Here is a 71,136-nt window from a genome sequence, read left to right on the forward strand (position 1 = left end):
AGACAAAGGTACAGAGAAAGAAATAAGACATAAGAAACAATCGAAAGTTGAAGAGCATCAATAAATTATCAGTCAGGGAGAAAAGACATATCAGAAAATAAAAGACTACAAATACACAAGATGATGAGGAGAAAACAGAAATGAGGTGAAGACATTTTGCAGAGCTTCCACAACCAATCGTCAGACAGCTGATTGGTCGTATTGTGTGTTGTCTTGATTGGTTGGAGCAAAAACTTGCAGGTACACAGCTCTTTGTGGTGTAGTTTGGACCTGCCTGATCTATGCAGAAAAGAGGCAGGGACATTTAACTCTATGAGCATCATTCCTTTCTACCATTTCCTGGAAGCTGGTCACAGTGAAGAGCCTGCTGATGGTGTTGGAGAGAACAGCAGATTCACAAGTAGCTAGAAGTACCTACAGTGAAAGCACACTATGAAACTCCTTCCTCTCACCAACACTGAAATTTACATTGAAATCAATAAAATCTCCTCTTTACAAAGAAAGACTGTAATGAATTTCATAAATTACACTCAAAATGTTGTTCAAATTGTAACTGTTATGGATTTATTTGTGAAAACCTTTAAACAAAAAATATATTTACAAGGCAGATGAAAACAAAATCAGGTCAATCTAATACTTATTATTATTATTATATTACACATTATTTTGTTTCAGTTGTGTGAAGATATTACAAAACTGCACCGCACAGTATGCATCATCAGATTACAGACTATCTGGTTAGTGTTTGCTTTGGTATATAATCCAGAAACATATACAGTAATATTAACTTTAAGATAAAATATTAAGAATTTCCAAAGTACAGAGTGGCATTTATTGTTGTGTGATATATACAAAAAAAATGGGCTGATGGGAAGTTGTGTGTGTATCTGACATCTTATTTAAAAACAGGAATTCTGAGTTGCAAACATCTCAGTGACTCTATTATTGAAGTCAGGAATGTTTGTTAGAGCACAGCCAGAGGTTTCAGGTGACGCTGTGTTGCGATGTGTTTCAGGAAGGTGTTGATCCTCCACTGTGGTTTCTAGCGCTGAATCCATGAGCTTTAAAAAGGTGTGTCCTGTGGTCAAGTCTCTTTGCAACAGAACGGATCTTATGGAGGTGATTGGTGAATGGTAACCGATCCTTGGCGTGCCTCAAATCAGTATCACAAACCTATAAAATAATACATAATTTAAAAATACAAGCCAGTATATATCACATCAGTTTTATTTTGTGAGAAACAAGTAGTTTACTGCCTAATATCAGGATGTGAAATAACCAAATCTGAACACTTCCTCAGCGTCTGTGTAGAGAATGGAAACTATCACATTGCGGAATAAAACATAACTCTCATTATTACACAGGAGTTGAAGAAGGTAGACTGTGACATATAACAGAGGGCCATTTTACACATTAATACATAAACTATAACATAACCAAACTGTGTTACTGCTTACCTCTGTAGCCAACCGTTGTTCCTCCTGGTGTCTCCGGTCTTTTTGTGGACTACTGCTGCACAGATCCACTGTACACCAGGAATGGAGTCCCTGATCCACAATTAGGGTTTCAGACACCAACCTACTGGAGACATGAAACTGAGCCTGTCATTGTGTATTGTGTTTAATAAACTGTATATACACATTATCATCTTAAATGAATGTTCAGGGTCTTTAAATTTTAGTTGCTCTAGTGTTTTTTACTATTTACCTGATTGTTAGCAAGCTGTTGGTGAACCTCTGGATGATTCCTGTGATGCAGACCGACTTGATGCTCCTGGTTAAACATCATGTCCACATGTGACACTTCCAGGAAAAAGCAGAAATCCTCATTGTGTCCAACATTCTCACAGAAAGCCCCCAACCCCTCTGACAGCTGAAGGATCAAAGTTACTGTGAGGCTCTGATGGTCTGGAAAAAAACCATAGGAGGTCATCCTTGTGCTGAGTCTTAACAGCAGGACTGTGGAAGTTCCACCTTTTTGTAGAAGTTGTGGGAAGTCTGTGCCAACACATGAGGCACGGTGGTTCGCTTCAATGATCAGGAAAAAATGAAGCAAATCCACTAAGGTTTGATAAAAAAGTACTGATCCTGGGGATGTGTGATGTTGATTGCTGCTGCACATAGCAGTGGACGTAGTGTGTACTTCCATAGATATCCTTTACCTCACGCTGTGGCTCCCATTATCAAGGCAGCCCTGTTAGAGGCCTGGATGACTAGTCTGCTCTCTCCTCCTTCAGGGAGAATAATGCTGAGTTTCTCCAACAGTGCCGTGCTGATTGGGTCAGCAGTTGCGTTTTGAAGAGGGTTGAACTTGAAAAAATACCCTTGTATATTGTTGTGGATGTTGATGCACTGTAGCACAAGCACCAGCTGGCAGTGGGTGGACATGTCAGGTGTCTTATCTGACTGAATAGCAAGATAATAAGCATTTTTTCTAAACTTCCTCCAGAATGCAATCTTTAAAAATGACAGTATACAGTCCAAAAGTTTGTTTTACACTGTCTTTGAGGTGCCTTTGAAAGCGGGAGCTGTATTAATGGATCAGTGTGTAAGATTTAGTGGCGACTATTGGAACGGACTCGGAATAAACGGAATATTCACAAGTGGGTTTTAATTAGTGTATAATCAAATATGCATTGTTGAGTTTTAATTACCTTAAATGAGCTCTTTAGATCTACAGAGAGGGCAGGTTCCCTCCCATGTCCCTAACTCATGTAATAGTCCATGTTGCAACAGTCTCAAGGTAACAGAGCCTGTCTGTTATACCAGTTATTGGAGAAGTCTTGCATGTATGTTTTACCTTTTTTTCCTAGCTTGATTTTGATGTCAGGTTGATCTGGGTCAAGATCTTTGACTTGTTGTTTCTGGATTTTGGAAAAGAGATTTTATTCAATTTGGGGGCATCTGAAATCCTGTCCTACTCTACCATTGACTGGGTTTGTTTGGAGTGATAAATTCATTGGCCTTTAGCCAGCACATACAACAATGCTGATTGGCGAAATTTAGGTTGCTAAGAGATATCAAGAGTAAAGAGACGAACAGCTATGCCAAAAAAGCTGCCCCAAAAAAATAATGATTTATATATGACATGTTACTGTATTTGATTGATTATTTTGAAAAAAAACTTTTAAAAAAATCTAAAAAAACACCCAAAAAACCCCAAAAAACACCCAAAAAACCCCAAAAAACACCCCAGCGCCCTCTGCTGGCCAGATGAGCCTACTTTCTGTTGGCACTTGCAGTTCCAATAACACAGTCGTTCACCTGAAAAGAGCAAAAAAATCAATCAAAAATCTAATATTTGGAATTTTAGGAAAATCATATTCAGATCCTCAAATCCTCTTAAACTCTATAACACATCAACGTGTTATTAAATACATTTCAGGAGTAATTTTGCTACAATATTTTTGTGAAAAACACTTCTCCAAACCTGATTCAACAATTATTATATTCATGAAAAAGGTTGTTTGGTTAGAGTGATTATGGTGAAAAATGTCAGTAACTGTTTCCTAAAGTGAATTATACAACCCAAAGATAATCAGTTTGTTATATTCAGTTTATTATCTCAGAGGACTAAATAAACCAACATATTTATATTTAAGAAGCTGGAGCAGATAATCTTGTTATTTTAGCAGCATTTTCATCAAGAAAATACATCAACAGTCACAGAAGCCACTGACCTTGCTGGCAAACCTCAGGGAGTTGAGGCTCTCCTCAAAGCTGTTTGGCTCTGGAGCGATGTTAACAAACATCAGGCTGGAGTGAGAAAGACAGAAACACACACAAATAAATTCTAAATAACCCAGAATGACTTACTTTATAAATAATTAAACCTGAGTAAGAATAAGATAAAGCTAAGCAATAGCTGCATTTCTTTGGAAAGTGATTTGTTATCTTCAGCCACAGTTATGTTGATGAAGAACTCACGTCTTGCTGTTTCCTCCCAAACAGCTTTGCAGAAGGTAAGTAAGCTTGGAGTTCCTGTAGGGAATGTAGCTCTCCTGGAACACAAGCAGGATCCATTTATGTCACACACAAAATAATACCAAAAAAGAGAATATAGATTATGAGCATTTTGTCCACCACAAACCTAGTGTGTACATGAACGATATATCTAAGACTTTTCAGAATTCTTCAGCTCACCTTGTTGGCCAGTGCAGAAATAACGATGCCGAGGTTGGACAGGGAGCTGTTGATTGCAGTCATCTCTTTAAAGCGCTCTCCCTGGCACTGACTCTTTGCCATTCGCTCACTGCCAGCCAAGTCCACCAGGCACAGAGTGGCTAAAAATACAAACACACCAAAGCAACACAACACCTTTATTAGACTAAATATGCACGTTTAAAATAAACACACACAATAAAATCAGATTGTAACAAGAACACATAGTGTATGATATGCAGAAATGCTCCACTAACTATGATAGGAGACATAATAACTAATAATTAATTCTGAGTCATTAGATCAGAGTTTCTTCTGTTGAACTGAGTTATCCTGTGAGTTTTCATAATGTAAAAACACAATTGAAGTCACATTTCTTGAAGCAGCCTCTGGCATCGTCAGTGGGATTATACTCACACTTGCATTTGACGTCCCTGCCAGCATTCACTCCCTCGATGTCCAGCTGGAAGACTGAGTGGGAGCGAGAGGAGCGGTCATTCTGGGCTGTCTGGGCAGTGGAGCGATTCTGGTTGGCCACAGCTATCAAGCCGAGAACCTGGCAGCAGGAGAAGGGACAGGAGAGGGAGATTTAGGAGCTGTAAAAATGATCTCAGCTTGACTTCTGATGGACCAAATTTCTGTTTTAGAACTTTAACTCAAAAACTAAATTAATTACCTAAACTCTGCTGAGAATGATTCAGAACAATCCTGTAACTGAGATATACTGATCCTGTACCTGATCCTCGGTGGAGACCTGCTCATAGGTGAGGTTGGTGATTGAAATTTCGTTGTTTGCTGATTTGCGGATTTCATGCTCGGGTCTCTTGCTGGCCTTTCCAGTGTAAAGGAGGTCGCGAAGGGTCTCGTTGTAAATTTCAACAAAACTTGCAGTGAAGGCGAACTGAGATAAAACAGAGAAACTCCAATGTTTAATATATGCTATATGCCACAGAACAGAAATCTATAACAGTTAAACACAAAAACGGATCTATTAACAAACACATTTGCTCTGTAATCACATACATGACATTACAAACTAACCTTCCAGCCTTGTGCTTCCAGCTTCTCTGCTGCTTGAAAGATCTGCTGCACAGCTCTGGGAATGACACCTCTGGTGTCGTCATACTCGGCTCCCTCCATGGTGTACGTCTTTCCACTTCCTGTCTGGCCGTAGGCGAAGCAGCAGACGTTGTAGCCATCCAGGGCTGACTGCACCAGGAGGGAGATCTCTTCAAACACCTGAAAATAAAAATGACACGTCATTTACCAAGAATTGTCTTTGGTTGTGGATACTACAAGTATAAAACTTGAAGGTTCTGAAATTGGGAACTGTGAACCATGTGCACATTGTTTACCTCCTTCTGTGAAGCCTGGGGGCTGAAAACACGGTCAAAACTGAAGTTGTAATTCTTGTGAATGTCACCAGTTTTGCCTGTGTGAGACTGAGAGGAAGAAAAGTCATATTATTCAGCTGGTCCACATAGATGTGAGTTATATCTGCTACTATGGTCTGCAAGAAAAAAAAGCAATAGCTCATTAACTACAATGACACCCATGAGACTGTGACAGGATTCTCACCTCCTCAGTTTTGGCCAGTGTTACTGATGTGTTGTCACTGTCGAGGAGCTGGATGTGTTTGCTGAGGCCTCCATCCACCAGTGGGCGCACTCTGCAAAAGACCCTGATGTTGCCCTGCAAGAGGAAGGTGATGGAAAAAGCTAAATTAACACAAGGATTAAATAATTTTAAAACTGAAAGGTCTTTAAGGTCTTTGAGGGCACCCACTCTGGGACGTGTTCACCTGCTGCCCCAACTACCGACTTGCCTTGAGCTCCTGGATGGTGTTGTGGAGCTGCCGGCGCTCCATCTCACCGGCGTGAATCTCATCCTTCTGTTGAGCCACGGTGTCCTTGAGAGAGCAAATGTCTCCTTCTGCATCTTTTAGGGTCGTCTGCAGGTGAGCCACAGTCGTCTCCTTTACTGAGAGCTTCATCTGGAATGGGGGAAGAAGAATGCATATAAAAGTCCACCCTTCATATGTACAAGACTGCAGGGCTACATAAGCCATTGATATGACAAGACTCACACCTCAAAGCTTTCCACATTATAGCATCACATCGGTATTACAATGCCTGTGGACTTTATGAATTATGAGTTTGGACACGCCTGTTAAGACCAGACAGGTGAAGTCTGAAAACTTTTCAGTTAAAAGATACTGAGGGAAAGAATCATTTCTAAAAAATCAGCCCATTATAGTTTACATTTTAAAATAACCTGAATTTCTATCAGGGTTTGGTACTTAAAGTGAAATGGAAGTTAGAGCATCCTTAGCTTCTGTACTGCAACGTTTTTCCCAAAGCAGTCTGAGAGAAGGGTCGGTTGTTATGAAACTAACAAACGGATTAATTAGTAGTTTTTTTTAAAAAAAAACATAAAAGGAAAGAACCAAGTTTTCCCCACTAGAACTGGAGGTAATGCAGCCCATGAATCAACTGAAGGGTCTTTAAGGGTGCTAACACTGGGATGTGTTCATCTGTTGCCCCAACTGTCGACTTGCCTTGAGATCCTCAATGGTGTTGTAGAGCTGCCGACGCTCTGTCTCACCAGCGTGAAGCTCATCCTTCTGTTGAGCCACGGTGTCTTTGAGAGAGCGAACTTCTTCTTCTGTGTCTTTGAGGGTGTTCTGCAGACGAGCCAGAGTTGACTCCTTTACTGAAAGCTTCATCTGGAGTGGGGGAAAAAAATTGCATATATTTATATGTGCAAGACTGCAAGGTATAAGCCATCGATAAGACAGAACTTACACTACAAAGCTTTATACATCACTTTTTTTCTATAATATTAATTAAATAGTGTTGTAGTCTTAAAGTGAAGTTAGAGTATTGTACTGCAACATATTTTGCTTTGATCCTGAATATCTGAGTGATGTAAAGTTACAGGTGGGATTTAAATCAAATCCTTCACAAGGGTCTATTGTGACAAAATTGACACTATAAGGGCCCCAACACTGGGATGTGTTGATCTGTTGCTCCAACTGCCGACTTACCTTGAGATCCTCGATGGTATTGTGGAGACGCTGGCGCTCCGTCTCGCCGGCATGAAGCTCCTCCTTCTGTTGAGCTACGGTGTCTCTGAGAGAGTGAACGTCTTCCTCTGTGTTTTTGAGGGTAGTCTGCAGGCGGGTCATAGTCGACTCCTGTACTGAAAACTTCATCTAGAGTGGGAAAAAATTATGAATATAAATGTTCATCATCCTGTACTGTTTGTTTATGCTCACCGTTTACATGCTTGGCTTGTTTATATAATGATTCCACATATCCACAATAATCAGTATAAGATTTAGTCCAGCAGCTGTCTTCCTACCTTCAGAGTTTGTAGCTCTGTCTCTTGGCTATCACGAAGAGTCTCCATGACCTTGTATTTTCCCTCTAAGTTGGAGAACTCTGTTTGAAGAGTGCTCTTATCACTCGACACTTTCTCCAACTCATCCCTGACCCCCGACAGCGCCTGCAGCTCTTCCTCATATTCACTAAAAATCACAAAATGAAAAAGACATTTAATGGACTCCAAACCCACCAATCACATTAGTAACAATACAAGATGGTAACAGTAAGATTTCTTTCTTAGAGTGTTTCACTATTCATGCTTTGGTTGTTATACCTGATCTGGCTTCTCTGGCTCTCAAGCTCACTCTCCATTTCCATGATTCTTGACTGGCTCTGGGCCATCGAGCCTTTCAGAGATTCGTTCTCCTGGTTGACAGATTTGACTTTGCTCTGGTAGTTACTGAGCTTACCCTCCATGTCGCTGACCTTTCCCTTCAGGTCCCATCCAGGCCGGCTGGTGGCCGCGCCCCCACCTGTGCACAACATCATCATCAACAATTTGATAAAAGGTGGAACACTTCCATTCAGAGTTCAGACTCTTCACCAGACCTTTACAGAAGAAGCATTTTATACAACTCTCCTCCCACAGGCTTTTTTTTTTAGGTTGGTTAAAAATTAACAAATAAATAAATCACTGCCCCTTTCTTTTAAATTAAACAAAACCTCTAAATGTCCTTGTTACTTGTAAAAAAGGTTTGTTTAAAGAGTTACAGTATATTTCTCCCCGGCCATTTACTAAACACCAAACATAACTTCACCTGATTTTGAGAAACAATCTGCTTACCTGCTTTTGTGCCAGTTGATTTCATGCTTCCTACATTTGCAGCAGTTGAAGCAACAGATGACTTCAGGACACCTGATGGAACCAGAAAGGACAATGTGCAAAAATGAACATACATGTTTATGTAATAACAGAATGTTTACCTTAATAATGATTATACTTTGTGCTTATGATGGACATAAAGCATCTTGCCACTACTTGGTTAACAAAGACTTAAAAATGCCTTAATTGAAATACTAAACAATCTAAACATAAACTGTGATACTCAGTCACTGCTGCAGGTAACAGGATCTACATTTCTGATATAAGTAAACATCCCAGCTTATGTGTTTTCCAGCATTAGTCAGCAGAGAGCTCATCTTACCTCTGGAAGGAGCACCAGCCACCGTAGCAGCTCCTGATCGGACCGGCTTAGCTGTGTGAGGAACAAAGTGCAAATAAATTCCAGCACACCTTATTAATATGTTTGTACATATGCCTGCAAGAAAGCTCCAGTGAAAAAGGTTTCAGGTAAGTCACTTACAAAGAGGCGCCCTGGATGCTGCAACAGGAGGCCGCTTGGAACCAATGATTATAGATGCCGCCTGTGGTTTAACATGATCCGGGTCTTTACGGAGCCTCTTCTGCAAACACAGAAACAACACCATCGTAAACTAAGAGCAACCATTCAACTATCTGGGCTACAACATCTAGTTTTTCCCTGTAGTCTATGATAGTAATGTTTTTACAAATCAATGACTGGGCTCTGTGGGTTAGTCTCACTATTGGATGTAGTTGCACCAATATGAACATCTGACAGTAGAATATAATCCAATACAACACAACTGCAAACTTTACTGTAGAGATAAATAAACACCTCATGGACCTCATGGAGTGTCACCAAGAAAATATGTTACTTTTATTTTACATTACATACTGCAGTATATTCATTCATCATTTAACTACATCACATCCTTATACTCAACAGTAATCAACATTACAGTCTACCCTGCGAAGAAAATAAGTCTTTTGCTGCCCCAAAATCTAAAATACCCAGAGGAGTGACAGACCAGTGTTTGTGAACCAGATAACAAAATCAAATCTGGCAGCAGAGCACAGATTTGTCTCCTCCTGGTTATCTATCCAACTTAGCAAAACAGTGACTGTACAGAAACAGCAGAGAACAGCTTGTGATGGAAACAAAAAGTAATGAAATGAAAAATGTGGATGAATATAGGGAAATACCTGATCAGGCTGGAGGTCCTGACAGTTCTCCAAGATGCTGCTTGTGAGGACCCTCTTACTCGACATAACCGGTAAGCGAGACATTTTCTGTTGAGGAGAAGTAACGTTAACAGGTCAGTTATGATCAAAAAAGATAACAGAAAAACAATTGTGTCTTACTTTACCTACTACTTACCAATATTTACTACGAATATTCATGTTTATACTGTCTATACAAGGGTCAGGCCAATTTTAGGAGCTGATGCTGGCGTCAATATTAGGGAGCAAACTAATTCTGATATTGACATTATTATGTGGCTGATAATGTTATATGTACCCAATATAAACATAAACACACATTTTTTAGCAATGATTCCTCAAATGTGGTTATCAAACACTTAACAAAGATATGTAATAGAGGCCATGATATTTTACAGTTTAACAGTAAACTTTGTTGTGTAAAATGATGTCAGTTCACTGAAACAGTATACTTAAACTTATAATTTAATAATTAGCCATGAACAAAACACACACACACACACACACACACAGAACAAAAAAATGCATATATTAAACTAAAACTGATCAAGTATACATAAAATGCTGTTTACATAACTTATATTAAAAAAGGCACGTATCTGACAACTTATTCGCCAATACTGATACAGCTGTGATAATATCGGTCGACTGATATATCGGTCGGGCTCTAGTCTATACTGTTTATATCTGACCAACAGTATATTCATATTTATACCACACTTATACAACAGTCTTTACTGGTTATATCTTCATTTTTATACTACTGTTTAAAGCTTACAATATAGTTACAGATTACAACTATTACTCCTGTTTTAAGATCAGATGTTTGGCTCATAAACACTGTGAGCTTAATCTCTATCACTATCATCATCATCATCAGAGATACAGAGACACTGACAGATAAATGATTTAAAAAAAAAGGTAATTCAAAGTTTGGTTGATCATTTTCAAGAGAAAATTACTAATTTCTGTGCAGTAGTAACGTTATAGAGTATTTAAAACATAAAGCATGACATTACTGTTCCACTGTGTGACTAGTTTAAAGATACAGTAATAATCAGACATCAAATTATTACATTTATTTTGAAATATATCTTATATATCAACACATAGCAGTTAATGTTTAGTAAACAGCAACCGTTTCAACCTTTGTTTGTTTAAACATTGATGATACATTTGAGCAAGTTTTAGTTTGCTGAGCTCAGAATAAACAAAACAACACTAACATTAGTATCTGTCCACTCAAATATAAAATTAATAATTTATCAATTTATTACATTTGAATTAACTGGGCGTAAACCGCTAAGTATTAACTAACGTTCATGTTTTCTAATCACAACGTCAGCCACCGTTAGTTACGCCACGGCGTCAGGTAACGTTAAACTGCGAATTTTACGTCACATTTTCTTCAGATACGAGGTTAAATGTGAGCTTTTACGCAGTTTTTTTCAATTACGCTTTAAAATGTGAGACCAGCAAAATGATTAATTGATTTAAATAAGATCATTACCTGTGTTGAAGCTCAGTCTTTACTGTAGATAGGTTTCCTCTCCTCCGTCTCCGACCGTTTAAAGTTTGAAATTTAACTGTTTTGGTGGGTGAGCCAGAGGAGCTTCTGTGATTGGTCGAGCCAATGTAAATCCCGCCCCCTGTGTTTATGTATGTTTGTTACGTCGTACGGAGTGTGCCGTGTGGGCGGGATCGCTACTGTATGGACTGCTCCGCCCGTGTCAAAGGTAAAATCCGTTCGATGAAGTGAGATATGACCAACATAATAAGGTATATCCTTATTCATTATATATTATTAACTTAATTTAAACTTTTTTAATCAAATATTTCTAAAATATATCTTCATTTATCACCAAACAGAACAATGTATAAGTTAAAAGAACATTCAACAATGAGTGAAATTCAAATTGACACAGCAGTGCAGAAGTTCCTGAGATTATATGTGTACAATTTTCTTGGGATTTATAAAGCATGGATGGTGTATGGTGAGACTCAAACATGAAAACCGTAAGAACAAAGTGTTTAAAGATTTTTTTAAGGACAAGTGTCGGCCGGTGAGAAAATATTCGAGGTGTGGCATGTGCCATTTTCAGTTCCAGTAACCATCCCTGGAGAAAATAACACAACCGGCAGGACACCAGTGCTCTGTGAAATGGAGTAATAGACTCAGTAACACACAAAACCTTACACAGCATATTGCACAAACACATTTCCGTTTGCATTTGAAATTAAAATCTTTAATCTAATCTTCATTTTCGTCTGACCAATGACTGTATATGTGATCTTCTTGCATCTTGATTGTCTTCATATACATATACATGTGTACACTGTTGTCATTTGGTGTCTGTGGCCTACTGACATGTGACTTGCACCCGCTCCTTTTCATTTTCAGGAGGATGTGCCGTCTGATATAATGAAGAACAGATAGTATGGACATGGAGGGTTATGATCATATATGAATGAAAGAGAGGTTTAACAAGAGCGTCATGCTTCATGATTAAATTGCATCATGACAGCATGATATTTTAGTAGTATTAATGGCAGAAATTTGAAATATTTATTTTCCCATGTCTTTTGTGAGATTTTCATTTACATTTCAGTCTCTATTCTAATGCTATGAATCGTCCTCAAACATTATCATTGTGTTATTAATGAGGTAAAATAGTTGATATTCTTCAACATTAAGTCACTTTATTATCCAATTTCTCATGAATACATTAAACATAGTTATATGGTGTAAATAAAGATCCATTCTTGGGTTTTTCTATTTGATTTTTATTAGAAAGCCACGAATATTAAGATTTCATGTAACCCAAATGGGTAAGATTACAACAATTGTCAAACTTTGAAAATCAATAAAATATTTATACAAGTCATGTTTTTCCACAGAAACACATGTGTAAAAGAGTTGTTACAGCAGATGAAAGATGGAAAGAGTGGTTATAGTTGGCGTTCTTGTATCCCACCAAGTAATCAAAGCAGTCATTGTTCCTGTCACTCTATGAACTGCGGCTGCAATCAGACTTAACTGATCAGATTTGCTGAATTCATGTTCCTGTGTGCATATTTGGTGTCAGCCATGGGTCGCTCTGTTTTCTATGAGAGAACGGGAGACCTCCTTCATGAGGTCCCAGTTCTCTGAGTCAATGGGATTTGAGCATGAGTACTAGTACTTTAGAAGTCCAAGAAAAATAAAAATAAAAATGTGTTTATGAATGAGAAATGAGCAATCCAGCTGCAGAGTCTTTACTCAGATCTACAAGTCCTAATTTAAAACTTTGTTCCGACTTTCATAAAGTGAATGTACTTCTGCGTTGCGGGTTGCCATGTTTTTCTTGGTTGAAGGGAGGCAGCCAAGCCCCAAATGACTACACCTAACAATTATGTTTCATGGTGAGATAATGCTATGTTGTGATCTGGTTAGGATTGGAAAAGAAGCAGAACACCATGTTAGAGTTTGGTTAATATCATGGTTTTGGTTAGTACAGTAAATATCACCATGAAGTTAGGGTTTTTTTGGGTCACGAATGGAAAAAGGATTGCTTGCAGTTAGAAACGGGAATTGGACGGTGATCCTCTGCAGCTAATTCCACTATTTTACAGGATGATAACACCTGCATGAGGGGGGCATGAGGGGGGCATGACGGGGGCGGTTTGAGGTGCTGCAGTTTGACCCTTTTTGTTTCTCACTCCAGCAGAAATATTAAGAGAGAGGGGATGAAAATGAATCTTATTTTCTCCCAAAATATAATGATTTATATTCTATATGTTACACATTATTGTGCATTAAAAGCATACACATGCTTAAAATAAGTAATAGCTTATTTTAAAAATGTGTATTCTGATAAAAAACAAAATAAAAACCACTTCCTGCAACACTCTAGGCTCCCTCTATTAGCTAACTGCCTCTGGACGTGACTCTACTTCCTGTTGGCACTTGCAGTTCCAATAACACAGTCGTTCACCTGTGAAGAGAGCAAACGAAAAACATCACATGTTAAAAATTAAAAATGGAGAAAATTATAATCACATCGTTAGATCCTCTTAAAGTCTACAACATATTCGTGGAGGGTTTAAATTAATTTCAGGAATAATTTTGTCAAGATACAAAGTGTTTGGTTTTTGGGAAACCAATAGCCCACAATTTGAAGATAGTACATTTACTGTCATAGAAGAAGAACAAAGAAAACTAAAATATGTGTATTTTAGAAGTTGGGACGAGAGTATTTTGTTATTTTGTTCTTGAAAATAACTCAAACCAATTAATCAATTATCGAAATGGTTGAACTCAATTCTGTCAGTCGACTTATTCCTTAAATCGCTGCAGCTGAATGAATGTCTCCATATCATCTTTTAGCAGCAGTTTCATGAAGAACAAACATCAAACAGTCACAGAAGCCACTGACCTTGCTGGCAAACCTCAGGGAGTTGAGAGTTTCCCCAAAGCTTTCTGGCTCTGGAGCGATGTTAACAAACATCAGGCTGGAGTGAGAGAGACAGAAACACAAGAATAAATTAATTCATTGAAAATAAACCAGAATGCCTCACTTCCTGAATGAGTAAACCTGCGTGAGTATAACGGATCTCAATGCGTCTAAAGTGCCTCCATGCCTGTACTTAGAGCTGTCTACTAGTGATTGGATCACCCAAGAAGCTTATTGATGCCAGGTCTAAACAGAGCCTTAAATTATACAAAATGAAGAACTCACGTCTTGCTGTTTCCTCCCAAACAGCTTTGCAGAAGGTAAGTAAGCTTGGAGTTCCTGTAGGGAATGTAGCTCTCCTGGAACACAAGCAGGATCCATTTATGTCACACACAAAATAACACTGAAAAATTAAGAGAAATGTGTCCCTTCCCCTGAGGCTTCAGCTCACCTTGTTGGCCAGTGCTGCAATAACGATGCCGAGGTTGGACAGGGAGCTGTTGATTGCAGTCATCTCTTTAAAGCGCTCTCCCTGGCACTGACTCTTTGCCATTCGCTCACTGCCAGCCAAGTCTACCAGGCACAGAGTGGCTAAAAATACACAAAGAAAACCTCTATTAGAAAAAATACGCAAATTTAACAAAATAAACACACGCAAAACCAGTGTAAAAACTCCACACATAACACAGGCACAATAACTAATAATTAATTCTGAATCATTAGACCAGAATTTCTTCTGTTGAACTGATGGAAAATTATCCTGTGAGTTTTCATATTGTAAAAAACACATTTCAGTGGGATTATACTCACACTTGCATTTGACGTCCCTGCCAGCATTCACTCCCTCGATGTCCAGCTGGAAGACTGAGTGGGAGCGAGAGGAGCGGTCATTCTGGGCTGTCTGGGCAGTGGAGCGATTCTGGTTGGCCACAGCTATCAAGCCGAGAACCTGGCAGGAGGAGAAGGGACAGGAGAGGGAGATTTAGGAGCTGTAAAAATGATCTCAGCTTGACTTCTGATGGGCCAAATTTCTGTTTTAGAACTTTAACTTAAAAACTAAATTAATTACCTAAACTCTGCTGAGAATGATTCAGAACAATCCTGTAACTGAGATATACTGATCCTGTACCTGATCCTCGGTGGAGACCTGCTCATAGGTGAGGTTGGTGATTGAAATCTCGTTGTTTGCTGATTTGCGGATCTCATGCTCGGGTCTCTTGCTGGCCTTTCCGGTGTAAAGGAGGTCCCGAAGGGTCTCGTTGTAAATTTCAACAAAACTTGCGGTGAAGGTGAACTGAGATAAAACAGACAATAGCAATATTTAATACATCTCATCATCTCTCCTCCAAAGATACAAACACACTACAAGCCACAGGGCAGCATTAGTCTAAAATCCATAATACAAGTGTTGATTAAATAGTAAAAAATTACCAATTAGTCGCCACCTGACCCCGAGCTAGCTTCTTGATTCACACAAAATACATTAAAAATGATCAATCTTAATTTTAAGACTTTCCTCAGGGTGTACTATACAGTGATGATTGCATATACCTCTACCTCTCACTCTGTACTGACATACATAACATAACAAACTAACCTCCCAGCCTTGTGCTTCCAGCTTCTCTGCTGCTTTAAAGATCTGCTGCACAGCTCTGGGAATGACACCTCTGGTGTCGTCATACTCGTCTCCCTCCATGGTGTACGTCTTTCCACTTCCTGTCTGGCCATAGGCGAAGCAGCAGACGTTGTAGCCATCCAGGGCTGACTGCACCAGGAGGGAGATCTCTTCAAACACCTGAAAACAAAAATGACACGTTGACGAAGAATTCACCAGAGTTCACTTTTGGTTGTGGATACTACAAGGACATATATGAAAATTATATTAATAAAAAAAATTAAAAAACAGTTGGTATTTATTCATAAAAACTTGAAGATTCTCATATTGGAAATTATTGTTAATGTGTTCATTGTTTACCTCCTTCTGTGAAGCCTGGGGCCTGAAAACACGGTCAAAACTGAAGTTGTAATTCTTTTGAGTGTCACCAGTTTTGCCTGTGTGAGACTGAGAGGAAGAAAAGTCATATATAAATATATATAAAGATAGCAATAGCTCATTAACTACAATGATGCCCATGAGACTGTGACAGGATTCTCACCTCCTCAGTTTTGGCCAGTGTTACTGACTTGTTGTCACTATCGAGGAGCTGGATGTGTTTGCTGAGGCCTCCATCCACCAGTGGGCGCACTCTGCAAAAGACCCTGATGTTGCCCTGCAAGAGGAAGGTGATGGAAAAAGCCATTAGCAGTCTGATGGAAGGGTTGACAACACATGGGCTAACACAAGGTTTTATCAAGCTAAGAAAATAATCAAAGAAATTCACAAAAGGAAAAAAAACATGTTTTCCCCACTAGAACTAGAGGTAATGCAGCTCAAGAATCAACTGAAGGGTCTTTAAGGATGGTAACACTGGGATGTGTTCATCTGTTTCCCCAACTACCGACTTGCCTTGAGCTCCTGGATCGTATTGTGGAGACGTCGGCGCTCCATCTCACCAGCGTGAAGCTCGTCCTTCTGTTGAGCCACGGTGTCTTTGAGAGAGCAAACTTCTTCTTCTGTGTCTTTGAGGGTCGTCTGCACACGAGTGAGAGTGGATTCCTGTACTGAAAGCTTCATCTGGAGTGGAAAGAGGTTGAATATAAATGTCATAAATCATCAATTAGACAGGACTCACACATCACTTTTTCAATATGGCGATAGAGAAACTGGGGTTCATAATGTAAAATGTAAAAAATAATGTCTAAAACATATTTGACAGATGACAAGAGATAAATGAACCATTAACACAGGATTAGAACTGGTAAAATATATTTTTCACTTCATGGGGCTTTTAAGATTGAGAGGTCTGTCAAATGGCGTGTTTATATAATGATTCCACATATCCACAATAATCAGTATAAGCTTCAGTCCAGCAGCTGTCTTCCTACCTTCAGAGTTTGTAGCTCTGTCTCTTGGCTATCACGAAGAGTCTCCATGACCTTGTATTTTCCCTCTAAGTTGGAGAACTCTGTTTGAAGAGTGCTCTTATCACTCGACACTTTCTCCAACTCATCCCTGACCCCCGACAGCGCCTGCAGCTCTTCTTCATATTCACTAAAAATCACAAAATGAAAAAGACATTTAATGGACTCCAAACCCACCAATCACATTAATAACAATACAAGATGGATAAATATTTAAATTAATTTGTTTTAAAAGTGTTTCCCTATTCATGCTTTGGTTGTTATACCTGATCTGGCTCCTCTGCTTCTGAAGCTCGCTCTCCATCTCCATGATTCTTGACCGGGTCTGGGCCATCGAGCCTTTCAGAGATTCGTTCTCCTGGTTGACAGATTTGACTTTGCTCTGGAAGTTACTGAGCTTACCCTCCATGTCGCTGACCTTTCCCTTCAGATCCCATGCAGGCCGACGGGTGGCACCTATGCACAACATCATCATCAACAATTTGATAAAAGGTGGAACACTTCCATTCAGAGTTCAGACTCTTCATCAAACCATTACAGAAGTATTTTATACAACTTTCCCCCCTGCAGGCTCCCTCTGAATATCCTCGTTTACAGAGTTACAGTATATTTCTCCCCAGCTTTAAATACAGCCATTAACTAAACACACCAAACATAAATTGACCCGATTTAACTTTTGCTAGTTTTTAGATGTATATAAAATATATTAATATATCATTAAGCACAGTGAAGCTCAAATATTAAATTGGAAGAACAAGAAAACATTTTTCTTTTGAGGGACTTGAAAGAACAAGATGCTTACCTGTTTTTGTGCCAGTGGATCCGACAGTTTGTTTCATGTTTCCTCCTTTCGCAGCAGCCGAAGCTAAAGACGGCTTCAGGGCACCTGATGGAACAAGGAATAAAACAATACATAAAACTGAACAGACATGTTCATGTAAACGGACCCAAAGCACTTCTGGGTTTTGTTGCTACCACTTGGTTGACTAAGTCTTGAAATTGCATTTATTAAAATATTAGTCCCAATCTAAACAAACTACTCAATACTAAGTCACTGCTGTAGGTAACAGTTTGTAAACACAAGACCTGCAATACTGAGAAATTTTTTGCAGGATTAGTCAGCAGAGAGCTCATCTTACCTCTGGAAGGAGCAACAGCCACCGTAGCAGCTCCTGCTCGAATCGGCCTAGCTGTGTAGGGAACAAAGCACGACAGAGAAAGGTGTTAAAAAATTGTTTGATTAGGTACAGCAATAATTCATGTCACCGATTCTTTCACACATAGTCTTGGAACACCCTGACATGTTGTATGAACATCTAGAGTAACTGCAACAATTACCAGCACACCGTATTAATATCTCTGTACAAATGTTGAAGAAGTTTCAGGTAAGTCACTTACAAAGAGGCGCCCTGGATGCTGCAACAGTAGGCCGCTTGGCACCAATGATCGTTGCTGCCGCCTTTGGTTTAACATTATCTAGGTCTTTACGGATCCTCTTCTGCAAACACAGAAACAACACCATCGTAAACAAAGAGCAACAATTCAACTTTTTGGGTTACAACATTGACTTTTTCCCTTCTTCACAGAGCATAGTGCTCAATTATATGGGCTCTCAATTTTTGAACCAGATAACAAAAACAAATCTGGCAGCAGAGCACAGATTTGTCTCCTCCTGGTTATCTATCCAACTTTACACAACAGTGACTTTTACAGTGGAACATGCGTTTATTACTAGTAACAATATCTGACATTTTTAATGGCCAGAGAATAGCTGGTGATGATGTGGATTCATTTTAGTACAAACCTGAGCAGGCGCCTGAATGTCCTGACTGTTCTCGGAGCTGCTGCTGCTTGTGAGGACCCTCTTACTTGTCATGACTGGCAAGCGGGACATAGTCTGTTGAAGAGAAGTAGGCAAAGTTAACAGCAGGGTTCCCACACATTTTTACCAATTAATTGTCTTAACTTTCCCATAACTATTTTCCCCCATTTCCATGACTTCATTTACGTGGTTTAACAAAGGGTCCTCCCCCAGAAAATCTTTAACAGAGTAGATGTCATTTCCTGTATTCTGGTGCCTTATAACAGATGTTTTGACACTTTGATCTCACTAAATGATGGGTACATGCTATAATTATAGATCAGAAATGAAAAGCTAAAAGTATAGAAGCTGATGATCAGTAGTCATTAAATTAATCTACTTATTTTAGACATGGTAAAAGTCTTATATGTGTTATCTTTGGTATCAGATAGGTTCATCTAATTTCATAACTTTTACATGAATTTCACAGGTAAGTTATGATCAACAGAAAAACAATCTCATCTCTAGTGATGACTGTAAAATTAATTGTGGCCAGAGAGCACAGGTCTTGAACATGTCCAGACACAGCTCCCAGTACCTACCACTCCCACAACAAAAAGACTTATGCTGTAAATCCCAGGATTATTTGCACACATGTAATCTCAGGGATTTCTGCATTTCTGCACCTTTATATACTGCAGATACATTTACACAGAGATCATTTACCGTATACAGTACTTTATTTTACTTATTGTATCACTTTCATCCTTATGCTTCTGTTGTTGTGATTGAATTTCTCCCTAGGTGGATCTATACAGATATCTTACCTTACGTTACCAAGGTTACCACTGATCCAGGTTAATTAACACTGACATAATTATACGACGATAATTGGATACACAGCATGTTAAAAGCTATATCATAACTTCTAAATACAGAACAAAACAATAAACACACCTAATGTTAGCATCTAGTGCCTCAGCCCTAACATTGGTCATATATGAAAGTATGATATTTGGATTTAATCCGTGTAAAATATCAAGTTTTAACTAATGTCCCATGTTATAAATCACGTTAGCTACCGTTAGCTTAGCTACAGCGGCAGGTAAACAGCGAATTTTGGACCTGTTGGCTCCCTAACTCCAGGCTAAATATGAGTTTCTAAGCAGCTTTTTATGATTCCGGTTTAAAATTAAAGACAAGCAACATTATTTACTATGTTTACTAAAACAATTACCTGTGATAAAACTCCGTCTAAAAAGCTTCAGATGTGTCCTCTCCTCCGGCACCGACCGTTTGAATTTTGAAATTGAACTGTTTTGGTGGGCGATTCAGAGGAGCTGCTGTGATTGGTCGAGCCATCGTAAACCCCGCCCCCTTGTGTTTGTATGTGCTTGTTATAGAATACGGAGTGTGCCGTGTGGACGGGACCATAGACATATAACATGTCTATGGGCGGGACTTCCTATGAATTTACAGCTCCGCCCGTGCCAAATGCGAAAACCGGTCAATGATGTACTTTACACTAATAAAATTCATTCATTTTTAAAAAATACTTTTTTTCAAACAAATATTTTAAAATGTAGATTTTACTTATATTTGTCCTTTCTGAAACCTAAATACAAACTTCTTCATCGAGTATTTTATTGAAAGTTATTTATTACATCTTTATTTATTTAGTTACAGTCAAATATATTGCACAGTAAATATACTAGTAGGGTATATCATCCCTCAAAACCAATATTACTCTTGTAGATAATGTTACTATTATTTTACTATATTTTTTACTACTATTGTTTTTTATTGCTTTTGTACTTATTATTGTTCTTTTATTGACGCTCTTCTATTTTTACTGTTACTGTGAATATATATTAATATAATATAAGCCTGTAATAATCAATTATTTGTTTTTGAAACAAAAAAAAAACAAAAACAAAACAGAGTATTACTTTTTTTAGTTAGCCTAAAAAGAGGCTAATCAAATAAAAAAGATAAATTAATAGTAAATAAGAAGTGACAGCAGGATCATTTGAATTATATAAACCATTTTCTTTTTGTGTTTACATTCATACACCAATTCAGTCCAAATCATAAATTCACATTAATACCAAGCAGCTTAGATTTAAATAAAATACATGACACCATTCATTTTTTCATCATAAACTGTTTTCCAACTTTATTCTTCTTAAGGGAAGAAACAGTCTGTTAAGATGAGCAAGAGGTGTAACTGTGCATACAGTATGCAAGAGTGTAGCATAAAGAGGGCAGCTAATAACTGCATTATTATCAGGAGCATCAGTAATAACATTAACAAGAATATTGAGAATGTGTTATTTTTTCATAAAAAGACACAATGAAATGCAGGGAGGAGTATACATGAGGACAAACAGCCAGTTGTACCGGCTGCTTGAAACTTTTTTTTTTTTTCTTTTTTCTTTTTGATTGGGTAGAGATAGCTTGAGCTCAAATACATGGCGGCAGAGTCCCGGGTCACCTGATGTCTCGTTTAATGTCATAAAATCATTAAAGATGTGCTCGCTTTAGATCCTCTGAATGGGGTCAAGTGCTGAGAGGACAGGTCAGTTGATGAAGTGACGGATGATTATCTTTGTTAAACAGGCCTAATAAAACTTAAGTCTTTTCAGTATAAACAAACAACCAATAGTCCACTTGGTCAAATCTTTACAGTTTCGATTGAATCTTAATTAGGGTGAATATCACCAAGAGTTATGAGTGACAGTGATTTTAAACTGCATTCAAAAATTGAGTAGTCATACTACAAAGAGAGAGAACCACATTTTTCCGTAATTGAACAGACTTTAAAGGTCTGAAATCCCCCTCATGGTGCTTTCAAAGACTGGAGACGTTGCTTATGATCCACACACATGGCACTAGAAGGTGACCCGGGACGCCGCTGCTGATTTGATACTTGCTAATTTGAGTTCCTTTAGTTTCCATATATGCTTTTCACAGGACATACTTCCCTTTTACAGATGAAAAAAAAAAAGTATTTTCTATCTATTTTATGTACAGCATACTGCAATACAATAATGCCTCAGATTGATAATAATGTAGATAACATTTGCAATAGTTATAATGAAAGTAGTAATAATATGTATGAAAAGTTCTTTAAAAAAAGATTGATAACAGTACCTGTCAGCCATTTTATCACACAATCAGTATTTCCCCAACAACAACCCCCTCCCCGACAATGCCGAGTAGGGCTGTCTTTACTCATTGGAGGGTAGTAAATGTTCTTTTTTTTTTTTTGATTAGTAACAAAAGAAAAAAAAAAAGGGGGGACACAAAAAAAACGCTGTTAGGAGTTTTTCCTCTTTGTTCCCTTCACATTCATGCACTCACTTTGCTTTCTCTCTCGTTCACACGTTCCTCTGTTGGTAGAAAAATACATACACATGATGTATATATATATATATATATATGTATATATATATAAAAAAAAAAGTACAATGATGACAAACATAGGCGGTGAAGTACAAGCTTCATCAAGTGCTTTCTTTATGACCCCCCTCCCCTCCCACCCCACCAAGCCCTTTTTTTCTCTTTCTCCTCTTCTGTTTTTTTCATCTCGCTCGGCTGCAGATTCCTCACGTTTAGTGCATTCTTGAACTGCTCTGTCTTTCTTTTCTTTTTCTTTTTTTTCTCTTCTTCTTCTTCTCCTCAATCCTTTGGGCTCAGACAAAGAAAGGGTTCCTTAATTCCTTCGCTTTCTAAAAAATGGGGAGGAGGGCATTAAAGGACAGCATGGTTTGGGAAACTGGACACCCACAATAACACCGCATCCTTTTCCTTCCCTGCTGCTCCTCTTCCTTTGAAGTCCGTCCTCAGGCTGGTCCACCCTCTGTTTGTCCATGGCACATCGACAGTGTCGTTCAAAACACTTTTTTTTTTTTTTTTTAATTCATTTAAGATCTTAGTTCTTCCTCTCTTCCCAACACATACCACTACTGTGATGTCTTAGTTGCTTTTGTGAATCTCTACAGTCTTAAATCATCGATACCTGGTTTTCTCTCTCCCTTTTTATTTTGGTTTCAATTTAATAAATGGAGAATTTTCAGATTAATGTGATCTGAATTTGTTAAAAAATATAAGACAATACTCTGCACTACAGTCATGCAGAGAGGGGGGGTCTTGTTTTTGTATCTTACAGATGTTTTACACTGTAAAATATCTGTGATCTTCATCCTCCAATGATGTCAGAAAACTATGAGATTAGACATCAATGAGCCTCCAAGATCAAGAGTCTCAGAGCAGGACTGCTGGTCTAGGATCAGTGCATTTGTTATGTTTTAAAAAGCACCACACTATAAGAGAATAATGAGTCTATTCACTCCTGATGGATTAAAAGTGAATTTAAGAGGAGATTGAGGGGGGAAACTCGGGTCAGGATTTAATCAGCGTCTCATTCATCACAATCCAAAAAAGCCAAAAACCAGTTTCAGATTAGTGTGTGTTCAGGAGACAAACCCATTTCCTGTTTCTCAAAGTCTCTACAGACTGCAGGAATGTGGCTTCAGGCTAAGAAATAAAATACTTATATCGATGTCCAAGACCAGCATTTCTACTTCAGAGATCCTTGGCATGAGTGGGCTCAGGAGTGAAGGAGCACATTGTAAAATATCTGTCTTCTAAACAAGTAATTTAATGTTGTACTCAGCATTAAAGCTTCTTATAACGAAGGGAAAGGTAAAAAAAAACAAAATGCCACTTGGTGGATAAAAATTGGACTTGTATCTTAAACACGACCTGATAAACTCCTTTCAGAAAACCGTCACTGAGAGCCACATGAAAGTGAATCTAAACTAAAGTCCCCTCGAGCGTCTTGTTGTGTGATCAGATTCGACTGCAGACGTTTAAAAACCACATGATCTGCATCGTCTGCAAAGTCGTAGGGCAGTGAAGTCTTCCACCCTTTTAGCCAATGTTTACTTGTTTTAAGAGGAATATATTATGGAATACATTTAAATTACTTGTTCATATGGACCTTTTTACATTGCAGACAATTCCTCCAAAAAAAAAGAAAAAGAAAAAGAAAAAAACAAAGGTTGGGAAGACGCAGCCTACGAGTTCATGTGCTCCACCTGAATGGCTGACGTGGAGACGGTGAGGCAGAGGTCTTTGTGTGCCACGGGCAGGTCAGCCACACTGACTGGTTTGTACTGGATTTCGCTGGCTGCTACAGTCTTGTACTGATGCAGGTCAAACGGGCATTGAACTACAGCTTCGTTGGGTTGCTGGGGTTGTTGGTAGCTGCCGGGGGGTCCGGGGTTCTGGTTCTGGTTGGCGTTGTTAGGGTTGGCCTGGTTTTGGAGCTGGCCCGCTCGTCCTCCGCCTCCTCTCCCTCGGCCACGTCCTCGGCCCCTGCCTCCTCCTGTGAGGCCCTGGGCCTGCTGAGCAGCTACTGTCGCCGCCACTGTTAGCGGGTCGGGGTTGTGCTTCCTCATGTGTTTCATTAGATACGTCTCCTAGAAGAGGACAGAGACACGTGGAGACACCAAGACACAGAACATGAGGATTACTTTGATTCAAAGTTGGAAAAAAAGCTTGTTGTTTACTTTTTATACATAAATGAAATATATCCTGTAGATGTTTCATGTGAGTGACTAGTAAGACATGTTTCGTAGAATTATTGAGATTATTAGTAGATATAATCGGCCGATATTGGCCAATCACAGATGTACCAGTATAGGTGAATATGTTGACCGATATGTGCCCTTTTTTAAAAAAAGTTATCTAGTCAGCATTTTATGTATATTTGACCCTTTTTCTTAATTCATGTTCAATATATGCATATGTTGTTGTTATTTTTTGTTCTGCATGTTTTTTTAATTCATAGCTAATTCTAATTATTAAATTTCTGGAGAAGTTTACTGTTTTAGTTCAACTGTAAAATATCATACCTTCATTACATTTGAGGGATCATAACAAAAAAAAAAGGGTGTTTATCTATATATTCTACACATATAATATTATCAACCAATATATCGATAGTGGAATTTTTTTACTCCCTAATATCAGTATTGGCATTGGCCCCAAAAATCCATTATTGGTCGGGCTGTAATTATTAAATGGGGATGCAAGAATAACACTGTCATTCTCAAAGACAATAAATATAACTTGATATACTCATTAAATCATAACCTGCTACATATTAACATTAATATTCAAATAAAGCACATAAAGTACATGATGCATCTCCTCTGTCATAATACTCTATGATAACCGATCCGACAGGTGTAAGGTCTTACCGAGGTGTAGGATCGGTTACAGAGGCCGCAGGAGAAAAGCTTGGCATGTTTGACGGTGTGTGTGGACAGGTGCACCTCCAAGCTGGCGGCGTCTGTGTAACCACGGTTACAGTTGTGGCACTTGAACGGCTTGTCTTTGTTGTGCTGCCGACGGTGAGACTGTAGGAAGAGACATAGAGTTGTTATGACTGTTCATTTTGTTTTTGCAGACTCAAAGACTACGAAAGATTAAATTACTTATTAAAGTGAATGCTTTTTTATGATATTTTAAACCCCCCTGCAGTGTATTTTGGCAATTATAAGATATTTCATATTTTGAGTCATATTCTGAGTCATTTTCTGACAATGTTGATTAGTTTCCCCAATATTTCTTTACAAACTTAATTTTGAGCTCCAAGTTATAAAATTTAAGCTGTTGTTAAAAATATAATGGAAAGCAACATTCATACATCATCCGCATTAATGCTTTTATTTTTGTAAGCATCACATAGAATACTAATACATTATCAGGCGCCTGCTTTTCAAACTAAATACTTGCTGCAGACGTGCTTTAACACCTGATTAATGCTTAAAATATGAATACTTTATCATTTAATTTAAAATATCATAAATAATTAAAACCCTCTCCAACCACGGAAAATAATATTTAATGTAGTTAAAGTAGCTGAATGAGTTTGCAGCACTGATCTATTAATGAATGTGGGTGACTCTTACAGTATCGGCTGTCCACAGCTGTTTATACTGAATGAAAAGCTCCTTCAGTTTATTAAATGACTGCAGCATCTGAAGACAGCAGCAGCAGGACTGATATATTGATTGATTGATTCACTATTCTGCATTTTTATGAAGCAGACATTGAGTTAGCAGCTCATCAGCCTCGTTATTCTTCCTTTCTTCTTCTTTTAGCAAAATTAGCATCTCATGTTTATCCTTGAAACACACTGAGATGCAACTCTGCTGTTAAGCATTAATTACTGAGGCATGTGACCAAGTACGAGGTGAGATGCATTATAATTACTGCTGAAATAGAGTCAGCCTGATATAATCATATAAATGGCTTCACCCAATCACTAACTAATGAAGAAATCATTTCCATCTGTCTTTGGCTGCAGATTTGTGTTGATGTGTGTTCATATTGTGACACCTTAAAATGTCTGGCAAAAGCTTCCTGTTTATTGAGCTGTCGCCATCATGTTTAACTGTGATTGGCTCGGCTGTTTCATAGCTATGAGAGCAGTGATGTGACTGGCTGAGGAAGTATTTATAAATCACCACACCTACTGATCTATATTCACCTTCACTCAACCCTCCGCCCTTTTGCTGCTGCTGCTGCACATACATGGAACTAAAATAGCAGGTGCGTATGGAGACATCCATCCAAGCATAAGACCTAGCATGCTGCACTTGGTATTTATTATCCAAATTTCAACTGAGGCCACAAATATTTAACCTTCATAGGACCAACCAGGCTCACTGAGGAGGAACATCTACAGGGGTTCACTATAAAATAAAGCAAGATCCATCGATAAAGAAGCCATCGTCTGATTTCACATTTGTCTGATACTGACATGTAACTTATTCTATATACAGTGGCTAATGCTGCAGGCTAAAGCTTCACAACTATTCTGACACACTGCTAGAGTATTAACCGCACCCAATCTCTATTTGAGAAAGAAGATTAATCATTAAACAGGAAGTAACAGCAGCTGCAGTCGTGAGGCTAAAAAAAAGTCCCATCGATTCATTTCTATTCATATTTTAGGAAGTTAGACAACAAATAAAGAAAAGACAAGCAGGCAAGGATGAAATGTGAGAGATAATTTACCTGTAGGTTGGACAACTGAGTGAAAGCTTTCTCACAGCCAGGATGGTTACACTTGTATGGTCGGTCACCAGTGTGAATCCTAGAAGATGAAATACACGACATTAGCAGGTTAGACTGTGTAGTTTCATTTAGCAGACAGAAAGTGAGGCGGTGAGAGTGTTGTTGTGCAAACAAGGAATCGATCAAGCCATCCAAACTTCAGCTACGGCTGACTGCTAACCTACTGTCGAGGTGAAGACAGACATTGTAACACACCTTTATAAATGGAGAGATGCTATAATCACACAGTGAGGCTACGAAAACTTACCTAAGTACTAACACAGTGAGAGCAGCAAGGGAATTTTGAGATTGATCAGCTGTTGTGGTATAGAGGCAAAAAAAATGTGTTTCCTTCCGTGCAATCATCCATTTATCACCTCCGCTCTTCAATCAGTCTCACTGTCCAACAATACAGGCTGGGTCTTTTACCTCTTAATCTAACACTAACACATAGATCCATTCGTCTACCTACAGCATATCTAATACTAAGACAGATGATGCAAGTAAAAGTCAAATTCCTCTGTAAAACACATGGACATAAAAACAGGTGCACCTACTCCCACATACACACACATATAAACATGCCCGGTCATTCAGACACACCCAGCCCAGCCCAGACCAGTACCGTGTGTGCTGCTGTAGGTGGCTGAGCTGCCTGAATGCTTTCTGGCAGTAGGTGCAGGTGTAGGGCTTGGCCCCGGTGTGGATGCGGATGTGCTGGGACAGGTAGCTGGAGTTGGCAAACGACTTGGAGCAGTGGGGACACTTGTGGGGCTTGGCCTCAGTGTGGTTTCTAACACGGGACACCAGGATTGGAGGGTCGGGGGAGGGTGGAGAGAAAGAAAAACAGAGAGAGGGAGACAGAGAGAGAGAAAGAGAGAAAGAGAGAGAAACAGCGAGAGATTTTTAGGCTACAGCATGACCAAACTTCATGATGAACCGCAGACCAAATCATGCGTTCAGGTGGTATGAATCTGCGATCAGTAGCGTTGATCGAAGATCATTAAGTTTGACAGTGTGCTCTTTGTGCTGTGTCTGAGTTGTGAAAACACAGAACAAAAACATAAGCAAGCACAGTCACACTTTTCTCTCTCTCGCTCTCTCTCTCTCTTTCGCGCAATCTCTCTCTCTCTCTCTCTCCATCTGGTGTGCCCTGATTTGAGTGGAGTGTGAAATGTGTCTGACTGCAGTTTAACTGAAAAGTAAATTCGGGACGGTTGGCGGGCCAGTGGAGCGCCTCTTACTATTTAAAATGAATGGCCTTAAATCCACAGAAAAATCCAGCGCATGGCAAATAGAAGAAATGACAAGAGCAAAGGTCAAATTAAGTCTTTCATAAGATTAGTGCCAAAAATAAAAAAGACATTTTCAAAGTCTGATGAGCAACTTTTGGGGGATTTTGACCATTTGGAAATCTGTTATTAGATGTTATTAAGACACAAGGAGGAGGATGTGCAGTTTTAAATGATCGTATAGCTTCAGTTTAAGCAAAATATAATAACACTGTGTATTTAAAATGAGTTTAACTCTCCAGCTGGTAACATTTCCACTATTTGATAATCACTGTGGTTATCTCCGCAGTCTAATAATTTATTATTTATTACATTAAACTATATTTTCACTGCTTTTCCTGTTTGACGTGATATTAATTTGTTGATATGATGTTTTAACAATATACGCAGTTCAAATGACGGTGAAAAGTGTCCAAAGGGTGCCAAAAAACAAGGAGGGGGATTTTTGTGAAGGTAGAGGTGGATCCAAGGAAAAACTATAAAAGGCAACATCAATGTGGGACCAAGCAAAGCTTTTGACATCAGCAATTTTATCACCAGTTAAATTAAGTGGAACTATAAATTAACCTCCTCAACCACAAACTCAATCAGCATGCGTCCAAACAGGCTGAAATTTAATTTAAAGCAGCTGTTAATGTAATGATGGAAATGTTTGCTTCCTGTCCTGATGATCAGTGTGCAGAAAGGAGCTAAATAGCTAATAACAACAAGCTGAATAACATGGATTTATTACAAATTTGGAACAAGTGTTGCACCATCAAAAGGTGACGTGTGCAAAGGTGCACAAAAGAGCTTTACACTGTCAACACTCTCCCATGACACCCCAGCACATCCCCAACCCACCACACCTTCCTCCCTCCATCCATCACCACACAGGAACACACACATGTACTTTAAAAGGCAAAAACCACAAACACACACATACACACACACACACACACACACACACACACACATATATATATAATGGACCATCAAACCACCCAGCCCCGACCAGTACCGTGTGTGCTGCTGTAGGTGGCTGAGCTGCCTGAATGTTTTCTGGCAGTAGGTGCAGGTGTAGGGCTTGGCCCCGCTGTGGATGCGGATGTGCTGGGAAAGGTAGCTGGAGTTGGCAAACGACTTGGAGCAGTGGGGGCACTTGTGGGGTTTGGCCTCAGTGTGGGACTTGGCGTGGATCTGCATGTCTGACTTGCTGAAGAACGTCACTGCGCACATCCGACACCTTAGAAAGGGAGGGGAAAGAGAGAAAAACAAAACCTTCATGGCACAAAAAGTAATCATGAAGATTTTATGTAGTGTTAGCGTAGCTCTAAATGTTAATATAAATGTGTTACACCACAAAAACTACATTGTTTCTCTTGTCTAAAGAACTGTCCCCCACCTGTAGGATTTAGGGCCATCTTTGTTGGTATGATCATCTTCATCATTTGACAGGTCGTAGGGGTCCGCAGTATGGTGCTGGAACAGAATAATCAGATATTAGATATGAAGAAAGGCAGATAAGGATACAAGATAAGCAAGAGAAAAACCTAAAAGAAGAGACCCTCACCTGTCCACCAGCAGCGAGGTGTGCCAATATTAATGCGTCACTTCCTGGAGGGAGGACTCCACCCACTCCGGCCACTCGGCTCATCATCTGCTTGCTCTTCCTGCCTCGCTTTCCTGGCGTCGGCATGACAACTGCAGGGGGTACAGCAATGTCACCCTTCTTGTCTGGAAACAAGAGGCAGGTAAAGACAGAGGACAGCGGATAAGAGGGTGAGGGAGGGGAGATGGTGTGGGGGACGTTGGGTGAAGATGAAGACAGTATCCATTGAAGACACTTTTGAGTCCTACATGTCATCTATGTGAGGCTTTGTGCAGGGGTGAACCGCTTTGATTAGTAACAACATCCAATCTTACTAAAGAGTATGGACATGTACGAATATGTGTGTGAATGTGTGTGTGTGTGCGTGTGTGTGTGTGGTTGTGTATGTGTGTGTGTTTTCATGTGCAGGGATGTAACAATACAGAAAATGCAGGAATAAATGAAAGGCAGGAGGGAAACCGGATGTTCTCATTCAAATCAAATGAGGTTTGAGTGTCTGGCCTCAGTTTACTTTGAACTCACCTCAGAAGAGAAATGTTTAAAAAAAATCTAAATATTTAGAAGACAAAGTTTTACTATTTGGAATAATTTATCTTGCTTGAATTTCTGTGCTCAACCTCATCTGCTCTACTGCGGCTGCTCATCGTGTTTATGCTGTTTTACAGAGTTTTACTGTGTTGATCATGATGAGAGTATATCTGAAAAAGCAAATAAAGCTAAAAAATATAAACAATAGTGTGCAAAAGTCTTAGGCCACCATTGGATTTGTTGTTTTAGCAATGCTATAATGACCATATATAATCATTTCTCAGTCTCTTTATTATAATATAACCAGAAAATACAGGAAATGTGTATGCTGTATTAAAAAATAGAAAAGTCAGCAGCTTCTATAGGCTAAAGTGGCAAGTACTTAGTGAGATCTCCCCTTACACTTGAGCAATAGCAGGAACCTGGCTCTTTTAAACCTAAAGGGAATGGAACCCTAATTAATAATAATAATATTTAATATTTCTTGTATATATGGTGATGGCGGTTTTGCACAGTACTGTATATAATATATAACCAGAGTGCTTGAAAAAAATAAATACTTATAAAATCATCCAAAGAGTACATTTTCTATTCACATGTGGAAATGACATAGGTGATATGAATGGCACTTGTGTTTTACCTGCATTTGAGTGGTGCACTGTAGACACTATCATGGTGGTGGCAGTGGGGTGTCCAGCTACAAATGACTGCGTGGAGGCAGAGGGGACCAGTGTGCCTTGAGGGGTTGTGATGACTAACCCCGCTAAGAGGAAGAGAAACTGTGATCTGGCTGCCCGATTGGTCAAAACAACATATTTTACATTCACCATCTAGTTATTTTAAGCTACCGTTCTCCCCTAAGAGTAGCTAACAATAGGCGCTGTGAGAATAACCTGCAGCGCCACCAAACATACTTTTGTACCAGGGTCAAAGCTGCACCAACTATTCATTATTTGAATCAGTGCCAGATTGTTGGCTTAAATTTAACTCAATAATTCAGATTAATACTCTTTAACAACCAAAAACCTTCCAATCGCTGCCTTTGAGGGATATAAAGAATGAAAGATAAGTAGTAGCTACAGTTTAATAATTATAGTGTTCCTGATTTTCATGCAAACTTCTACAGATAACAGACACACATACAATAAGACAATACAGAAATATACATAATGGCAAATGGAGTGGGGTGATGTTGTGATTGAAGTAAGAAAAAAATCATCACAGTACCCCACTGACCTGCTGTCATGATACCCGTCGAGGGAACGGGTACCACGGTCACGTTCTGGGTTGTGTGCGACTGATGCAGGTGTTGCCCGATTGCACTCATGGGTCCGCCGCCTCCGCCCGCGTTACCCCCACCTCCTTCCTGTTTGGGGACCAGCCTCAACCCGGACCCCGGGTCCATCGAGCCCGGGAGGGCGAGCACGGCTGTGGGGTAGTGGGGGGAAGAGGTGGACGACGACGAAGGATGAGGGAAGGAGGAAACGTTGGCCTTGTCCGGACCTAGCTGCTCCTTTGCCTTGTTCAGGAACATGGCGTTCTCGATCTAGATTGGGATGAGTAGAGGGGCAGGTTGATAGTAAGGGGGGGAGGGGGAGGAGAAGGTAGGGAGGGAGGGTGAAGTAGTAAAGGAGGAGGGGAGGAGTGAAGGATGGGTGATGATAAAGGATTGGGAGATATAATGGAGTATAAAGGATGAAATGAGGTTGTGACGGAGAACAAAGGTAGGGAAGGAAGTGAAACAGGTGTATGAGGAACGAAGGAAAGAAAGGAGGAAGGAAGGGCAGATTGGAACAAGTTTAGGGAAGTACAGAAGAAGAGGAAAGACGACGGAGGTGGAGTCAATGATGGGTTAAGTTTAGATGAGGAGAAAACAAAGGAGCACACATGGAAGATGCAACAAAGTTAACACAGAAGTCGTGTGTGATGGAAGGATAAAGAAAATAAAAACAACGGAGGGATGGGTAGAAAAAGGAAAAGGATGGAAAGGGAAAATTGGGAGGCGAGAAGGAGGTTGTCGAGGGCGGGAGTCGATGATGGGTTAGATCCACGTTGGGAGAAGAAGGCAATGGGAGAGAAGAGAGAACGAAAGCATGGTGAGATGCAATAAAGGTAAAACAAGACAACAACAAAAAAAAGTGAGGGGGGATCAAAGAGGGGTTGAAGAGATGAGAGAGGAGAGGGACAGGAGTGATCATGTGATTGAGTCAATCCTCGGCTGTTCAAGAACTCACATCAAATTGCTTCTAATGTGAGGTTAAGCCAACTTCACTCACACTTTTTTTTTTCTCTTAATGGCGTCATTAACAACATGTACTGGGTCAAGTCAGTGTCTGATGCTTTTTAAAGTAAAATATTGAAAGTTGATTTTTTTTTTTGCATAAACAGTCAAAGCCATGGTGATCGCTTCCGGGTATTTTTTGACACAGAACATACCACTATACTATGTGTATTTGAAGACAATTCCAACAATAAGGTTGTCTCTACCTGTCCTTGTACAGTGGGGACGGGAGACCAAAAGTATGATGAGTTGAAATGGGAATCGTCCATTATTTCTGTAATTAAAAAGCAACACACTTAGAAAACACCTGTCCTCCTCCTTCTTACTATATGCTCCGTTTGTTACGTTAATGTGAAACGAGACCATGCATGGCTGCGTTTCAATCATCTTAGTTTGTTTCCATTCCACGTATCCTCTCCTCAATTGGCTGACACACTGAACATGTCAAAGTTTTCCAATGTTGGGATTAGTGTGGAGTGGTAATAAATTGGCCACATTGCATGGACCATCATTTGTGGGAATCCCATTCAAATAATATAGATGGTTGTTACAAATTTGATTGAAAGGCAATTTTTTAATTTTTGTACTTTATTGGAGTAATTTATCATTTAAAAATGACTTTTTTGATCAGATTTACAGAGAAGAGGATGTGAAAGGAATCAGGCAAAGATGTTCAACTCCACGAGCGATGGATATAGAAATCTACAGGAGGACAGAATAGGCAAGAGTTGAGAAAACACTATTGATAATCAGTCTTTGAGGCTTTCTTTGTTTAAGTTTAGCAACAAAACCACGCACTTCCCTACTCGTATTTGACACACAGTTACTTTAAATAAATTACACAATCTTAGAGCGATTGCTTCCTTAGCGACATGTCAATCAGTTAAGCAACCACACAACCCAAACAAATGTGTGTCATAATGTTAACTATCTATCCCTTAAAAAGGTAGCACAGAGATCACCCAAACTAGATGCAAGCTAAGTGACATCCTTTCTAAGAGTGCATATGGTTTGTTGAAGACAACAATCATTGTTAAAAGTCTATTTTAAATGTTTTTATATAATCAAACATCTCATCTTCTGTTTCCTGATCATCTCCCACTGACACATATGCGACATGATTTCTCCAGTAAAAAAGGGAAGTGTTGGTAATTTCATTGTTCGACATTGGCATGCATTTGCACTTTATTTTCCACAACCTTACCCTACGATTATAGACCAACATCAAAAAAAATAAGTTTTGGAGGTTTTGGCTTCCTGTATGCATGTAAAAGAGTGTGACTGCCATGCATAGCCATGTTGCTCAAATACCAAGAAAAGCATGCATGTAATTACATGTTAGTAAAGCCGAACTAACATATTTGGACATGACTGATAAAAGTCCACGGGGCAGTAAAAGACCCATAAATAAATACTCTTAACATAAACTTAACACACACACACACACACACACACATATATAATCAAATCAGAAACATTTGAAGTATCATGCAAAACATTTAGCAATGCAAAACTCATGTAATGTTTTAACGCTGCTTCCTCTGCAGTTGCACAACCTATATGCACAAATAGTGGACAAGCCTTTCATGTTATAATATATATACCGACTAACGACAAGGCGTCTGAAACAAGGGGGTAGTTAGTGTAATAACAATAATAAAAAGTCTATATCTAAGTCAATGTTTCAGTGCACTGAGAGCCATTTTTGGACGAGGGGGCACAAGCTGGTTGCACGGTGGTAGAGTTAGCAGCGGGCTAACATTAGCAGGCATTGATCCTGCAAAAAAGCTGAGTAGAAATAGTCAAAAAAACTGTCAGTGCAGCGCTCAGTTTAGATGAGTACAAGCTGCAGAGGGTTCATAGTGAGAGGAAAATCTGCTTCACACCAAACAAACATGGCTAACAAACGTCAACAAGACGAGAGGAGAGAGAGAGGAGGAGAGGAGGGGTAGCTTAGCCTCCATTAATTCTCTCCTTTTGTTCGCTTTAGCTACAAGGAGGCCTGTCTGTAAATTCATCTGCTGCTCGGTAAACACAAACATCCCCGCTCTCTGTCTGCAGCCTCCATTCCTCCCTGCTCATCTCACTGAGAGAAAATAAAAAAAAGAGAAGAAAAAAAAAGTGTAGAATAAAAAAAAAAAAAAAAAAAAAAAACAAGACAGGAGGGAGCTGCTAAAAAAAAAAAAAAAAAAAAAAAAAAGAAAAACGTCGACGCTTGTGCAGGAGACGCAGCTTCATGCAGACTTCCGGCGGCCGGGACGATGGTGCTTTGAGACACACTGAAAAATAAAACACTTCATTAAACAGCACATTTATAACTCCTCAGTTCATTACCGGTGGAATCGATTCCCCGTGAACCCCCCCGGATCTTCCTCGGGTCGGGACAGTTGGGAAACTTTGTCCAAATCCGCCCCTCAAACCCTTCAGAAATGCCTTTTTTTTCTTGGTTTTTTTTCTCTCCCCTTTTTTTTCCCTCCAGCTCTCCACACAGCCTTCTTCTTCTTCTTCTACTTCGCTTTTTTTTTTTTTGCAGGTTGGTTGGCGGTAAGCACAACAACGAGTTGGTGCATTACCGCCACCAGGTGGTAGAAAAGTGGTACTGCAGTGTCTAGGTCAGTCAGTGGTTGGATTGGGGTTAGTCTCTCCAGTGGTCCCAAACAGGGGCGGAGGTAAGGGGAGGCTTTTGGGACATCAGCCCCGATTTTTTTTTAAACTTTATTTATTTATATGAAACAAAACAGTTTGCATACTAAATGCACAGAAATAGATGATTTATATGATAATATGAATGTCCAAAATTGAAGATTAAAGGACCGTCCACACTGAGAACGATATATAACTATGGCTGTGTCCGAAATCGCTCACTACTCACTACATAGTGAGTATGCCATTTTGTAGTGCTATCCAGATGTCACTTTTGGACTCTACATCAACGCCGGTTGTGGACTTTTTCTCTCTGTGCAATGCATGTCCAAAATTGAAGATTAAGATAAATAAATTCATTGTATCAAACAAAATGAATTTCTTTTTTTTCTCTTTAAGGTTTTGTTATTCTTTAAATATTCACTGGACCAAATGTGGTGGCACCCATGTCATTTATTGGATACTCCTCTTGCCTCCCTGCCTGTCTGGGACAATGATTGGCCTGAAGTCACATGACCATGTACCCAACCTGAACCCACCTTGGTGGATTAATAAAACATCCAAAAAAGAAAAATCTTTAAGATTAGATGGGGGAACCTCAGACAAAGTCTTATCAAATGGGGGTCTATGCCGTAATTTGTGTCAGTTTTGGGGTCCTTGGCATGAAAAGGCTTCAGAATAACTGGTCTAGTCTTTACAATATTCATAAATAACTCACATCTTCTCAGTGAAGTCTAAACTAAAATATGGAGACAGGATTCGATAACACTCATTTCTTGAGTTCTTTTGTAGAATATTTATTAGATCAATGTGTGTTTTTATCTTTCTAGGGTTTTTAATCAAATGCCTTCTTTGTGTGTCCTATTTCTGTCGGCGTAGCATCACACGCTCTCCTGTTTCTTCTTGCCCGCTGTATTTATATCTGCCTTTATTATGTTTACTTTTTTTGAATAGTGCACTGTTTGTTCCGGTGTGTCCGAATATAATTCTTAATATTATTGTCTCGTCTCTCTTGTTCCTGCACACCTCTCTACAGCCGAGTCAACCAAGTCAGCTGAGTTTTGTTTTAATTTAAAAGCACCAATGTCAGATTAACTATATCTTCAGGTAACAAGACAAGATTACAAGTATATATAAGAGCTGCCAATTAAAAACGCATGTTAATAATACACTCACTATTTGGCAGTAATAGCTGTACTCTGTTATGTATTAGTTCTACCAAAAGTTTAAAGGTCCCCCCCAGACATGATGTAAGATGTGTATAAAGTACTCTACTCTCAATAATCATGTTTCTGATATGGGTTTCCATAAATAATTCAATTATCTTGTTAAAATCCTTAAAATTAAATATCCTCCTTCTGCATCATTAAAAAAAAAAATCAAGATTCTATGAATGTGCAAATACATCTTCTTTCTAAAGTTTGACTGCTGGACACAAGATGTCTCCGGCTTCACTGTAAAGTCCATCCTCATTATTTGTACACTAAGTATTAGACCGGGACTTGCTCCTAAACTAGTTGTGATGCCACAAACCAGGCCCACTCTTGAAATTCAGATTTTCTACAGTACAGAGAAACTACCCACTTTAAGCAAAATAAATGTGAGAACAGCCTTTAAGTGTCAAACTCATCATACATACATGCACATACATCACCATGCACAGGGAATCTCAAACATCCGACTGTATTGCGTATAGAGGGGAACTTGCTATCCATGCAGCTATGATGTGAGGTGGTGTATTATTACATCATTACAACCACCAATTTTTGTTTAATTTTAGATCTTGAATTGGATGTTGTTCATTAGAGTAACACAGTGGATTCTATGATTCATCGGAACAGCCACACATCCCTTTTTAATTATCACAACTGCTGCAGTGTAATTGCATCCAAGATGTCCAATACATTTTTCATTTTTAGAGGCTATTAAAGCTCCCTCAATAAGAAAGAAGAAAATATATCTCCATTATTATTTTCAAATTATGGCCTCCCATTTGTTCACATCCACTGACATCATCACCATCATAGACAAACAGAGACGCCTCAGCAAAACGTAAGTACCAAACAAAGCCGCATAAGTAGAGAAGCAGGGTTGTGATGAGAGCAGTGGTCTACAACCCTGCTAATGGAGAGCTACTGCCCTGCATGTTTCAGGTCTCTATCACACCTGATTCTAGTTATAAGCTTGTTATCAAGCAGGTGGAGCTTGTCAAAGTGCTTGATAACGAGTTAATTATTAGAACCAGGTATGTTAGAGTGGGGGAGATACCCGAAACATGCAGAACAGTAGCTCTCCAGGAGCAGGGTTGGAGACCACTGGATTAGAGGGTTTGCTAGTTTAAAATGAAAGAAATAAAGAGAGACTTGCAGGCACTGTAGCTCCAGTGAGGCTGTTCAGTGAAGAGAGGGGGGTGTGAATCTGACACTGAACAGCAACAGACTAATAATAGAATAATTTTTTAGAAACAATCTTTATGAGGTCGCCATAAAAAACACACAATGCCCCTTTTAGGCTCATTGATGAAAATAAAAACAATGACAATAACATGCATAAATCAAATGTCAAAACAAAAAAATAAAGCATTAGCAAAGAAACATTGTAATATTTCGGATTTAAAATAAATTTTGTTTTTAGAAAGAGTGCAACACAAGTGGTTTCTTTTTTTTCTTGCAATTTAATGACAAGTATATTGTAAAAGCACACATTTCCTGAGACAATACAAAAATTAAAAAGCAACAAAGTGGTACCTTCCAGTTTGGCAAGTCTTCACCAGCAAACAACAGCATGAGTCGAAATAAAACACAAAACTCATCTGAACAATCTACACACTATAGCTCAGCTCAGCTACATTTATAATAAAACACGCTAGTAGAAGTTAGTAGAGCCGTGAATGGTGACAAACAGAGCTACATACTGTGTCAAATATCAAATATATAGTATATACATTTAGGGCTATAAGTAGTGCTGCTTCAGACTACAATTACACGTCAAGAGGCAAAAATTGTCACATTTCCTTTTCTACGGTTAACTATAAGGGTCATCTCCTACTTTGGTAATTTCAGTCAAGCAGCATACACGTCTACAGTGTCCTGACTAAAAACTGTATTTGCATGATTTAACTACAGATGTGTGATAGGTCTCGGTGCATGAGTAATAACATGAATGTGAATTATAAAATAAATAAAATCTAGCTTCAGAAAATCATTTCAATACATTTGACTACTGTACTGTGACAAAATAAAACTGTGATCAGCAGCGCAAAAAACAGTCAGAGACAGACTGATAGTGAGGTGTTCAGTTATAATGGAGGAAAAACACAGATTAACAGGACCTTTCTTGGTTAAATTTAGTTTTATCACATAACATGGTTAAACTAAATAAGACATACAATTAAAATTATAAATACAAATTACACTAAAAAGCAAACACATGATGTCACTGTATGAGTCCAAAATGTTAAAGTGTCTTTTTATGCAATAAAAGCACACAAGTACAAGAAAACAAAAACAAAATAAAACAAGTCCTAAAAAAAGAGTTACATTTGCCAACATGAAACATGCCCATCAGTGATAGTTATAATTCAACATAAGGTATGTTCGGACACTTCGGAGCAGACCCCTGAACTCTCTCTGGCATAGATCAAACTGGGTGACATTATTATAAATTATTATTATTATTATATAATATGAGATTTTCATTTCCTTTTGATGCATTGCTGGTAATAACTGTAATAAAGAAATAATTTACAAATATAGTACACAATACAGTAACATTTAATAACTGAGAACAAAGTAATAAAACAATGAAAAACGTTCCTGATCAAATCTATAAAGTCTTAAACATCCCTTTCCCTGAAGTACATTATTTGACATAATGTAACTGACTGTTCAGCATCTTGTCCGTATCTCTTAGTATCTCAAAAGTAAACCAATTTAACCAATACAGGTGAATTATTCAGTATTTCTACAACACAGTGATCTTATAATTACACTCTGGTGTACGATACAAAAGGCGAGAGCGATACTTTACACCACCATCACGCCACAGGCAACACTTCTATGAGAACTGCTACATAACTGGCCTCACAAACGAAATACAAGGTGTTCGTCTAGTTTATTGTGGAAAAGTCTCAGGGGAACTTAAAAGAATCAGAAGAAGCGAGTTCAAGTTTCTGTTAGTGATTTAGGAGTGATATAAAATCCTCCTAGTGCTGCAGCTGACCCTGCCCTTTGACCCTGATGTAGAGGACGGACAGCGAGAGAAGAATTCACCTACCGTGGTCACCAAAGTACCAGATTATGAGGTAAGTGGTACCTTCAATTTATGATAAAAAGCGACTAATTTGCAAGTTAAGAGCTTTCACATTCACTGTATGCACATCCGATGCATTTTTATATTCACATTATACGTTTTCCTGATGCTCTTGCCTAGTGATTTCAACAGTAAAATGAGCTGCATTTCCAATTTTTTAATGATTATAAAGGACAACATTGTTTAAAGCGAATGTGAAAATGCTCTGACGATAGATAAACAATCATCTATGATACAGAAAAGCTGCTGAACATGCATCATTTGGAAATACTTGCATCAAGTATGTTGCATCAGCCTGAAGCTATATAGTGGTATGCATTAAGTCATCAAAAATGCTGTTCCTTAAATCCCCAAATTTTATGTTGTGTTAGATTTAGGATGTTATGCTATATGATATCAGCAGCGTAGGGGAGAACATATAATTTAAACATACAAATAGGAAATAGAAAACCTAATAATGCCATACAGATTGCTAAGATGACTCACAAATTTTATGTTTATATGCAATCATCCATAACCATAAAATCCATAAAATGATTATCCCTCCACTCTCCTGATAGATTTAATATATTAGTGGCTAGAATCACAGTCTGTAGTTTTGGTCTGCTTGTATGTAGGGTTAGTAGTCTTCTTAGTAATAAATGAGGGTTTTGAATGCATGTTTGTATTAAAACTGTAGTTTTAAGATGCACTTAAGGTTCGATAGCAAGGCAGTGGACACAGGCAGTAATGGAGGAGACATTTAAAAAGGTAAACACAGACTCAGACAAAGTTAAATAAAAAAAAAAGTGCTTCTCATTAGTGTGACACAAACACACAAAATGTGAAATGGAGGGAGAACAATAGGGTAAAAAAAAAACTTGGGATAAAATTGGTAAAATTCAAAAAAGTATAGGATACACAGAGGCTTCAGTTACGTTTGTTATTTTAATGCATTTTTGTGACCAATGTAAATCAAGTCACAAGCCTGAATTTTGAGGAAACTTCAATGAGCATCCAAAAAATGATTAAAGGCTTTAAGACATTTCATTCCTAATAAAAGAGGGGGAAAACTGGTGCTACATGTACTGTAGAGGTAGCTACTTTTAATCTGAAAGTGAACATTGGGCGCTGCGGTCTCACAGAATCAGACCGTTATATTCAGGTTTCAGAAACTTCTTTAAATAACAACAATAACTGTAGCCGAGAAGCACAATAATTAAGCCCAGTAGGAGCTGGGTGTTAGTGGAAATGTAACTTAAAAAAAAAAACTTGAGTGAAAGAAAGTGGACGGCATTTTCACAACACAGTAACATCACAGCAGGACAGAGACAGGGACAGACAGGGGGACACATTTATACAGATGACGTAAGATAGACGAGTAGAGGAAAGATGAAGTCTGTTAGTAAACTCATGCAGAGAATCCAGGCAGCTCATAAAGCCATAAGACAGCGGCGGAGAGTCACTGGTCACCGGTTCGGTCGATTCTCTTTAGCCTGTGCGAGAGGTCACCTGCAGGACGGAGGGATGGGAGACAAAGAGAAAAAGAGTGTTTCTCAAATGTCAGCTATTTTTTACACTACTATGCGATAACGTGAAAGGAATTGCTTGTACTGACAAACATAAACAGAAGAATCACTGAACTCTGCAGCTGTAATGAGGGTTTTATCCTCTTTTAGCTCATTATTTAGATTTCACAGTATATTTATGAGGGCCGTAGGATACTGGATCTTTGGGGCAATGTGGTTATCAAACACAAAGATATGTAATGGAGGCATGACATTTTACAGTTGAACTATATTTAATGTATAAAATGCACTGAATCACTGGCCTTCACCTGGAACTTAATACTTATAAATGACTATAAATAATAAAACGCAACAAAAAATATATGTACACATTAAACTTGAATTAACTGAATACCAGATAACATATGTGCCGATATGATACATCTGTGATAAGCCATAAGCCATAGATACAGGATAGTTTGCTGGCACTTTATCTACAGTATACAGACTTTGTGCTTGTTTTGGACTTCTTATATCTTCTAGAGGCCCAAATTATTATCAATACAGCTCCTCATGACACATTTGACATGACATGTATGAGAGGGACAAAGAAAGAGACATGCATGTATTACCTGGGAGATGCTGACACCAGTCAGTTTCTCTACCGCCTCAGGGAGGCGGGTCATGATGTTCAGCACCTCGCCGGACAGTTTGGCAGCACCCACGTCTCCGTCTCCGCTGGATATCATGGTAACCTTATTTGCCGCACACAGGGGCTTGCTGATCTCTTCTGCCATCTGGTGGACGACAGTTATTCTCAAAACTTTTGTAAAAACACGCCCCCGGTCAGGAGAAAAATGAACGTGAAGTGACAAAGTGACCCTTCGAAACCCTGAGAAGACCGTCTGCAAGCTCAGCAGGGAAAATTGACACTGACAAACATTAATATTACATATATACGCTGCATGATCAAAATGTCATTTTGCACAATATCATAATTTATTAAGAGAACATTTGGTTAGGTGGTTATGTGATTTAGCTAGAAAAGGGAAAATTGTAAGTGTTTGGTGAGAGTTTATAAATTCTGATACATTTCTTCTTTTAATTGTAAGATGACCATCACTGGGAAATGTAAACATTGTGTATCTAAAGAAGATATTTCAGCTGTGGCACTTTTCATTGCATTTGATCAATTTGAACATACTTTGTTTATGTCCAAAAGGTGTAATAAAGAGAGTTTTGAAATTAGATCCATAACGAGAACCCAGTAACGGAAGTGGAACCAAAATGACAGTGTTCCCGTTGTGTATTTTATGGTATAAAAAAGTTGGATTGGAGTGACGTATGTTATATCTCACCAGAGGCAGTTTCTCCAGCAGCATGTCCACCATGGCTCCATCTTTGTACTGCTGGAAGGCCTCGGCCTTCTTCGCCATCTGCTCTGCCTCAGCGCGACCCTTGGCCTCCACTGCAAACGCCTCAGCCTCACCCTTCATCTACGGAGACAAAACACAGCCTTTGTAGACACTTTGTGAATTCGGACAACTGTAGGAATGAAATCTTTATTATGATTTCCTTTAAAACTACTAAAAACACAGACATGAAGTGATCTTTGACTCACCCTAATGGTCTCAGCTTCAGCCTCCGCCTCCATGATCAACTTAAGACTGGACAGACAGAGACGGTCAGAAATGCAGAGTCAGTTAGACAGCAGACAGACAGTCAGACAGAGAGGTTTATAAAAGATAGCTCAGCCAATCTGTGAAACTAACAGGTAGACAAATGCCATGTCAAACTGCTGATGTATTAAAAAAACCTGACTGGATTGCATTTGGATGAATAGAGATGGGAAACATCTGTCTAAAGTCAGATACCGTAAACACACGACAACCCATATATTATGGCAGCTTATATCATGAAATTAGCTTGAGGAAATATTAGTGTCTGATTTTTATTTTCACTTAAATACCATTTTACTTCTCTCAAAAGGAAATATTGTATTTGAAGATTTACTAGCTCAGTCACTACGATACTGTTTGTTTGTCTTCTTAAAATCAATTTGTAAATGTCATTGGGGAAAATATGTGCCTTGACTCCCACCTTATAGCTGAAAGCCTGCATAATAACATAAACATGTTAGAAGTCTGACAGTTGGGAGGAGCTGGCTAGAATACAGATAACAGTGTTGTACTTAATCCATCTCCACTGCAGCAATAAGGATTCAGTTTCTTTCCCCAGCAAAAGACTCCGCAAACACACAGTATTTAAACAGCTGATGAGAAGAGGCCTTGAAACTCACCGCTGAGCCTCTGCCAGTTTCTCCAGGCGGTACTTCTCAGCCTCTGCGGGTTTCATCACCTTGGCCTCCAGCTCCTTCTCCCTGCGGGTGATCTCTTGCTCCTGCAGCATGATCTGCTGAGCCCGCTCCACCACCTGGACCTGCATCTTCTCCTCCTCGATGCGCTGCTTCGTCTTTGCTACCTGGTAAGGCAAGAATTCATGTATTTATTTATTTGAAATCATGTTCACAAGAGGGGAGATGTAGTATATACACAACATATAATATTATGTCACTTAGACGCAGAGAGAAAATGTGTTACCGATTGCTTAAAAATACAGCTATTTTAGGGTCACCAAATTAAGCCAGCAATTAATAAATGCTTATAAACACTTTACTCATGTGTACCTGCAGCTGATACGCCATTTCAGACTCAGCCTTCTTAGTGTAGATTTCAATGTCATAGGCCGCCTTCTTGAGCTCATAGTCCCTCTGGGCCTTTGCCATTTCTATCTCATTCTTGTACTGAGCCGAGACTTTCTCCTGCATTGCATGGGCCTCCTGCGAGAGAGCGAGATGAGAACAGAGAGAGGGGGGAATAGAGGTCACTGGAAAGAACTGTTTAATTTGAATAAACAGGATGAAGAGTTAAGACGAATTTCTTTGCAGACTAAGAAAAAGTGACTTAGTGTTTTATAAACAGAAGGCAAAACAGACAGAGCTGGTAATACCATGGTGGTTTCTATTTAAAAAAATTCCACCCCACAAGAACAAAGGGAGCAAAGGAGCATTCATTTATTTTTTCCCCAAGTCCTGCAGCTGGCATATAACAGTAGTCTTACTGCTTCACAAAATTAAGACCATGATAGGCACTTATGTTGAAATTAAAACACTCAGCACTTTCATTAGGAATGACACTAACCCCCAAGATGAGGACAAACGGTTTAAACAGCTTCTTACCCTGATCACAGCATCTCTCTTGTTCTGGGCCTCTCCGATGCGAGCGTCTTTCTGAACCTGAGCTGTGCGAGCCTTCCCCAGAGAATGCAGGTAATCCTGTTTGCCGACAGATGGGTAAAAAGAAATTCAAGATGGTTTGAATTCAAGATGCGTTTTTCTTTTTATAATGTTTTTTCTTAAACCCAGACTTGAGGTAATCCTGCATTTAACTGAAGACAGTTTAGGTATTGAGTATAATATACATATGGCTAGATAAGAAAAACACACCAGCAAATACAGACTAAATTACACTCTTTACAATTTCTGTTCTTTTATAATGTTGCTATGCAAAAAAGTAAAATAACAGAACTAATAAATGTGCATTTTTTACTCTCGTATAAGGAGATTAGATGGGCTTTCAGTTGTTAAAATTGCTTTTATGACCCCCCTCTGGATACCCTGAAACAGATAAATACTTTATGGTCTTAACATCAAACATAGTTGGCTGTATATTTTTCACACAAGTAAAAAATAGAATAGTTGGTGCTTACCTGGTCATCGTGGACGTCTTTGAGCGTGTAACTGACCACGCTGATGCCCATGTTGACCAGGTCAGAGGAGGCCACTTTGAAGACCTGCTCTGAGAACTTCTTGCGGTCCTTGTAGATCTCCTGTAAGATGAAGGAAGATACCAGTGATACCAAATAACACAAAGCTGTAACACCAGTCACACCACTTCAGCACTTGATTCCAACTTAAATGCATTAAGTTCAATATTCTAATGTAATTCCTAGAGGGTATTGACATAAGCCAGTGTTATACTGAAGCTATTCTACTTACATGACTGTTTGATTTATTAATATTGTTTGTCTGGCCTTTTAGTATCTATCTGTTAGTATCAACATAAGCAAACCTTTAGCAGCTAAACAATACATCTAAAAGTCATAAACAGTTTTAGACCAATTCAAGAGCACTTCAATTTGTGTAAAGGACTACAGGCAAACAAAGGCAAACAGTGAAACTAACAACCATTCAGTAGTTACCAAAACAGTTTGGATAAAAATGTTACAATTTTAGCAAAGGGTATCAACTTAGGTCAGTGTAATACCGAAGCTCTTCTACTTACATGATATACATATCATTTGTCTGGCCTTTTAGTATCTATCTGTTAGTATCAACATAAGCAAACATTTAGCAGCTAAACAATACATTTAAAATTCATAAACATTTTTAGACTTTTTCCAAATGCTTACCAAGCCAAGTTAAGAGCACTTAAACATGTGTAAAGGACTAAATCTGTCATGAACAAAGTAAGTGAGGCAAGGCAAACAGTGAACCTAACAACCATTCAGTAGTTACCTCGACAGTTAGGTGGGCGATGATGGCTCGCTGGTGTCCCTCCAGCGTCTCCAGGGCGATCTGGGCGATCTCCGCTTCTGATTTTCCCATGAACATTTGGCAGGCTGCAGCCAGCATCTGTTCGTTCTTACCCTGGATCTTCATCTGAGGGGAAAAGCAGCTGTTTATTTAGAAGACTGTAAGATTTGTTCCCTTCTCCATGTGGCACAAATGGACTGTTCAACTAAACACAAATAACAGCAGTGTGGCATATAAAAGATGTTCAGAGATAAGAGATCTTATTTCAAATGTGGCTTATATTATGTTTGGATCAGAACAGGAACTTTATTTGAATAAGCGTAGAAGAAGACTACAAGTAGACTACATGTTTCCCATGATTATCCTGGGATAATCTAAAATTCACAGGACTGACATCACCATCTTTATTTTGACTTTTCAAGGTCCTCTTTTGTCAATTTTACACATTCAAAACAAGGCAAGAAACTGGATAAAATCAAACATCATGAGGGCTGGACGTTTGTCAAGAAATCATAGTGAAATCCCTGTTACATTAGAACAAAACTCAATCACAAAGTTTCCAAATAGATGTGAATGTAAGTGTGAATATATATTTAAGTGTATTTAAATGTTCAGGATAGAACGCGCTTCAGAGAGTAGGGGTATATTAATGACTTTGGATGCAACATGTGCACCAAACAATGAAGTTCTTTAAGCATCTCTTTTGTTAAAAATGTTTTTCTTTCACTCAAATTCACAAACCTGAGAAGATTGTCAACACTTGTGTGAAACCTTCCAGCTACACCTGCAGTACATTACCCAGTTTAGCAGTGTTTGCATAGCAGTTGATGGTCATTTTCATTTTCATCCTCATGGTACATGTAAACTATGTTCCATTAGTTTTTACATTTACTAACTTTTACATTTAACTAACAAATATCTTCCTGTACCCTGCTGTCTAAACTGCAGTGACTGTTCGAACACTGACCTGCGCGATCCCGGTGACAGAGATGGGAACTCCGTGGCGGGTGTAGACTTTATCACTCTTTACATTCAGAGTCAGGGTGTTGAGGGAAATCCTGGAGAGAAGCAGACAGACATACTGTATGAGAGAAAATATCTTTATTGACTGACACACTCATTGCACTAACGATACACACATGTAAGTGTAGAGATATTTGCTTTGTACTTAAGTTACAAGCACTTACAGTAGCGTACACTAGAATAGGATCAAAAGTCATACAAACTGGTGCCATGTGATGAACTGGAATCAATGAATTGATCAATGAGGGGGAGAATGTGAAACTGAATATCTAAATGTTGTTTTACACTGCAGGGAGCGGGCTAAATATATTCCACTTATGACCGAAACATAAATCAAACTGCAGTGTCAGGGATTTAACTAGATCGGTTGATAACAGTGGATATAAGATAAACCTCCATGTTTGCTTACCTCTGTATCTTCTGAATGCACGGGATGACAAACACTCTGCCTCCAGCTATCATCATGGGAGGAGAGCGACAGACCCCTGAGAAACAAAAGAGACCAAGCAGAGCCTCAAATTAGACACTGGACCAAGTTTACACATGATGGTTGTCAAAAATTATTAATATGGTCTATTGCAAACCAACTTTGGTAACATGTTTCATTCTCAAATGAGCCAGTCATCCAAAAAACAAGCTAATAAATAACATAGACAACTGTGACATTATGGAAATATTATCATCTACTGCACATGTTTTGAAATAATTTGGGATCAGCCACATGAGAAATATGTAATGCATGAAAATGGGAAAAATACAGGTCATCATTATGTTACCTGACACCACCATCGCCTCGTTGGGACCACAGGTGTAGAACATGTTGGCTGATTCTCCCTCAAACTGAAAAACAAAGGAGTCAATAAAGGAATAAATCAAATTAGTCAGTAGCCAGTGACACCTGGTGCCCTATGGATGGGGCCACTGTCATCCTGGAAGAGACCACTCCCGTCAGGATAGAAATGTTTCATCACACTGCATCCCTGTAGCCTACAGGTTACGAAGAAACATGCCATATAACCACAATGTCTGCAGTTTAAATCCAGCTGTAGATCATTGTTGCATGTTTGTTGCATTCCCTTCAATTCCTCTCATCTCTCCATTGTCCCTATAATAAAAAAGGGCATGCCCCCCAAAAAAAATCAAAATAGAAGTGTTTCGTCATAGGATAAAAGCGAGAAAATTGCATTGTGACATTCATAATATTACCAGATTTGTGCAGTAATATATTTCCTTTCTTTAAGAAGTGTGTACTGTACAGTTTTTGAGAAAATTAAAGGGAAATTCAGCTAAAATCACATGATAAAACATACTTCAACTGTAATTAAAACTGTTTAAAAGGTTTGCTGAAATGAACAATGGAACCCTGTTCACAATGACTCTGGCAGTGTTTATGTGATGTACGCCACACATGCACTCATCCACTCATCCAGAATAAGGTGAAGGATGACTCATCTGACCGTACCGCTGCTTGTATTGATTCTTACTCATATCTGATATGCTTACGTCTGTTTTCTGCTCAGATTTGTTCTTGCGTACGTCTGGCCAGTGCCTATTTCTACCACTGAGCTCTAAAATGTGCATTCAGCTTTGTAATAATTTATTGAAAGTGACACGTTTTACAAGCAGTGTTTTAAATTGGTTTCTTGATTTCAGGCTCCCAACTCAACAGATGGAGACTACACTTTTGGCTGATTCTGGCATATTAACAGAAATGTCACTGACAAATAAACTATATAATGATATATAATGAAATAAATCAAGTATCACCTGCATCTCAGACCAGTGCCTATGTTTTGGGGTTGTTTTTTTTTTGCACCAATGAGCTCTAAAATGTGCAATCACCTTTATAATGAGGGTTTTTTGCACTGCAGCCCTGCCATAATAACCCCTTTCTGAGTAATTGTTGACACAGTCTGATCATATCCTGCATTGACATTTTCAGTCACCTGAGCAAGAGTTGCTCTTCTGTTTTTTCCTTACACATTGCACTCATGCACCAGCAGCAAATGTCTGACCTTATCTACTGACGTTTCCCCCCAATAGATCTGACAGCAGATGATGTCACTTTTGCCACTGATCCCATTGAGACACCAACCAGATTAACAGTGTCTGTGCCCCAGCAAAGAACCCTCTCCCAAAGTCACTTAAATATTTTCTCTTTTGCCATCTCAGAATAAACTGGGCCCGCTCAGTATTTTTTGAGCATGTCACAGAACATGATGGGGTTTTAATTTCCTTAATTTCACTATGCAGTGCACCTGTTTCTCCATCAATTTCTTCCCTTATAATCTGTCACATGTCTGTAGCGGCACAGTGGTGTGTAATCGTGCTACTATTCTTATTTTATGCCATTATTTTCCATCAATAGACAATCCCCTTAAAATATCGTGCTGTGCTGTACTGTACAGGGGGAGGCATGACGGGGATTGAGAGGGAGGGGTTGAAATGGGAACCTCAGAAAAGACCAGCCGAGCAGTAAATATTTAATTTACACCATTTGTGCCCAGTTAAAACAGCAAAAAGCACCATTTAAACATCTGCAAACCCCACACATCAGGGCGATAACATAGTAATGAAGGGGAACAATTGGTGAAAAACGTGATGAAATCGCTCGTGTTTAGCTGTTTGCACTAAAAACAATATAACACAAACCGATTTTGTTTAACGAGACATGATGAAGACAGATGCGTTAAATATATACATACTTGCGTACTTACCGGGTAGTGTATGAATGCTGTGCTTTAGGAAGAAACAGATTTTAAAAAGGAAAGGAGAGTAGCAGTCTCTGTTAGCTATGATAATGTAATTTAATATCAGGTGGCTGGCTTATTCCCGTAGATGCAGGGTGGATGTGGTGCAGTGCAGCTCAGCAGCTCCTACTGAAGACGCCCCTGTGTTCCACCGCCATCTAGCGGCCTGGTGGAGAACAGCAGGAACTGACCTCAACTGAAGAGGGCGTGGAGGTTCAATATTTTCCTTCCTGACAAACAAAAGGCTTGATCTCCATCTAACATCTGCCTATGGGCTTAGTAATAGATTCAATAGCCAGACAGATTAATGTCACCTCACTGACAATGGGACACATGTTAAAAAAATATGCATTTAAGGTGAAATATTGTGAAAGTACTGTGTTACTCAATTTACTTTTTATTTGTACTTCACTACATTTCAACTTCAGCTTTATTTATATAGCACTTTAAACACAGCCTAGTTGATCCAAAGTGCAAAGTGCAGAGGAATAACACACAAAAACTAAAAACATCATAATATTTTTCTTTTTTAAAGAAATCAGAATGATGATAAAAAATTAGGCTACAACAACATCAACAATAGACATCCAGGGTCATAGAGTACATAGTGACTGTCGGTCAGAGTTAAAAGCTGGGGAGTAGAAGTATGTTTTTAGGTGATTCTGATAGCAAGTGAGACTCAACTGGGGGGAGGAAAATAATTCCACAATTTAGGGGCAGCAATAGAGAAGTCTCTATTGCTATTTTAAATGTACAGTATTTCAAAGGGAAATATTATAGTTTACTCCACTACATTTGCCAGCCAGCTACAGTTACTACTTTGGCCAACTTTGAAGATAACGAACACATAAAATATATTGCATTGTTGTAAAGTTGATTATATTAACCAAGATCAATATTTGAAATAAACTCAAATTTAGAATACACTTCAATGCGTCAGTATAAGTAATAATTTGCCTGTATTTTTTACATTGTGCTATTGGATATTTTATTTAAATTAAGGTTCTGAACTTTATTTTGCAAGGCCTTTACAACATCAATAAGATACATAGCTAATAACAAAGTTGAGTCCAGGAGGCTCATTCAAACACACAATCAATTGTGATCAATAAAGCCGAAAACTACATAAAGATCATAATACTTATGTACTATTACTGTAATAATTTAATTACATCACTCATAATACATGTACTTTTACTGTAATACTTTAACTATATCACTCATAATACTTTTACTTTAGTAGGATTTTTCATGCAGGGCTTTCACTTGATAATGCAGTATTTTTACATCACTATATTGGTACTTTTACTCTATTTCTATTGTACTGAGCTCTTCATTGTTCTGTTTCAGGGTCTACAGCCTCCAACAAGGCAGTGATGACAAAACCCGGCACTCCCTCTCTTCTTCCTGTCCTTGCTTCTGAGACATGGAAACCCCTTTGGAAAAAAAATCCTCCCTTTTCACCAATCAGCTCCTTGGTTGCAGCGGACGCAACCAATCACTGGCGTGGACGATGTGATGGCCGCATCCCAGCACTTGAGCCCCGCCTGTAGGGGGCTCAGCAGAGTTCACAGACTTCTCTGTTGCCTGCGTCTCGTCTGACAGTCTGTCTGTGATCAGTCAGTAGGTCATCAGAGCGGCTCCATCCCTGCTTCTCTTCACTTTAAACACTATAACTCACTGAAATCCATCATGAGGGAAATCGTGCACATCCAGGCCGGTCAGTGCGGTAACCAGATTGGTGCAAAGGTAAGAAAAAGTTACTATAGATTAACTTTTTTTTTAAATTTGTTTGTTTGTTTGTTTGTTTGTTTGTGTGTTAATTGGCATTTAATTCAATTGCTGTTTTCTGCTTGTTAAAATTTGCTTTTCATTTTTTTTCTGCAAGAGAGCTCTTTTTTTATTGGGTTTTGACAGTTTAAGATAAGTAAATAAATAAAATAATAAAGACAAAGCTCATTATTTTATATATTTTTCAAAACAAAACACCTCCAGAGTTTTACTTTTTGCACTTTATTATAAAAAGGACATGACTTGGGCCAGAAACCATTCAGCCTATTGTTTGTGCTGCAGCTTGTGGAAAGATCCTCAGCTTTGTGGACTCTGCTTACCGATTAATCTTTTCACTATCTTTCACTACTTCATGCTTATCGCTGACATTTATATGAATTCCTTTCTTCTATTTCACATTTTTGAGTTTAAGATAAAAAAAGGTCTGTTATAAACACCAGATTCCTTCTTGACTTGAACAAAAGGTTAAATAAATAGCCTCAATACACAAAAAATTAAAAGAAAAGATGGTTTTCTTTTTCTTTGTTGGCACTTATTTCATCTGGTTTAGTATGAGCTGCCTTTCTGTTGTGTAATGCTTTACCCCACAGATAGATCAGTTTAACATTTAAATGCCATTTAACTGACAGCTAAATGACTAATGTGATAACGAAATGGAAAATCTGACTTTGTCCTGTTGTAAAAGTAGAGGAGAAAATACATAAAAGTGCCATAAGATCAATACAGAATACCACACAGAGATAATAAGTCACTGTTGCAATATATTAGCAATGTAATGGGTTTTAAAGAGTTACCACAAAGTAAAGTAAGGTCCACACAAACAAGTTTCTGCGGTATTTAAATGTTTTACTATAGATAAATTATAGGAAATTAAAGCTTTCACAAAACCACTGCTAGTAACACTCTACAGTAATCTGACCCTTGTTTCTGAATACAGTAACAATTCACTCATTTGGGACTCTTGACAAAACACTGATTGAAGCTACTGATCCATGATTAATGGCGCTGGCCAGACTTCAGCAGGCACACTGGGCCAGCTGCTGTCTTGGCCGCCTGGTGGGCTGGCCTCTTTGTCACCGTGAAAAAGAGTGAGAAAAGAACAAGAGAAGGAGGGTGAAAAGAAAAGGAGAAATCTGCTGAGGCAGAGTAGAGGAACGCAACAGAAGGAGGGGAGGTGAGGGTGGAGGGGAGGGGAGGCGAAGGGAGGAGGGTGGTGGGGGGGCTGGGGAGATAACAAGTGGCTCAGTGTCTACTCTGAAAGCACAGATGAGGTCATTTAAATAACTCGCTCTACAGTCAGTGTATCACATGCACACGCCCCAGGCCCCTAAAACACCAGTGACCCTGAAAACCCTGTTTACACGTGGACACAGATTTGTTAAAGGGTTATTTTGGAAACCGGTGTTTTTTGTTTTATCAGCATTCAAATGTCCTGCGGTGTTTCTGCTCTTTATTTTCTCAGAGATTCAGTCAAACTGTGTAGACTCTACTTCTTTTGTCTCTTTTGGCTTGTTAATGCTAACCTTGTTAAAGCAAGGGGGTTATAAACAAAAAATATATATAATTTACTGTCTGCCAGAGACTGACCAGACATGTCAAGACCAGTAAGATTGATAAACTGGACATAGATGGACTACCAGTTGTGTTAAATCAGTCAGTGATCAAGTACCAAAGTCAAAGTGCTTTACAATTATTGATTCGTTTTAATGACAGAAAATTAATCAGAAGTGATTTTGATAATTAATTAATGATTTTGGCCTTTTTTTAAAAAGCAAAAATACAAAAAATTGCTGAGATTTAATGCTGTTATATGTCCTGCATGATAATTAAATGTATATATTTGGGTTTTGGACTGTTGGTCGGACAAAACAAGACAATTAAAGTAAAGCTCGACCGACACTGGACTTTTGGGGCTTATGACGATAGAAATTGAAGGGAGTAATACAATCCAGATATCAATGTATACATAAACATATTTTTTTCAATGTTAAAATCAAACACTTATTACAAAGATATGAAATTGTAGACAGAATATAAACTTTATTGTATAAAATGACATCAGTGCACTGAAACAGTAAACCTCACTGGGAGTTTAATAATTATAAACAAACATATATATAAATATATATATATATATATTAAAAAAAACCTACATAGAACAAAAAAAGAATGTATTTTCCGACATTTACTAGACCAAATGATTAATTGATGATGTGAGAAAAATAATCTACCTCCAAATAAAGGCAATGAATGGTTAATTAAACTGCAACAATTAATTAGGTTCACTGAATTTGGCAAAACAAGCAAATTGAGGATACATTTGCCTCTAAGAAATTATGAATGCAATTTATTCATCTTTTTTTAAAAACATTTCATAAACGAAATAATTCATTGAGAAAATATACAGCAAATTAATCAATGAGTTGCAGCCCCTACTTTACATAATATATAAACATACATCAAGAGACATAAGACAATATAGACATAATATAGGCCTACATACACTATATTTGACCTGTCAGCTGGCTCGCCCCGGGGCTCCTAAAAGGACACCAACAGGCAAGGCAGCAACATATGGAGTGACTCAGACTCCGCTGCTCCATGATCAGCAAAGACAAGTGTATTTACTAAGACTTAGCAAGGCTGAGGTCATCCCCATTTCACAATGGATTAAGTCTGCCTGCATTCACTCACTAACAGAGGTCCAACCAACACCCAGAGGAAGATTAAATAGTCTTCTACGGATTCAGCAGTCTTTAGCTTATTTCTTGCCTCAAGTAAAGTATGTGAGTCAGATTCATTTGTATTATCGTAGAGCTTTAACGATTAGTTGATTAATTGACAGTAAGTATTAGGTTCCAGCTCAGTCAATGTGAATATTTGCTGGTTTCTTTAGTCTGGTATAATAGTAAACTGAGTATTTTTGGGTTGTTTATTGCTGGTCGGGACTAAACAAGATACTTTAGGTTACACCTTAGGTTTTGGGAATTGGTGGTCAACATTTTTAACCATTTTCTAACATCTCATAGACCAAACGAATCGATTAATTGAGAAAATAATAGACTGATTAGTTGATTATGAAATTACGTATTAGTTTCAGCCTTAGATTAGTTGATTAATTGATTATTTGATATGATCAAATAGTCAATTTAGACATTTCTAAGGAAACATGTCAAGCATTTGCTGATGGCAACTTCTTATATGTCAGAATTTAAAGGTTTTCTGTGTCATATGTGAAAGTTAACTAAATATCTTTGACTTTAGGACTGTTGATCAGAGAAACCATGGGCTCTATGAAATTATAATGGGCATTTTTCACTGTTTTCTGACATGTAAAAAAAACAACAACCCCAAAACATGAATCTGTGGATTAATTGATAACAAAAGAAATCATGTGTTTGCCAGTTTGTTGTAGTTTTTTGGCTTAGGTAAGTAAAGTGAACAGCTTGACTAAACTTATGAACTCGTTGCCCTGGTGATGCCAGGGAGGTGAATTAATGGACAGGCAAAGATAGTGAGGTGACGGTAATGAGGATTTAAACATGAGATTTTCTTGCCCACCCGCCTCTCGCTCTCTCTCTCCACACACACACACACCTCTCACACACACACACATAAAAACACACTATCACACTCTCTGGCACAGATTAGGGTCAGTTGACTGAGCTGCTGTGACAGTTTGGGTTCGTGTCTTAACTCAGTTTGGCGTGTCTTAACTCAGCTCATAGAAACGAGGTCGACTGAATCCTCTGAGAAAGAGTGGTGACTCCTCGACTCTGAATGGAACGTGGAGTTTTCTGTACTTTCTGTGCTAGCTGCATAGATGGCATTATGACCTGTGTGTGTGTGTGTGTGTGTGTGTGTGTGTGTGTGTGTGTGTGTGGCATGAGTGGGGATAACCAAAAAACCGAATCCTTCTTTTCCATAAAAATGCATCAAGAAGGATTTTCATGTCAAATCACAAAAATTACATACTATTTGTGGGTTTGAAGCATTTTCAAAATACTAGGTAGCGTAGTGCAGCCTTAAAAATGGGAACAGAGTTGTGAGTGGAAAGTTGGTAGTTAAATGAAACTTCAGAACGTGCCTTCAGATGCATGTTTTAGTTTTGTGTGCACTCTTCCTTACTTCTTTTGCTGCACATTTATCCCAGTTTTACTCGTTGTAGTCTTGAGCCTTTGAAATCCTCTCTGATGTGCTCCCTGCTGAGCATTTACACAGTATATACGAGATATTAGATTAAGCTTTATTTATTGAGCACTTCTCAAAATCCATGTTACAAAAGCAGGTCCTCAGGTTTTTAAAAGGAAAACATAAAAAAATCTTTGTGTATGCATTTTAAAAAGAAATAAGACAAAAAGAAAATTAAAGCTCAAGTAAAATCAGGAAAAGCTCTCAGATTAAAAGTGTTTTAAGGAGAGACTTAAAGGAGATCACTGAGTTTCGGGGCCCTGAATGCAAACACTCTGTCGCCTTCAGTTTTCAGGTCGGCCTTTAACAGATAACAGACCACTGCCCGAGGATCTTAAAGTGCGAACCATCGTGTGTGGTACTAAGAGGTCAGAGATCTAGCAGAGAGAGAGAGACCATGAAGAGCTTTATAAAGTAATCAGTGAGATCTTAAAATCTATTCTAACACATACTGGGAACCAGATGCTAAAACAGGAGTGATGTGATCATGCCTCTCGGTTCTGGTTAACAACCTGGCATAAGAGCAGAAGCACAACATCCTCATGGGACTCGCATATGATCAGGGCCGTGAAATGTGTGTGGTTTTCACAGAAACACTCACAACTGTAGCTAATTTGCAAATTCAGCAAAGGATTGACAACACATGTGGAAGCTATTTTCAGCTGCCTTGTCCTCATTCTAGCTATCAGCTGGATCAAAGATACAGCTTTGGGTCAGAAAGAACCGATTTCTAGTTGTGACAGGTCGCTTAATGCTTGCACACACACACACATTATCTTACATCACATGATACAATGAGTATGAAGTCAGGAAGTGCAGCTTGTAATCAACTCAAGTGAATTTTATTTATACAGTGCCAAATCACAACAGAAGTTGTCTCAGAGCACCTTTCACATAGAGCAGGACTAGACTGTACTCTTTAACGAGACAACATTCCCCTATCTGCAAGCACTTGGAGACAGCGGCCAGGAAATAACTAAAACCTCAAGCAGAACAGGACTATCTGGCAATCTGTCTTGACTGGTCAGGTTGAGTGAGAAAGAGAGAGGAGCAGATAGGAGACACAAAGAAGCACAGCAACAACTACAACACAGCAATAATAGTAATAGAGATATCACTAATGATAATAGCAGCAGTGGTCTGCAGCTGAAGGTCAACCTGCAAGATGAGAAAGCACAAAACTACAGGGAAGAGGCCAAGTTAGCAACATGCATTAATGGTGCATGAATGCGTACAGCTGGAGAGTGGAAGAAGAAGAGCTCAGTGCATCGTGGAAAGTCCCCCTGCAGTTCAGGCCCACATCAGCATAACTAGGGGCTGGTCCAAGACAAGCCTGGGCCGACACTAACTATAAGCTTTATCAAAAAAGACATTTTTAAGGCTACTCTTAAATGTAGAGTAGAGTGTCTGCCTCCCAGACTAAGATGGTTCAACAGGAGAGGAGACTGATAACTACTTTTAGAGACTCTAGGAACCACAAGTAAACCTGTATTCTAGGAGTGCAATGCTCTAGTGGGAGTAATAGGGTACTACAAGCTCTTTAAGATATGATGGTGCCTGACTATTACGGGCTTTGTAGATGAGGAGAAGGATTTTAAACACTTTTCAGCATAGAAGATGGAAAACAGACACCTTCATTCAGAACACATTCAAAGAAAGAAGCATCAGTCTCACCGAACATGTCACTGTTGCTTTTAGGTGGTCTTGTGACCGCAAAAAGGTAATCAGATCAGCTTGTCCTTAAGAAGCACAGAAGACTGAGCAGTGATTGTACACCAGAGTCTTCTTTCCCCCCTTACAGCTACGGCCTCAAGAAGCACACAAAGATACCTCTTTCTAAGGCTCATTTCCAACTGTGACTCAAAAACATTACACAACATTTGATCTCAAATTAAAGCAGCAAATGACTGTTTCGGGTTTCAAACAAGTGAAATACTGTTTGGAATGAGAAGTAGACTTGAATATGGATGATCAAAGATCTGGTTTTGTAATTTTTTAATAGGTAATTTAAGAAAGGAGAGAAACATTGTGTCTTGACAAATTTATGTTTATCTATGTACAACTGTGTTCTCTACACAGTGTCTTTACTGATGCCTCTGTGTGTATTTTTGTGTTTGTGTGTGTAGTTCTGGGAGGTGATCAGTGACGAGCATGGCATCGACCCAACAGGAACCTACCACGGTGACAGCGACTTGCAGTTGGACAGGATCAGCGTGTATTACAACGAGGCCACTGGTGGGTAGAGGCTGCTATAATACTGAGGTGTCTGTTTGGTGAAGAATAACTTTTCCAAACCTGATGTGGAAATGTGAGCTATCTACATGTGTTCACAAAATGAGATTCAAGAGTCACTAACAACACAATGTTATCAGGAGACTAGATAAGCTGAACATAATCATGGTTAAAAGAACTGCTCTAGATTTATATTTACACAGCAAATAAATAAATTAACAACTGTATCTTTGGACTTTGTGTCATCATTGCTAAAAGTGTGTTAGAATAGCCTAAAGAAAAGTGAACAAAAGTAATTATTGAAAGGAATTATGATATGAAACATGATATGGTCATTCAGTTTAGCCAAACATATTGTTCATTTTATAACCAATATACAACAATATTGCTGCTCTTATATTCTGTTACTGTCCACTTGCTGCTGTGACAATGCAAATTTCCCCATTGTGAGACTAATGAAGGAATATCTTATCTCTTATGTAACATGAAGTGGAGGTGATTCCTGCAGTTTTAGAATCTTTGACTCCATCTAGTGGCCAAAATGAGGTAGTACAGATAAACTCAGTTTATCACACCATCAAACTGAAGCTATGAATTTTTCAGGACTTTTTAAATACTTCCTGCAGCAACTGAACAAGATTTTCACTGAATCCTCTTTTGTATATAATTTAATAAAGATTACATGATGTCAGATATTCTTCTTAAGTAAGACTGCAATTAACAATTATTTTAATTTTTTGACTAATCTGCAGATTATTTTCTCGACTAATCATTTAGTTAATGAGTTTACATAGAAAAATACGCATTGGAATTTAAACTATGTTTTTTGTGTATCTCTGTGTGTATGCAGGTGGCAAGTATGTGCCCAGAGCCATCCTTGTGGATCTGGAACCAGGCACCATGGATTCAGTCCGCTCTGGACCCTTTGGACAAATCTTCAGACCTGACAACTTTGTATTTGGTAAGGACAAACTCTGCTGGAGGAAAATCATGCTATTAAGTCAGAGCTGGCTTTGCAGGAGATCAGAGGTTAGGGTGTGGTACAGAACAGCAGTCATGGAGCTTGTAGTTTAACACACTACCACAGGGCGTCACACTCCAACTGAAGATGAACTCTGGGTGTCCATTTTCCCTTATTTTGTTGTTTTAGTCATGTTGTGTTCATTTCACAAATACAACTCAACTGACTGTATGACATGACACAGACAAGCTCTCTCCTGCCAAATTCACAGTAGGACTCACTCACCTCACTCCTTGACTTTGAGATAGTTGTGGAAGCCTTCAAAACTGTTGACTTATTGTTATTCATGCACTTCAACAATATTCATCGTCAAAATAATATGAGCAGAAAATTGCCACCTGACCTCTTTCCTGCTGTGAGGAACTGAGGCATCACATCATTAAGTAATACATGCAGTAGTTCAGTGTATTCTCTACCCATACAATTTTACTGTTTTGTGAGTTTTTCCATTAATTTGTCTAATTATAGTCTCACATGTGTACAACCTCTTCAGGTCAAAGTGGGGCCGGTAACAACTGGGCCAAAGGTCATTACACGGAGGGGGCAGAGCTGGTGGATTCGGTCCTGGATGTGGTGAGAAAAGAGGCTGAAAGCTGTGAGTGCCTGCAGGGTTTCCAGCTCACACACTCCCTGGGAGGAGGAACCGGCTCCGGTATGGGCACCCTGCTCATTAGCAAGATCAGGGAGGAGTATCCCGATCGTATCATGAATACCTTCAGTGTGGTGCCTTCTCCTAAGGTAATGCATGAAGATATTGTGCTATAGTTTACAGTAAAAATAGGATTTAGTCATATACAGTTGCACATTTGCATTTTTTATGTGTATATTTTTATCATTATTGATTTCTCCTTTTAAGTTTTGATCAGAATAAAATATTAATACATTCCTTTAATGCTGCTCTACAGACATGATTTAATTAGAGGCAGTGTTTTTTGGTAGTGATAGTAGACAGACATGAAATGCGGAGACAGAGAGGGAAGATGACATCCAGAAATCAAACTGGGGATGTTGCTATCATGTGGTATATGCCTTAACCACACAATATCAATATTGATTTTAATGATAAAACATGTTCCAACCTGATTCTAAGTAATTTACCCGTTTAATTCCAATAAGAGCAAACATCCATCAGAAAATGAAAATGTCGTATGAGCTTGCAGCACTCCGCTCGATCATTGAGCAGTTTTAAATAAATGTGGAAAGCGAGAAAACATTATGCAGTAAGATAAAATAAACTTTGTCAGCAGCACTAACAAGCTCCTGCAGACTCGGAGGTCACTTTGAACTATGAGGAAAGTAACTTATTGGCAGTATGTGTAAAATATGTAGAAACTACATCATCCATAACTATGGTTCCTGTTCTCTTTCTGTTTGTAGGTATCGGACACAGTGGTTGAGCCGTACAACGCCACGCTGTCAGTCCACCAGCTGGTAGAAAACACAGATGAGACATACTGCATTGACAATGAAGCTCTTTACGACATTTGCTTCCGTACACTCAAACTCACCACGCCCACCTATGGCGACCTCAACCACCTGGTCTCGGCCACCATGAGCGGCGTGACCACCTGTCTGCGTTTCCCCGGCCAGCTCAACGCTGATTTGAGGAAACTGGCTGTCAACATGGTGCCCTTCCCACGTCTCCACTTCTTCATGCCTGGTTTTGCCCCCCTGACCAGCAGGGGGAGCCAGCAGTACCGCGCCCTAACTGTGCCTGAGCTCACCCAGCAGGTGTTCGATGCCAAAAACATGATGGCTGCTTGTGACCCTCGCCACGGGCGCTACCTGACAGTGGCCGCCGTGTTCCGTGGCCGCATGTCCATGAAGGAGGTTGATGAGCAGATGTTGCACGTCCAGAACAAGAACAGCAGCTACTTCGTTGAATGGATCCCCAACAACGTGAAAACAGCTGTCTGTGACATCCCACCCCGCGGTCTGAAGATGGCCGTCACCTTCATCGGCAACAGCACAGCCATCCAGGAGCTGTTTAAACGTATCTCTGAGCAGTTCACTGCCATGTTCCGCCGCAAGGCTTTCCTCCACTGGTACACCGGCGAGGGCATGGACGAGATGGAGTTCACCGAGGCGGAGAGCAACATGAACGACCTGGTGTCTGAATACCAGCAGTACCAGGACGCCACAGCAGAGGAGGAGGGAGAGTTTGAGGAAGAAGTGGAAGAGGATGCCTAAGAAAGGAACAACAACAACAACAAAAAAGAAGAGAGAAAGAGAAGAAGTCATTGATCAAAAAAAGAAAAAAGAAATCTCCCAAAAAAAACAGAAAAGAAATAAAATGCTGTGATGTGAAGGATGAAGAGGGCTGGGTAGGGAAGCGTTGGGAAGTGAATTGGTTAATGAAGGGATAGAAATGAGGGAAAAATGAATGTAGGCCGAGAAGTGAAAGAGAAGCGGGATGAGAAACAGGACGAAAATTTACCTGACCAAATTAATGTGCCATGGTTTACAGTTTAATGTGACGCCATGTAAGACTGGCCTCCCAAAATCTTTTTCTTGTAGCAAATGCACAAATCAGAAGCACTTCACTTCCATCAGTTAGTATTAACTTTTACTCCGTTTGTTGAAAATTTAAACATTTGAACAATTCAATGAAAAAGCCATTTTTAAACAAAGCTGCCCAATTCTTCATGGTGGCTTTATCCTGTTTTATTTTACATTGAATAACTGTTGTGCTACATGGTTAAATTAATGAAATATTGCACTTAAACTCAATGCAAACTATCTTGACAACTTTGCCAAATAATGTTGATATGACATTACTTCTTGCATGAGAAACTATTATTTTCCATTCATTTGATTATTTAAATCTCTTTGCTTCATAACTGATTTTCTCAGCTGGACCACTGGAGTGCTGACGTCGCAGTCGGTAAAGCTCCAACTTTGGACTTTACATTCCTTTTTTAAGATGTTTTAAACAAGTGTTAAGTCAAAGAAAGTCAAGTGTTAAAAGCCCTTTAGCTGTGACTTAGACTGTTTTGTGGAAACTAGGTCTATAACCGAATTTCAGAAATAGGAACTCATGCCATTATCAGTGTTAATTCCTTGCAGTGTTCATTACTTTTATCAGTGTTCATCGCTTTTGCAATTTTTTTTATCAGCTTTCAAGATCACTCACAGAGATAAATGTAACTTCAGGTAGTAGTTGGGGCAGCACTTTTTTCCCTCACTTACTATTCATTTTAAGTGAATTGATCAGCACATATTTTACTGCGTCTGTCACAACTTTTTTCAAGATTGTGAGTGAAATAATGTCAAATAATTACAGAGATGATTAGTCAACATCTCTGAGTAAAAGACATGACTCCATTCATGTAATGCTAATCTTTTTTATATTGTAGTAACATAGAAGAAAACTTGTCTCACTCAGCTGAAGGCACCCATTGTATCACCCACTACAATTATAACCTTCATTATGGCCAAGCAAGTGTCTTATATTTGATAAAGAGAGACATAAAAAGGCCTTTTTGCAGAGCATACAGCCAACTTCAAAATACATTATATGCCAGTAATTTCATTTGAGTCCTGACAAATTGACTTTACTATGATTACATTTTCACATTTTAATGCAACAGCAGCAAAAGCAAGGTTTTTTCTCAGACGCCAGCCAACGTCTTGAGGAGGATCATGTAATGTTTGGGTGCTAAAACTAACTCATCTTGACTAAAAGCATATTTGCTGTTGTTGGATTACAGTCAAATCTCCGCCAAATATAAAAAATGATAAATATTTTTTTGAAAGGAATTATTTTGTATTTAAATGATTTCATGGACCCAATGTTCAAATACTCCAAACTCAAATTACTATACATTTGTTTGGATTCAAGTAAACAATAAAAATGATTTTAAAAACTGCCATTAAAACTGCCAGACAAGACAATTTCAAATCACTGTATTTTGTAGAAATCATGTAGAGAAGTTGAAGAGTTCATGTATAACAGTATATGTCATCGTAATGAGAAGCTTCTGGTGTGATTCACTCAACATTTTCATTCATTTTAAAGCTTCGTAAAACAACTTAACTTTTCAAAGAGGAAAAAGAAAAATACACAAATTCGCAGTTTTATGTTTCGTCCTGTAAAAAGTGTTTTGTTGTGTGAAGACGTGCACAGTTTAACATTCTGGTAAATGTTTACACTCTGAGCCACTACTTTATGTATTCAAATCAAACCACATTCACTCGTGTTCAGAAAATGTGATCCTCATGTTGTCTTTATGTCTCTGTGTGTGTGTGTGTGTGCTTTACTGTGTGTTAGTACCTTTTTTATTTCCTGCGGGAACAGTTTGACTTGGGATCCTGGTGACTGTGAAATGTTTTGGAGAAATAAAAAGGCAAAAAAAAAAAACCCCACTTGTACTGTTTGTTGTTATTAAAGGAAAGTTTTTAATGTCTTCTACTTTTTATAATAACCACAAATTGATCAAGAGTTGCAATAAGAAGGCAAACATCCAAAAACATCTAATCTCTTGCCCATTTCACAGAATGAACATATTTCAATGCAACTAAGGAATGTTTTTAACTATCAATTTATTTTTATATTGTATTCAGTTATCCATGTATCCATTATCCTTATAGATGTTCAAATACACATATAGTCTCTCTCTCTCTCTCTCTCTCTCTCTCTCTCTCTCTCTCTCTCTCTCTCTCTCTCTCTCTCTCTCTCTCTCTCTCTCTCTCTCTCTCTCTCTCTCTCTCTCTCTCTCTCTCTCTCTCTCTCTCTCTCTCTCTCTCTCTCACACACACACACACAGTAACACTAACATATTTTGATAGAAAGTCTCAGTCACTCTATGTCAAGACTACATAATTAGGTCTGTAAGACTCATTAAATGGAATTAAAACTGAAAAAGGGGGCTGCATGCAAGGGAGTGTATTATATGAATGATGTGCGTGTACGTGTCCATATAGTTACAGTAAGTACATAAATAAAACTCATTAGATTAAAAAGAAAATGAGAATCAGAAGCTGAGACAGAGCCAGCACCACAGGATCGGATGGGGGGTGAAGGCTGGTCGTTCATCACCACGGGCAGCGACAGCAGCAGTGCCATGGGCGGAGGGAGGAACATCTAGATCCTGGACAGGTTCCAAAAAAGGTTATACACTACTAGTAGGTGTTAAAGTAACTGAACTGCTGTTAATTGGACCGAAAAAAGGGAAAGTTTTCCAGATTTACTGGTGGTTTACAGTGATAGGTGAAGATGTCAGATTCAACTTTGTGGTCTTCTCTACTAAGTTACACACAAAAGTCATTTTTGGCAAGTGGCCAAGCAAAATTTGGCAGTTAGCCTATTAAGCTGTAACATAAATAAATAAAATATTGAGGTTTAGTAGGTGTTGGTGGAGTACTGAATTGCATTATCTTGAAAAGTGTTCCTAATGTCATATTTTGTCAGTATGTCAGTGGAGTGGACAAAATAATAGGAACACCCATGAATATAATGGATTGTATAAAAATGGTATAGAAATTTAATGGCTACAAACATGATGTTGTGCTAATTTAAAGTGTACTAATGCCTGATAAGGAGAATAAGAAGCAAGTTACAGATCAGTGCTGACAATAAAATACAATTTGGGCTAAATTATAGATTTATAATATTTTAAGTCTGTCTTAAAACAACAGTCAGGTGCCCAAATGGACATTGAAATAGATGTATGCTATAATAGGCCTACTCATGCATACTTGGCTTGTAAGTGTAAGTGATGAAGACTAAAAATCCATCATCATTTCGTCCTTGACATTTTGTGTAAGTGGCTATCTGCCAAATTCCCTCTTTGTATTTCCCTGTGGAGCTGTGGTGCAAGTATAGTAACAAAAAGAGGGACTTTAGTGCTAAAAGACTGTAACATTGAAGATATCTTCTTGATTTGACTCATTTGGACGGCTGAAGCTTCATATTAGCTTCAGATCAACTTTTAAATACATTTTTTAAACAGAAGGAGCTGTGGATTTTGTCCCACATCACCTACATTGTAAGTGCATTATGAAGCAATCTTCTAATGGTCAGTATGAACAGGAGGAATGATTACAGCAAGTAAAACCTATTCCAATATTAATTTGGGCTCGTTTGGCTTGTTTTGAAAAGAAAATTGTGAACGTGTCTTTTAACAGAACAAGTTAATTGGCGTTTAAGAGTTAATAACTGAGAAGGAATCCCCGGCTATACTACAGTCTTTTTTTTTTTTTTTGAGCAGATGAGCCAACATTAGATTAGAGAAATCGTGCGTGTGTTACGGTCATCTGAGGTTAAACTGTGGAGAGGCTGCTTGTGGGTCCGAGCAGGAATGACGGAATAAACCGATGCTTCCCGAGAACCGCCGACTCCTATTGATCCACAAATCCGACATCAACCGAAGCTCTCTATCCACTCCCGATCCCATTGAAGTCTGTTGTTGCGGGGTTGGGGGGAGAGGGGCTGGACTAAATTTATGAAATAAAGAAGGGGAGAGAGAGAAAAAAAAGCGACTTCCAGAGAAGCATCACTCCTGAGCCCCTCCCTGTCCAGTGATTTTCGGATTTAAGGCTTGACAAAGGTAATTACCATTATCCAATTTTGTTTATACATCACAGCTATTGCTCTTATATTGGCCGTATTTGTTATAACGGGGGGGGGGGGGGGGGGGGGGGGTAATGGGTTAAATTATGCAGTTTTTCCTTTGCTGTTTTGAGTAGGCTATTTGTCGTTTTCATACGGTAGAAACGATTGATTTAGGGCGTGTAACCATCAGCGGAGGCGCGCAGCATGGCAGTAATTACGGGCATCTTCACACAAGAACCAAACAATGAACGATTTCCTGACATATCACTTGAATGGGTAAACTTCCTGTGTTGACTGAGGAAAACGATAAGATTCAGAGTATTCAGACAGGAATCTTAAACGTGGCTTAGACGAGACATTATTTAACCAGGTATTCGTGCACCGAATGGCCTCATTTCTTCCGCCAATTTGTGTTAAATCTGTACATTCACTAATATTTCCTCTCCTATATTGAATATCTTGAATGAACAGTAGTATTACTCTTGTAGTGCTTTTAAGACATGGTGTACTGATATTTTTTTTGCGTACGTTGCCCAAGCTGTGGTGCATTATCTTGTCCTGTGTGTGGGATATACCCGTCTGAATCCAGGGGGTATTTTCTGGACCATCCCAGTTACGCAATGTACTTGGAGACTACGGCACAAATTAGAGCCGCTGACTAAGTGTTTGTCACATAGAGAGTCATTTACAGTGTGTTGTGTGCATGAGTGCAACGAGTAATAAACAGTACGGGGACAGTCCTACTAATATCTGATGTCAAATTAAAAAAGAAAAATATATGAGTCACCAAACTGTGATTATACCAGCTACATGAAACAGCTATATATCTGCTTCATCTTCAGCTTAAACTGCAGATTGGAGGCTCCCTCTGTGATCTGTGAAGGACCAAAATAGCAGGAGAGAGAGAGAGAGAGAGAAAGAGAGAGGAAATGCTTTATTCACAGATATAAAAATGAATTCATTCATGCACAGACTCTGGCATTTGAGTGTCTAATTGTGGCGTTAAACCCAACCACATCCTTCATCCTTCATTCCTTCTTCGTTCTTTCTCTTCCTCTTATTTCCTCTATCCTTCCATCTTGGAAATCCCTGAAACAGGACAGCCCCCCATTCATGACACACCCGCGGCTGCACCAGCAGCTGCTCCTGGCTTTATGTGCTGCGTACAGGCTGAAGAGGGGGAGTAGTGAAGGGTGGAAGGGAAAGGAAAGGGAAAGTGCTGGTGAGCTAGTCCAGAGAGGGGACTCACATTTAAGGCAGCATTGATGCCAGTATCTTTTGATTGAAGGTGCTGGTGTTGAAGATCTTGGATAAGGAAGCATGTAAATGTTTTATTACAGGAAATTAGCAGCAAAAGTGGAAGGAGCTGCAGTAAAGAGAAGAGAGAAATCATCCTATCAGCTGAGTCTAACACTTTAGGGTAATACTGGTCCAGGATATCGTCAAACCAATGAATCACTCTCACTGACCTTAACACGAGCCATTCAAGGATAATTAAGTATTGGTGGAAAAGGGAAAGACAATGCATTATGAAGCAGAAGTGAGTCAGGAAGGAGGAGATAGAGAGAAGCAGAAAGATGAGATGGAGAGACAATACTGTAACTGGAGGAGGATAGAGACATGATGCTCTGCCTGCTTGGCTTCTGTGGGAGAGATGAGGGGAAGGAGGGGGGGGGATCTCTTAAGTCCGTCAGTCAGTCAGGATGGATGTCAGTCTGATGAGATCAGCTGGAAAGATATAACCTCACACACAACACTAAATGCTGTACCTCATGCTCGGTGATTGATCTAATTGGTCATAACAGGAGACAGGAGAGTGGTGACCTCATTTAATTTGACTTTTAAAGTGGACGTTTCGCCTTCAACTCAAGACCAGCGGTTTTATCTGTATCTCTGGTTCTTTAGCTTTGATGCTTTTGACCAGGACACTCCAAGATGTAAAAGCGTCCTTTATAAAATTACAGCCATTTTTATGTCAATGTTGGCCTTCCTATCCAGGGTTTTCTCATTATCCCCTCTTAGTCTCTATACTTAATTTTGTGTATCAGCTGCACTAAAACCTTTTTTAAAAGTTGTAAAATGACTCATTTTTTTGTATATTGTGGGTCCCATGAAGATAGGTTGTCAAGTTCTGGTTAAAGAAAAGTTTGTCATGTTTTTTTCTTCTCTTAAATTATATCCTGAACAGTATGTAAGGATTAAAATGTCTTCAAAGTTTGTGTTTTACTCATAGTGGCCTTCATTAGCACAGCAGATCTTTTCTTTTTGGGCTGTGAGGTTTAAAGGAGTTCAGCTGTCAAGTTGGGTGAGAAGAGGCCTTGTTCAGCCTTCTCACAAGTGCTTTGTGTTGCCTTTGACTGGACGTCATGTTTCAGTTCTTGAATGGCCGTGCGTGTGTATGGATGCCTTGTGAATGATACACGATATGACCTTTTTTATAATCGGCGGTGACCTTTCATTTTCTAGTTAGACGTATAGCCCTCTCCATCCATGAATCAAACCTGTGATTTGTGTCTTTGTAGGGTGCTGGCACATGCACTCAGCGCTTGTATGCACTCAACGCTTGTCCAATAAGCTAATGGCTCTGTAGAACATTAAAGTGAGACCATTCATCTTGCTTCGTACGTCACAGATTAGAAAAATATGCTATGATTACTATGTCCTGCTGAAGGACTGAGAGCCTCTTGAGCAATTTTTCTGCCCACTTTACTGCCAGACTGTCATTTTGAAGTGACTTTTACATTTGCTTGGTGTGTGGAGGGAAGGTAGACAGGCTTTCTTCTTTTCTTTCTTCTTTTTTTGAATAGTGCCCTACTCGTCCCTCATCTGAAGAAAGCTGGCAGGAACTCAATGACTTTGTATTATTCTCTCGCTCTCAAAAGTCTAAAAAGCAGTAATTTACTATATCCCTGAATGCTGCAGTGGGTACAAACCAACAGGAAAATAACTCATACTTCACAATACTGTGCAGAAGTCTTGAAACATGCTTTACGCTTTCTAACTTTTTGCAGAATGGGAATCTGTAATATAGCAAATACCAAGCTCAAAGTGATGTTGCGGGCTTGTTATTTAGGCCTGTGATTGTCAGTAAGTCTTCACATACTCCTTTAGTTGATGACTATTGGTGCTTTTTACCCCTTAATAGCTCAAAATGTTGGTGTTTTGAAGCCGGTAATGTCAACCATCCCATTAAGCCGGCTGTTGTTGAGATTGTGGTGAGGTCGGGAATGACTGGATTGCTTGTTGTTGTCTGTATGTCAGCCTAATAATGGGTGCAGCTTTGAGGCAGCTGAGTTGTACTGTACATGAATATGGCTCCTGTAAGTGTTGAGAGGGAACAGATGGATGTGTAGAGAATGCTGCATCTGCTGTTATTTTCACACACCCACTGGCAGGGATTTAAAGGACATCTTGAGGGTTTTTTTCAGGTTTAAAAAAAAACAAACTTGTATGTTATCTATAATATGAAAGCATTTATTCTAATCAAAGGGAAGTGTAAGCTAAGAGCACTATAAATGGACTGGAATTGGTGCTTTCTGCCTTATACCTGATATGTATGCATATGTATGTGTGTGTATGTGTGTGTGTGTGTGTGTGTGGGGGGGGGGGGGGGGTACATGTGATGTGCTGTATCCATCTTGCGGTCTTATGTCTATGTGTAATGGAATGACAACAACAAAAGACAATTTTCATGCAGGACATGACAATAAAGTATGTCTATTCGATCGTCCCTGATCTCCACACTAGCCTTGAAGTGAAACCTTCCCAATAACATTGCTAGAGATCGGGAACAAGGCTCGGCAACTTTATTTATAAGTGCATTTCATACAGAGGGGAAACTCAATGTGTTTTATATAAAAACTAAATATCAGATGATTTAACGGTAAGAATTGGAAGCATACAAACACACAACCACAAAAAAAAAGGACAGAAAAATAGAAAGAGAAAGAAAACAAAAAGCTAGACTAAAATAGAGCTGTTCTTACTACATAAAAAATACTAATACGCCAAAAGCCAATATGAAACTTCGGCATTAGGCAATTACATACATTTATTACAAGAGCTTTGTCTGAGCCACAAACCTACACCCTAAATGGCACTGTCCTAAAATTAGACTGTTAAATCCTCATACTGGCCTCAGCTGAACTTTATAATGTGTTTTTCCAAAGAAAGACTGTGAATTTGTGGCTTTATATTAGAGTCGCTTTAGGAAAGGATCTTTTAATGGCCAGTATGGACAGGATGAATGATTACAGCAACCTACAACTCTTTCTTCTCATGTGAGTCTATCCTTTAAGTTTTATAGCAGAGAAAAGCAAAACTACTTTCTTCCTTTCTTGTGGCACATTTTAATTTTAGTCCTGTTGTTGTTTTAGGGGATTGCACATCTCGTCTTACTTTAGAGCTACTTGAGTTTGACCTTTCTTGGCTTTGGTGTCATTTGAAAAGTTGGTTTTCAATACTCTTTTCTTTGCACATTTCTCTCTCTTTGTTGTAGTTTCTTCCTCTATCCATATATCTAATTATCGGACCATATTATCACTGTGCTATTACTGCTTAGTCGAGTCCAGCGTAGAGTCCTTTCCCCTCCTCCTAAGTCATGTCTCTCTCTGGTTTGTGGAGATGCGTCGTGAGTGGAGAGATGATTGACTCGTCACGCCGCAGGAGACACGAAGAGCCGCTCTTCAGCTCACCACACAAAGTGATGTCTTTCACTCAGGCACGCTTCCCTCCTCCTCAAAGGCACTTTATCTGTACAAGTTGGCGTAATAGTATATGTTACTTTATAGCAGCTCTATAGATTTTTGTGTTAGGGAACATAGGCGGTGCTCTTTCTTCGGTTTTGAAAGGGCTAATTTGTGAAATGCTATTCGCGTAGAGCAGGAGGGGGCTCTCTTAGATTTGAAGACTCAGATTGAAGTTGGCATCCATTAACCTTGCGGAGGTGTTTGTCTTTAATGTCTTTAATGATGAGTTTACCCTTTCTAAACACAAAGCTTTTCATGTCACATGAATTATAATATTTTAATGTGACTACCCTAAAGACATAGAAGACATCTCTCTTTTTTTTTAGAAACTTAATCATGCTATGAAAAAACATCTTTATTTAGTGTGTGTGCTTCTTCTTTTTTCAGAGACCAACTCTTCAAGATGAAAGTAATCATCACTGCAGCGCTTAGCATCCTGTTCTGCACTGGTAAGCACAAACATAATCGGTCACCTGGGAGAGTGTTGGATAAATGATGGCTGAAACAGACCTCCTACAAAACCACATTTGTCTTAACTGAATGATCAGTAGAGATTTTTATGAAAACCGCACCAAAGAAACTTAACTTATTGTGTGATCTATTTAATTTCCTCTTAGTTGTGCTCTTTTCTTTTTTTATTATGAGTCGTCAGCTTGTATTTACATCTGGTCTATTTTTAGCTGTTATTATGTAGGGCATTTACATTTCAAAAGTTGTTTGGTTATTCAGTAAGAACAAAGGAACCGTGGCTTGTTTAGAGATCTTTTGAACAAATCAGCCGGCAACTAAAAAAAGATGCATTTTAAAATAACGTCTTTATTTTCCTTTCACAGTTGTGTCAGCATCTTTAAAAGGTAAGATAACATGCTTGTTTGGATCTTAATGCATGACCAGAAATGCTTTGCGAGAATTAATAGATTATATGCGTGAGAGAAGCTACAGTGATAGTGTAATTAGAAGTTCACTGGTTCAAATCAAAGAGGAAATATGGGAAGACAAAAGCTTACTTTTAATCGTTGCCTCCAGTCAAAGAAGAAAGCAGGACGGCCTTCTTCGGTGAGGACATTTACATCGATGTCCCGTCCGGCAACGTCGGAGAGGTCCTGTTTAAATCCAGGATCAATAAAACCTACACGGTGGTTC

General features: G+C 38.9%; 5 protein-coding genes across 11 annotated transcripts; 1 reads left to right on the top strand and 4 right to left on the bottom strand.

The window, feature by feature from the left end:
• Positions 1-3,218: 3,218 nt before the first annotated feature.
• On the bottom strand, positions 3,219-9,635 carry LOC128374191 (carboxy-terminal kinesin 2-like). Its single transcript, XM_053334460.1, has 16 exons — positions 9,552-9,635; positions 8,851-8,950; positions 8,692-8,742; positions 8,331-8,402; positions 7,821-8,019; positions 7,524-7,689; positions 6,718-6,885; positions 5,739-5,852; positions 5,516-5,602; positions 5,202-5,399; positions 4,897-5,061; positions 4,578-4,716; positions 4,143-4,282; positions 3,927-4,000; positions 3,680-3,755; positions 3,219-3,263 (listed from the first exon to the last, which is right to left on the bottom strand). The coding sequence occupies exons 1-16, from the start codon at positions 9,633-9,635 to the stop codon at positions 3,219-3,221; spliced, it is 1,878 nt and encodes a 625-aa protein (XP_053190435.1).
• Positions 9,636-12,341: 2,706 nt separating this feature from the next.
• Positions 12,342-20,101, bottom strand: LOC128374062 (carboxy-terminal kinesin 2-like). Its single transcript, XM_053334296.1, has 17 exons — positions 20,062-20,101; positions 18,828-18,920; positions 18,422-18,521; positions 18,163-18,213; positions 17,826-17,909; positions 17,290-17,479; positions 16,988-17,153; positions 16,509-16,676; positions 16,159-16,272; positions 15,978-16,064; positions 15,600-15,797; positions 15,132-15,296; positions 14,813-14,951; positions 14,454-14,593; positions 14,288-14,361; positions 13,985-14,060; positions 12,342-13,543 (listed from the first exon to the last, which is right to left on the bottom strand). Exons 2-17 carry the CDS (start codon positions 18,915-18,917, stop codon positions 13,499-13,501), a joined length of 1,887 nt encoding a protein of 628 aa, XP_053190271.1. The 5' UTR covers positions 18,918-18,920; positions 20,062-20,101; the 3' UTR covers positions 12,342-13,498.
• Positions 20,102-22,383: 2,282 nt separating this feature from the next.
• On the bottom strand, positions 22,384-35,115 carry znf384a (zinc finger protein 384 a). Of its 5 annotated transcripts, none has more exons than XM_053334302.1 (11): positions 34,984-35,115; positions 32,856-32,923; positions 31,596-31,914; positions 31,009-31,131; positions 29,802-29,965; positions 29,634-29,710; positions 29,250-29,474; positions 27,583-27,750; positions 26,919-26,997; positions 25,094-25,252; positions 22,384-24,310 (listed from the first exon to the last, which is right to left on the bottom strand). In XM_053334302.1, exons 2-11 carry the CDS (start codon positions 32,916-32,918, stop codon positions 23,906-23,908), a joined length of 1,782 nt encoding a protein of 593 aa, XP_053190277.1. In that variant the 5' UTR covers positions 32,919-32,923; positions 34,984-35,115; the 3' UTR covers positions 22,384-23,905. The 5 variants fall into 5 exon arrangements, with proteins under 5 accessions (XP_053190277.1, XP_053190278.1, XP_053190279.1 ...); XM_053334303.1 differs by lacking the exon at positions 34,984-35,115 and adding an exon at positions 33,854-34,764; XM_053334304.1 differs by lacking the exon at positions 34,984-35,115 and having other exon boundaries at positions 31,605-31,914; positions 32,856-33,664.
• Positions 35,116-41,073: 5,958 nt separating this feature from the next.
• flot1a (flotillin 1a) lies at positions 41,074-47,526 on the bottom strand. Its single transcript, XM_053334350.1, has 12 exons — positions 47,484-47,526; positions 47,117-47,192; positions 46,652-46,742; positions 45,667-45,810; positions 44,859-44,978; positions 44,329-44,424; positions 43,777-43,929; positions 43,390-43,571; positions 42,712-42,757; positions 42,449-42,586; positions 41,723-41,887; positions 41,074-41,094 (listed from the first exon to the last, which is right to left on the bottom strand). Exons 1-12 carry the CDS (start codon positions 47,524-47,526, stop codon positions 41,074-41,076), a joined length of 1,275 nt encoding a protein of 424 aa, XP_053190325.1.
• Positions 47,527-51,071: 3,545 nt separating this feature from the next.
• Positions 51,072-60,882, top strand: LOC128373788 (tubulin beta chain-like). Of its 3 annotated transcripts, XM_053333976.1 has the most exons (6): positions 51,099-51,206; positions 57,566-57,674; positions 58,522-58,632; positions 59,186-59,211; positions 59,293-59,430; positions 60,070-60,882. In XM_053333976.1, the coding sequence occupies exons 1-6, from the start codon at positions 51,150-51,152 to the stop codon at positions 60,880-60,882; spliced, it is 1,254 nt and encodes a 417-aa protein (XP_053189951.1). In that variant the 5' UTR covers positions 51,099-51,149. The 3 variants fall into 3 exon arrangements, with proteins under 3 accessions (XP_053189950.1, XP_053189951.1, XP_053189952.1); XM_053333975.1 differs by having other exon boundaries at positions 51,072-51,206; positions 59,186-59,430; XM_053333977.1 differs by lacking the exon at positions 59,186-59,211 and having other exon boundaries at positions 58,522-58,625; positions 59,302-59,430.
• The last annotated feature ends 10,254 nt before the right edge of the window (positions 60,883-71,136 follow it).

Source organism: Scomber japonicus, chromosome 15 (genome assembly GCF_027409825.1).
Source record: "Scomber japonicus isolate fScoJap1 chromosome 15, fScoJap1.pri, whole genome shotgun sequence".
In the NCBI taxonomy this organism is placed as follows: Eukaryota; Metazoa; Chordata; class Actinopteri; order Scombriformes; family Scombridae; genus Scomber; species Scomber japonicus.

Coding starts and splice junctions, on each gene's coding strand:
- LOC128374191 (XM_053334460.1), bottom strand. CDS start 9,635: ATGTCTCGCTTACCGGTTATGTCGAGTAAGAGGGTCCTCACAAGCAGC. Junction 4,001..4,142: donor TTTCTGCACTGGCCAACAAG/GTGAGCTGAAGA, acceptor CTTGTGTTCCAG/GAGAGCTACATTCCCTACAG. Junction 3,756..3,926: donor TTGGGAGGAAACAGCAAGAC/GTGAGTTCTTCA, acceptor TTCTCACTCCAG/CCTGATGTTTGTTAACATCG.
- LOC128374062 (XM_053334296.1), bottom strand. CDS start 18,917: ATGTCCCGCTTGCCAGTCATGACAAGTAAGAGGGTCCTCACAAGCAGC. Junction 17,910..18,162: donor GGCTGTTGCTCCTTCCAGAG/GTAAGATGAGCT, acceptor TTGTTCCATCAG/GTGCCCTGAAGCCGTCTTTA. Junction 16,065..16,158: donor CACTGGCCAAAACTGAGGAG/GTGAGAATCCTG, acceptor TCTTCCTCTCAG/TCTCACACAGGCAAAACTGG.
- znf384a (XM_053334302.1), bottom strand. CDS start 32,918: ATGGACGATTCCCATTTCAACTCATCATACTTTTGGTCTCCCGTCCCC. Junction 29,475..29,633: donor GATGGCCCTAAATCCTACAG/GTGGGGGACAGT, acceptor TCCCTTTCTAAG/GTGTCGGATGTGCGCAGTGA. Junction 25,253..26,918: donor CTCAGTTGTCCAACCTACAG/GTAAATTATCTC, acceptor CTCTTCCTACAG/TCTCACCGTCGGCAGCACAA.
- flot1a (XM_053334350.1), bottom strand. CDS start 47,526: ATGTTCTACACCTGTGGTCCCAACGAGGCGATGGTGGTGTCAG. Junction 43,930..44,328: donor AGAGAGATGCTGTGATCAGG/GTAAGAAGCTGT, acceptor GCTCTCTCGCAG/GAGGCCCATGCAATGCAGGA. Junction 43,572..43,776: donor AAATGGCGTATCAGCTGCAG/GTACACATGAGT, acceptor TTGCCTTACCAG/GTAGCAAAGACGAAGCAGCG.
- LOC128373788 (XM_053333975.1), top strand. CDS start 51,150: ATGAGGGAAATCGTGCACATCCAGGCCGGTCAGTGCGGTAACCAGATT. Junction 57,675..58,521: donor GTATTACAACGAGGCCACTG/GTGGGTAGAGGC, acceptor GTGTGTATGCAG/GTGGCAAGTATGTGCCCAGA. Junction 58,633..59,185: donor ACCTGACAACTTTGTATTTG/GTAAGGACAAAC, acceptor CAACCTCTTCAG/GTCAAAGTGGGGCCGGTAAC.